Source organism: Grus americana, chromosome 2 (assembly GCF_028858705.1).
Source record: "Grus americana isolate bGruAme1 chromosome 2, bGruAme1.mat, whole genome shotgun sequence".
Taxonomy (NCBI): domain Eukaryota; kingdom Metazoa; phylum Chordata; class Aves; order Gruiformes; family Gruidae; genus Grus; species Grus americana.
In genome coordinates, this window is record NC_072853.1 from 167,014,581 (window position 1) to 167,086,669 (window position 72,089).

The window sequence follows — 72,089 nt, forward strand, 5'->3', positions numbered from 1 at the left end:
CGAAGGGAGGGAGTTTCATGACAAATGACGAATACAGGCTGCCGAGTTACTCCAACCCTACCCACTGTGTTATCTCAAGTAGGACGGTTCTTTCTACCTCGATGCAGAGCTGCCATCAAGTGTAGGAGAGTGCCAGGAAAGCCTGGTGTCTTGTAACTGGTTTTAAGACTTCTGTAGGATTTTCACTGTCAGTGGGAAAGGCTTATTTTGTGCTGTAGCAGAGCCCATGGGAACAGGGTGGTGAATTATCCACAAATAAAAACTCATTGCACCCTGCAGGCCTTTCTTTTTAATAGCTTTTCTCCTGGGCATCCCAGAAACAGGGCTCAGGCACAAGAGAGGTTTTGTGCAACTGAGAAGCTGTGGGAAAACGAGTCTGCCCACAGCTAGATGCTGGGAAATTTAGAGTCTGTGTATGAGCTTCTGGTTTTGAGAGTTTTGCAGAAAGCTTGTCAGCTGTGTGACAGCTTCTGAAGGGCTACAAACCAGATCTTCACAAAGGAAGACTTCATGAGATCATTAAACTGTAGGCATTACCACAGTGCGATGAAGTAAAATGGTTGGTGAGCCAGGAAAACTAGAAGAAAAGGTTTTGCAGATGAGGAGGATGTCAGGTGGTAAAAATTCTTATGATGTGGAAGGTTTATTTCTATAACGCAATGACCTTCCTATATTATGGTTTCTTCTCTGTACCTGCCTTTTGGAGGGCAAGATTTATAACTCATGGGACACACCCTCCAACTGCTTAGTTTGAAGTCCAAAACAGCAAGTATGTCTCCCATAACAGGAGTGACCTGTTGTGTATTGGCTTCCCCTAAGAAAGATTACAAGTCCTGTTTTTAATTCCTATTTCATAATACGATTAACTGCTGCCCATATGTCTAAATGCTTACCATGACTCCTCAGCACCTTCCCAGACAATGCCTGGACTCCTTTGCTTGAAAAGATTGGATTTTCTTTGATGGTAGGAAGTGTAAAGAGGACTAGACCATATACACATTTATAGTGAGATCAATTTTTAAACATATCTTATGCTGGCTAAGTGATGAACCGCAGATGCATTTGTTACTCATGGTCCCCTGAGATACAGAGGCTTGCTATAGATTGATTTCTTTTACTGCAATATCACTTTTAATAACATTATCCAACATCCTTGCTTATGTTTCTGACAAGTATGACACTACCTGGTTTTTGTTTCTTTTTAAAGGAAAAAAAAATTGATTTAAAATATAGGAAAATGAACTCTGAAGAGGTCAAACACTGTCTCCAAAGCCAAACTGCTGCTTTCAGCATTTCTACATCCCTTATCGAGAAGGCAATAACTACATCTGGAGGTCTCCATGATATCTCTGAGTGTGAACCAGTATCCCATCATTTTGAAACACTAGGAGACATTTCAGAAGATGATGTGATTTGGTATAACTCCACAGAAATTAATTTACATGAAACTACTCCAGCAGAAGATCAAGATCATTGTATTTGAAGCAAGCTATAAAGTTTATATGTAGCCAAGGGTTAAGATTGGTGCATGTGGTAATGGAGAGTGCACGATGAGGACTACCAGTGTGATGCTGAGCTAGACTTCAGAAATAAAGGTGTGAGTCCCTTCAACATGACCTCATGTATTCACTTATGTATCTGTAATCCATACCCACTACAGATAGGGACTTCACACCACATGATAGCTGCTGGGTTACAGAAACAAGCGTCCACCAAAATTTCTATAATCTACCGCTCATATTTGCACAAGAGAGGGTGGAAGGTGTCTTATCTGAGGTTCTGTCTACCTCAGTTTAAGAGGAAAGTATTGGAAGGACATTTTAGCTCAATCTTGAACTAGGCTTCCACTTATGCAACTCTATGTGTTTACATACATTCAACTGCAAAAACGTGCATAGGCACAGAGTGAAAACAAAGGAATGAGGACTGCAAGAAAAGTCTCTCATTTGCGAAAATAGGAAGTCAGCATAACTGCATTATATGAAAGGTGCTAGCTCAGTTGCTTTATCAACTTAAGAATCTGAATATGACAAAACAACACTTTTTTATTGGATGATTAAAGGGGAAGAAAATATGCTAAAGAATGCCTAATGCCTGGGTGAGGAAGCGGACACAGACATACAGTTGTACATACAATTACTTACAGGAAGTAGTCAGTGGAGATATGAACATTAACATTACATGTGACTCCCTTTGGCATAAATCTGGTACTGGTGGCCACAACATCCATGTAGGTCTTCTCCAGGGTAAGAGAGAAACTACTGAACCTCAAGTTTCTGAGACCTACCTGACAGCCAGCTCTCCCTTCAATCCCACTTAGTTTTTTTCCCAGTTTAACACAAAACCTCCACCATCACAGCCCCAAACATTTGCTCTTAAAATCATTGAGTTTTCCTCTGGGGGGGAGCAAAACATGACAAGTTAAATGAATGAGGTAATGCTTTACCCCATATAATTTACGGTGCCACAGGGAGTGGAAGCACACACATCTCTTCAGCTTGTACTCGGTCGCTCCGTATGGACTAGAGCTAATAAACTAGAGGAGAGTGGAGATGAGATGAGGGAGGGGAGGAGCCTCCCCCCTTCATTTCTTGATCTTGGAGGGGCTAGTCTAAGAAAATGGTTACCAAACACCTGGAGCAGCACCTAATTAACCAGAGTGAGATTTTAGTTTGGCAGGATTAAATGCTGACAAGCACCCAGGGTGCTGTGGGTCTGGTTTACTCACTGTTGGGAGCAGGGATAATGTGCTACGTTGCCCAGCCCTGTGGGAACATAAATTTGGGGGAGGTTTGAAACAACAAGTGCCTTGATGCACAGGTTTGCTGATTGACATTCCCCTTGTGGATAGCTGGAATTAAAATTGATTGGGCAGGGTAGTGTGTTAAATGTTTTGCTGGCCTAACTGGATGTAGTTCCACTCAAATGCATTGTGATTTATGCTGGCATAGGAGATGGCTCAAAGAAGCTGCAAAAAAGCATTGCAACAAATTCAAAATCTAGAATAGGGAAAAGGTGATTTAAATAGAAAACTTAATCATGTTAAAGTCTTGGTGAGTGAGAGTTTCTTCTGAGAGAAGTCCAAGCTCTTTTCTGTAAGGCAGGCTGGCCACACTGGTTGATGCCAGTGGAAGATCTGATTTACTCACTTTCTGAGAGAAAATGGGAAGATAAGACAACACCTCTTCATCGAGTAGGGAAAGAAAAACTTGTAAGTGAAAGCATCTATGCATAGTTAAAAAATAAACGCTGGCTGTCTTGTCTTGACTGTCATTACACGGATAATCCTGAGAACAAACCTATGGTAGAAGTATATTAGCACAACTCTTGATATAATTGAACAAAGCTGATTTATACTTATAAAGAGCTGCCCTGTGCTATCCGCCAGGGGACAGAGAATCGGATATTAACAGAGCTGGAAGAGTCCTTACAAAACTGAAGGCAGAAACATTTCCAATGATACTTTCCTTGACTGTCCAGCTAGCTTCGAAATATGCCAACTAAGAGACACTACCTCCTCTCCAAGTAGTCAGTTCAAGATTTTCTTACCGTTACTGTTGTGTGGGTGCTGTATGGGCATTTTATTACTTATTATTATTATTGTTAGTAATAATAATATTATAGTAGTAGTAGTAACAATAATAATATAATATGAGTAATAATAATAATAGTAATAATGTTATCATTATCACTAAGCCCACTTACACTGGCTGAGTTTGATGTTCAGGACTTCATGTCTGATCTACTTATGGATCTGGAAAGCTAATTATTTTCTTCTTCTGTTCAAAAAACTTTTGCCTATTCCCTCAGACTCTCTAGATTGAAAACCCTATCTCCTTTGGTCTGACCTCATAATTTTTCCTTAATTTCTTATTTTTCCAGTAATTCTTCTGCAGACTTTCTCCAATTGGTCCTGAGCTTACCCAAATGTGGTTCTTACAAAGTGCTCTTAGGCTTTGTTGCAATATTGGCTAAATGTTGGTAGACTGTAATAAACACCCAGCTCAAGTGGCGACACACAGAGCAGGATTCAGTTGCCAAAAGACGGGACATTTTAAATGCCTTAAGGTATCCTTAATATCTTAAAGTACCTTTCTTCTATTTACTGCTCCAAAAAGTGTTGGTTGTCCCTTACATCTTCTATCTTATCTGCCACTACCACACCTAAGGTAACTTGCAGGCACCTCAGGTGATACTAAATGACTGTAAGCAGGCAGCCAGATGTGATGAATCTTAACTTCAGCATTGAAAACTTTACCAAAGCCAATGAATACAGCATTAAAATAAGTGAGCTAGTCTGCAGGATGCTGGGACTCAAACAACGGGACTGAAGCTGACAATTCTATGGTTCATTTCTGGTGATATCTTAATTTTTGCACTTCACTGCTCCAGAGTACTTTGTGATGTAAGTGGGATCATGAAATTCTCTGCAACACTGTGAAATTGTTCATAGCTGTTAACTTGTTGTCCAGGGTCTGTTGGGGGACTTCATTTTTTCACAAAAGCAGTTTACCTTCAAATTATAGTAACGTGTAAATTGAAGCAATGAGGAGAAGAGATAACTGATTTTCTTCAGTTACTGCAGAACATAGGGTTTTCATTAGGGTAAAACATGATTCCACCAAAATTTTCTTCTCAAACACTTTTGTCACAGTCTGAATGGATCTTTTAAAGTGTTTGTGCCTGTTGCCAGATCACCCAGTGCAAGAGTATTCGCGGCCTCTTTTATCCAAGTTAAACACTGGTGAGCATATTGCAAAGCCAATATTTATTTAGTATCTAATCAGGCTTGTTAAATTATCCAGGCCCTGCCAAGATCAGCAATGTAATTTGAGCTCCACACTCAACCACCACCACCATTCAACTGGTGCTGGGTAGGAGCTGAAGATGTTGATAGACTGCCATGGCCATTAGGATTCAGAGGTGATCATTTATCACAGTAAACGAGTAGGAGTTGTGTTTTCTATTTTCCATGCACCATTAGGCCTGGGGTGTTTGCACTTCATGGATCTCACTCTGACTAAATACATTTGGAAAGCTGATTTCAATTGAGCTGAAGCAGTTTCAGCCCAGACTTCAAGCCAACACATGACCAATCTGTGTAATCCCAAAGGGGACATCACAAATTGTTCTGGAGGTGTTGAGAGTCATGTTCTAATAGCCACATGCTATCAGCCTTTCTCATGTTGTATTAAAGCTAAATATGTTATTTAGGAAAGAGAAGGACATTCCTTTGATTTTCAGTTCATACCAAGTTTAAAAGAAGAGTCTATTTAGGAAAGCTAAAGCAGAAGAAACAGCACAAAACAACACAGGAGAATTGACCAAAAGGAGGCAACAGGTTGGTAGATAAAATATTCACTCAAGTCACAAGGAATTCAGTGTCAAGTAATTCATCTGAATTAGGCAGAGGAAAAGCCTGAGCAGGGATGACTTACACAGAAAATGACTGAGATCCCTGATAAGTAGGAAATGTAGGTTCTTGGAGGAAATCTTGTACTTCCACTGTACTCAGAAATTCAGCTGGAAAAACCTTCCCTGAAGAAAGCTTCACAGGACCTTTACATTCCTAAGAAAATGTTCCATTTCAACACATCCACCTTTTCCAGGCTAAAAAAGTGAAGTCAAAACATCCCTAAACAGTATTACCATACCTCTCAAACAGCCAATGGCTGGATTCATCTGTCCAAAATAGACGTGTCAAAGTTTGTTGGGAAACTTCTATGAATAGAAGGTTTTAGCAGGTCAGAAAACACATATCCAGTATGTTGTAGGTAGACTTGATCCTATTCTGGAAGGAGGAAAAAATGGTGAGGTAGGTTATTTCTCCAAGTCTCGTCCCGACATTTTTTATTACAATTCTATTCTGATGTTACCTATTGATCAGTGCTTTCAAACACAACAGCACTCTGATGTGGTACCTGTTACACAAGAAAAATCTTAGTTCAGAAAAGTTCCAAAATTGAGCAAACACATCTAGTTGAGGTTTGGTTGGGTTTTTTTGGTTTTAAGAAATTCAAGTTGCATATGAATTCTGAGTCCTGAGCTCCGTTTGTGCTAGGAAGTGTGGTGGTGCTTAGAGGAAATCCCTCTGAAGTTATTGGAGCTATGAATGAACCCTGAAGTTCTCTTAATGGGATGAGCTCTAGGTTTGGATCCATATGGCTTCCCATTCATGTGGGAAAATCCAGAGGAAATTCAGATTCACTGAAATAGACATTATAAAGAAATAAATCAAGGCAACTCATGCCCACAAGATCTTTCTGTCTTCAAACACCAAGAGGAGGAAAAAAATCAAAGTGCCTTACCTTTACATGACATAGCACTGCTGGACTGGAGCTCAGGTCTCTGCTCACAGCAGGCACCGTCATGCCTACACGGCACTTGTGTCAATCCAGCCATCATCATGATCTATGGTGCCTTGAATTCCCACAGTCCCCAGACTCCTCGGTCTCCCTTTTGTTTCCCTGCAGGATTCCCATGGTCTGAGAGGCGGCAGACAGCCCAGACATCTCCCAAAATCTGGCCTGGGCAGCTCTCTCCCTGCTGATTCATAAAGTGGAATGGCAGTCATTCCTAGGTGCCTCCTCAACAGCCCTCTCACACAGGCTTATGATCAGCTGCAGGAGCCTTTATTTTCTTGTGGTCAACCACTCTCCCCTGAAAAGTCTCTGGAGGAAGCATTATATTTCCTCACACAGGCTTTGAACTTCTGGATTAGCGCTTTCCTTTGCAGCCCAAGCACTTCCTGCACAGAAGGAATTTGTTCTGCAGCCTTTGGGGAAACCTTGGGTTAACACGAATGAGTGAAATCTGACAGCGAGAGGCCGTTTCCAGTTTCCCTCATCCTAATAGCCCACAGGTTTTGCCTCCTCCCAGGCTTAAGTCCTGACTCAGGATGAGCTAAGTGCTTTGTGAGGCTCCTGTCCTACAGAAAAAGGCAAGGCAGCCTGAATTTCTTTCACTGAGGGTTTCATTGCCTTAAAGAATCTTGCAGTTATCTGATGGAAGAGATCAGCCATCACAAAGCAGCTCACGTGGGGTAAACTGCTACCATAAAATTTTCAATTTCTGGATTCAGACCCTCCATATGTTATGCTGCTTCAAATGTACTTACAGTGGTGTGGGCACCCTCCATCCACAATGGAGTAGAGACTGGAAAACACTGGGTTTGTGCTCAAATATTCTTAAGAGTATTTGATAAAAATATTTTTAAAAATTCAGATGAAATTAAGTGTTTCAAACTTATGTGCTTGCCCTTGATTTGGTCAGAAATTAGGAGAAAAAAAAAGAGTTATTAAAGTAAGTCTGCAGGACATGTTCTCTATAGCCCAAAAGGAAGGGCCAAGGTCAAGAGCACGACCCTCATGGCACAGCTGACATCTCAGCAGTTGGTCCTCTCCCTGAAACTACTTTACCCAGCAGGGTTTGAATCATGCTCAGGACATGCAGGTTCCTCCTTGTTGGCATTACCCTATGTCCCTAATTTCACTCAAGTGCAATTACGTGGGTTTCACTGTCCATTATTATTGTGTGGACAGATTCAGTCATTGTCCTACTGTACACAAGGACTGTCTTAGTGTTAGCTCTGAACTTATAAAACAAGCAGAAATTAATGTACAGGCATTTTCTTCTTTCAAACCTGCTACTGATTGATTTCTATGGCATATTAACTGTTAGAGATGGGATTTAATTTAATTACTCAAGTCCCTGGTTTTACTGCTGACATAATTTCTGCCATCTTCTCAATACGAGAAAATACTTGAGCAAAAGACCATGGTGTTCTTTAAGATGACATTAGCCCAATGTAGAAAATCTCCAGCATTCAGTAAAAACCCAGTTTAAACTGAACATGAATACAAGAAGTCTATTTTTCAAATAGCCTCTGAATTGAGCTTTCCAGGAAAAGAAACCTGGAAAAACTGAACGTTTTCTGTTGGAGGCTGTATGGGTTGGGTTCTGTCCTACCACCAGTGGAGTAATTTCCTTCGTGATTCCTCCTGTTGCACCTTGAGCCACCTCCATGGGATGGGCAGGCTTCTTCTGCATTGAACACACAGTTTGGACACCTAAAGAGCCTTTGATCAACTGGGGAAAATTCCTTCCATTTTGCAGAAGGGTCCAGAAATATTGACAGCTGGAGCAACATAACTCTCACTGCGATTGAGTACCCAGCATACAAAAAACCATCGCCGCCGTGGTGTGTCTTAGTGGTTTGGAAATCCTCAACTCCTCGTTCTGGGACGGAACATATAGTGGGGTCCTGAGGAGTGGAAACCTAGCAGATTTATCACGGAACACAGCCTGGTTAGCAGCTGGGATCTTGCCTGCATTTTAGAGAAAATTCACTGAAATTTATTTTTTTGAACACGTCTCACATTTTCTCAAAAACTGCTTAATGAGAATGTTTCTACTGCATTTGGGATGGCATTTTAAATAGATTGGGTGAGGAATAAGACAAGCATATAAAAACAAGGAGGGCAAAGGGGAAGCAACCACTTTCCAGTACAAATGCTATCCCAGAAATATGATCAGCAAGTGAACAGGACTTGCAGAGGACGGCTGCTCTTGTCTCTGGCCATTAATCCGGATGCCAGGTGAGGTTCAAGTCCCTGCTACGTTCTTGTAGACCAGGGCAAGTTACTAATTCCCTGTTCCACAACTCCTTCTCAATAAGATGTCCAAGTAGACCTGCTTCTGTTCCACATGTGGAGTCCATCCTTGTAGCTCCCACTCTCCTTCCCTTGCAGATCAGCTCAGAGTGGGGTGAGGGTTCTCAGGAGCAGACTAGGTCACTGGAGGAAAAAAGAAAGAGTCTAAAACTAGCACTTTTCATTTCATTGGCAACCCTTGGCACGTTTTTCTTTCTCTTTCCTCCTCCTCCTCACACTTGCTTGTTCAGGAAATGAGGAACGACGGAATTTGTGGATTAGAATTGGCTGCGAATCTTCTGCTAACACTTTTTTCCTAGAAAGAGCCCTGATTCACTAAGCTGCAGCTATTTCCTTCAGGATGTTAAAAAAAAAAAAGCCATTAAAAGAATAGGAGAAAAAAAAAATGGTGTTTTGAAGTTGTATACAGCTTTCAGCTTCTTTGAAGAATATATTTTGCTTTTGCTTTGAAATGGCTCTTGTTTTAACATTCTTATTACTCTTTTTATTTTATTTTTAAGGGTACCTAAAAGACAAAAAATATCTCAAATGACCCATTTTGAATTTTTCACAGATTCCTGGACTACAAAAATTGTCAAGTTTTGACAGGAAAACTTTTGAAATCTGAAGTTCTCACAGGACAAAGGGAAGTTTCACAACCAGCTCTATCTCAATATTATGATTATTTTCTTTGTGTGTCTGGGGTGGGGGAGATTTTATGGAAATCTGATTGAAAAATATGTTCGCTGGATCTAGCCACATCCTGCGTTCTTTGTCCCACAGCAAATCCAGAGTGACTTGAATAATCTTCATGGCTTTGCAGGCTGTGCTGAGATAAACAAGAGCAGAATAATTTGTCATGATATCCCTAGAAGAAAAACAAGTCTAGATGTCACATCATATTCATTTCTGAACACGTAAGAGTGTTGCTCTCATTCAATTGCTAGTTCAGTGTCGGCAGGCTCACCAACTCCTGCCTGCAACGTCTGTCAAGAAAAGTGGTTACACTACTAGTTTTGAAATGCCTCTCTCCACCTGGGGAAGTACTGAGCCTCCCAAAGCGGGGGCACAACGAGCAGGAACACAGAGTTTATAATGGTCATGGGACAAACTGGAAAGCAACACAGGAAGGTTTTTTCTTTGGGGGCTTTGAGCATTCATTTCCTAATGGTACGACTGGATGGGCTAGCCTGTCATAATTCAGCATGTATTTCTTCTGCAAATGGTCCTGGAGGTGACAGGGGCTTCTAATTGCGGCCTTCCAGTCCCTGCAGGGGCTCCAAGAAAGCTGGAGAGGGGCTGGTGCCAAGGGCAGGGAGTGACAGGCCAAGGGGAATGGCCTGAAGCTGCAGGAGGGGAGATGGAGATGGGATGTGAGGCAGAAATCCTTCCCTGTGAGGGTGCTGAGGCCCTGGCACAGGGTGCCCAGAGAAGCTGTGGCTGCCCCTGGCTCCCTGGCAGTGTTCAAGGCCAGGTTGGATGGGGCTTTGGGCAACCTGGGCTAGTGGAGGGTGTCCCTGCCCATGGCAGGGGTGGCACTGGGTGGGCTTTGAGGTCCCTTCCAACCCAAACCATTCCAGGATTCTATGATTCTGTGATTCTGAAATGGAGGGACTGGGAGGACAGTCCTCACTTCTTCCTGTCTGCTACCGCGAGTTCAGAGTGCTGAACGCCAAGCCCTCTGCTGCTCTCACCTTGTTGGCTGTGGCACAGCATCGGAAGAGCACATTGGGAATAGACACTGTGTTTGTCACGGGTGAGCATTTGTGGGACAACACACTGTTTTGACACAGGCACCAGGCAGACAGGTTTAGCAAAGAGGAATCCTCTAAATACCGCTCCTGTTTCTGCAATTTTCCAGCATAGCTTCACTGATGACAGTAGTGGAGTTTGCAATGAGGTAGTTAATTCCACCTCTCTATAAATTACTTTTTCCATACCTATGAAGTACCATGATGGCTTATGAGGAATTGTGATGGCTCCTCTTTGCGGATGACTTTGAATGGGACTTCAGCATCTTTTATACCATGGCATAAGTTTATCTGTGGTTAGGTTAGGCTCATGGGTAAAACGGGAACTGTTCATGTGACAAGATGTTCTCTCTTATACCACCTAAAATAAAAAACAAAAGACAAATGGAATATTAAGAAAATACTGAGGCAAACAAAATATACCAGTTGAAGACTGGCCTATATATAGAGATAATAAAGTCCATGTTCACATGAATACATATGGAATTTAATAGGAAAGATAAATGTTCCTTAAGAAATCATGGCTACAGAAACGGGGGAAAAAAAAAAAGAGAGAGAGAGAGAGGAAGGACCTAGTTCAGCATGATTTTCTCAGAATTAAATCTTTCATGTAGCTCAAGCTGACGTGAAATAAAATGGCAAACAGCAGCTATGGTGCATTTTGCAAACAAGATACACTACTGCTCGCAATGGAGAAAGGAAAACTTCAGCTCCCATGAGGCACTGCAGCAGTTCAGGGAGATGATAGGTCCCTGCTCATCTGGCCTCAAAATCAGCCTAAATTTTTAGAACTGTGTTCTATTAAAGCTTTGATCTTGTGGATTTTTCATTCCTGTTTTAAAGGGCTGTAAATATTAAATTGTCCAAATTTCCCATAGGATGGAAATTAAATTTCCAATTTTCATAATGTTTACACTAGTTGAAGAGCCACTTTCTGGTTTAATGTTCAGATTAATAAATTCTGGAAAGGCAATGTCCCACCACGTAACTCCAAACAATTCTTTACGATTCTAGTGTGCTAGTTTCACCAGAGCCTTTCTTGGGAAAGGTTACAGTGCTCTGGGCTGGAATTTACAATCAAAACCAAAGAGGAACAGACACATGAAAAAGCAGCTAGAAGTGTGGTATATTCAAAATATGGAAAACACAATTTCAGTTTTCAAACAAATAAAAACAGAGAAAGGCCTTGATGTCTCATAGTTCAGCTTCATATAATTATTGGTCTACTATATGTCGAGAACTGTCATTTCTTATCCTTTCTTTTTTAAAGAAGAAGACTTTAGCAGACCTTCATTTCATGCAAACTGGACACAATTTTGCCATCTCAAATTTATACAAGACAGGGAAATACATTACAGCACAGTTAAGACAGCAAAACCCTTCCAGCAGGGTGGGTGATGCACAGGACTTTGCCTTCTAGATGTTGGGTCCATTAGGTGGTTGGCACTATAAAAATGCAGAACACTGCTACTGGGTTGCTACTGTTTTCTCACTCCAGCAGCCACCATGTTTTAAGGGTAAAGTCTTGGTATACTTAAGAAAGAAGATGGAAAAGTATTGACTTGCGAGCAATTTTCATTGCCAAAAAATATTCTCTTTTTTTCAGGTCATTCACCAAGTCTGAGGTTAGACTTCACAGAAGTTTATAATAAAACATTTCCCCTACAAAACTGGAGGGGCTTGAACTCAATCAGCAATTACTAATGATGTTTATTCATGTTATGGTATTTATTTAGCTGCATAAAGTATGCCGAGGATTGGAATTTCTCCTGGCAAGTCCTGCAAATGTGTCAAGGAAAAATCTCTGTTCTGAATTCTGCCAGTGGAAAGTCAGAATAGACTGTGCTTGCATTATTTGCCCTCAAGCAAATATCTGCAGTGAATTGGAATTGTACATCTTGCACATGGCAGTAAAACCCAGCAGAAAAATGGAATTCAGGTTGTGTCAGTCTAAGGTGCTTCGTGTGTCTCATCAGCACAGGACCTCCTAAGTCTGAAATATGCTTCTTTTTGAAATTCCCTTGTTACCTAGGGAAAGGTCATTATCCATATTTACCAAAAAAGAAAGTGAGGTGTTAAGATTAAAGCCTTTTTTTATATTTTTTTTAAGTGACATGGATGTTTTGCTCATATTGGTTTTACTCTGAATTAGTCCTTTTTTTGCACCTTTAAAAACCCTCCTCAACTAATCTACCCAGTGTCAAAAATCACAGTGTATTAGAGCCGGGTATGGAGCCCCTGAAGGCTTAACCAGTTGACTGGTACTGGTAGACCATGAAGAACACATTTGACAGTTTCAGGAAAGACAGACCCACATAAAACTGTTTCTGAGGTTATGAGAGGTATGGACTCCATAACATGTGTGGGTCTCTTCCAGCCTGATTTCTTTAGGACTTTGTAAGGGCACAGCAAGCTGAAGGTAGGGAGACTTTTGGTAACTTACCTTTGAGTGTAGGAAGCTGTGATGTAACGTGGTCCCAGCTACAGATGAGAACTTAAGTTTCTCCCACACCATGATTCCCCAACTGACTTGGTTTTTCCAAGGCCACGGCATGGATTTGCAAATGCATACAGCATGGCCTTATCCATGGGGGAATGTAAAGCAGAAACCAGCAGAGGGAGTCCCAAGGTGTGAGATTTGTCTGTGGTTTTGCATCGGTTTATGCCGGATCTCATCCTTTATCTGGTATAAATGCACATGGCTCTAAGGCAAATGCAAATATGTCATTTTACATGAAGCATGACCTATAACATCATAGAAGCTACAGCAGATTTTCAGTAGTACACAGGAGCAGAAAAACATGCTACAACCATTGAAAAATTTGAGGCCACGGGGTATGCGAATTTTCATTTGAGTATGTGAATTTAAATGTATTTCCAGCACCTCAGATATTGTTGATGAGGGAGGCAACAGGAAGGAAAGTTTGGTTTAAGTGAAAACGCAAGTGACCTCTCAGAGGATTCCTTTCACGTGATTTCCATTCTAGAGAGACAATTCTCTATTTCTTGTTTCCAGCTATAAGCTTTTGTAGGGTTTGTATAATGTTCCCTGTTTCCTGTTATCGTAATAAATTCCCTGATGTCCTGCTACTAACATTCAGAACCCAACAGAGAAATTGGGGAAAAAAGGAAAAAATATGGCAACCAAGCATCACAAAGCAGTGGTACCATAGTACAGACTTTCCTCCAGATCATCTCACATATCCCATATTGCCAGGGCATATCCTCCACCCTATATAAGGGGTCTATGAGAAAATGTGGTGTACATCCTGCACCATCACCTTGTAACTGTCCAGACAATGTTTTCATTATATTATATTATAAGGTCAATCTGTGGCGCTGGAGAAACACAAAGATGATGTTTCTGAGATCAGCATAATACGTATATATTTTTAATGTCTAGAAGTCTGAGGAAATGCCAATATTTCCAACAGAAATAGCTAGTTGGCAAATTTTTAGAGAGGACATACAAACCATGGCTTTACTCTTTCACTGCAGGAACTGTTTCAGCCTATCTGAAGTCATTAATCCCCAAATGTGAGTGAGGCAAATGTGAGGTGGGCAAAACTTTTTTCATCACATTTTGGTTTATGACCTATCTTTTCCAAGCCAGGGAATGTCAAACCATCAGCAGCCCTTGTGGCTGGCCCAGGAGCAGAGTGCAGGCATCGATTTAACTCCAGCCTGTGTAGTCTGGCTTGAAGAGCCAAAGAACAGGAACATAGCTTTATTTTTTTAAAATCTTTTCCTTCAGTTGTATTTTAAGGTCTCATTTCCACATTCCCACTAAGCCCATAGCCAAATATAACCCTCATGAACATGTGCCGTTTGATTGACATCATTGGAGAAATAAACTGGCCTCAGTTTTAGATACACATGGACCATGTAAAATTACTACAGCCTTTTCAGAGTTATAGCATGAGCCTGCTCGTATCAGTGTCAATTTATCAGTCAATCAGCATTGGTTCATCCAGCACCATGGTGGTAGAATAAAAATTTATATACATATATATATATATAGGGAGAATATATTTATTTCATCTGGGAGACTTGCTGTTCAAAATTATGCTTAAGTGCAAATCTGCACTTTTGTCATGCCCTCTCCTCTACCTCATCAAGCCTGGGTGTATTTAAAGGATAAAAGATAAAGAGTAATCTGTAATGAGTGCGGAGAAGACTAATGTAAAAAGTCGCCAAGAATAACAGAGTGAATGTCTCTGTGGAAACCACATCCTTTGAAATATCTGCACTGCAATCTTATGCCCTCGAATTTCATTATCCTATCTGTTCTCTGCATGTCACTTCAGTTTGTTCATTGAAGAATCCTCAAATGCATTGCCATACACTTGGGAGAATTGTGCTGGAGATAATTAAAAGAGGGAATAAAAATTTCCCTGTACAGTGAAGGAATGGTGAGAAAAGGATGGATTTGTGGTTTTCATTTTTCTGTAATACTCTTGTCTGTGGTCAGGACCACTGCATTACTGAAAGTAGCCACCAAACATGAAAAGAAGTGGTCTCTCATTCCTGCCATTACATCCCCCTATGTAGTGTTGCTGCAATTGTCTTGTGCCAATATATCCTGTGACCCATGAGTCTCAGTCCAAAAGGCAGATATGTCCTTGAGCTGTGGGACTTATGGCTAGAAGACTACCTGCTGGCATCTGTTAAGTCTTCTTTGATATTCACAGTGAATTTTCTTTGACATGGGCACAGCAGCTGCATAAGTTTCTGAGGAAGTCAATGTAAGGATAGCCGGTGCCAAGCACATGGAGCTCCAGGTTGTTCAAATGCATCCAACCAAGTCATGCCCATTGCACCGACACATATACTGCAGCTATTATCCTTACTGTGCACCAGGTGGCTCTTGCAGTTCCCAATTTATCTATGGAAACAGTAAAGGCATCGATGATACCCTCCTAAACTGACATCCACCTGGACTTACACACAGGGAAAGTATTTGCGGACAAACGCACACTCCCAAAACTCCAAAACTATGGCTAAATCTACGTCCTGAAGAAATTTTTTGGGATGTTGGGAAAAGCATCTATACTGTGGGATTGTTCTGGGCAAACCACTGCATTGGAAACGGGACTTATTTAACCAAATATAGAGAAAGACTTTTGCAGCTGAACTAGCCACCAAAGCTGAACTTTGCTCCCCTTGGATTCAATGAAGAGCCAGTCAATGCAGCTTAAGTTATGATTCATCCTCTCCTGAAATAGAAGTCTAAACCAGATCTGATGAATCACATCTAAAAGTGGCTACTTTTCTATGTTGACTATAAATGGAGCCTGGGGTGCCTGGCTCAGCAGTGGATGACTATGTTGTAGTTACCCAAAGCCAGGTGAGCAGAAGAGAACCTCAGATAGTTTTGTTCAGCTATTTGTAATGGACTGTCCTTCTTCTTGATAACTGTCTTTGGAAATAATCTCTCTTGCAGGAAATAAAAAATACCTTCCGTGAAAATCACATCCATCACAAAGACTTGGTGTGCTGCAACTTGTGTACACAAAACCTGTGGTAGGAATGCTCTCTGAATACGTGAAGAGATACTTTTTGTAAGTGGGAATCTTTACATGCCCATAAGACTAGGCAGGAACATTTTAAAAGCACACCCTCTGTTCAACAGCTGGCACAGGTTTTGACAGCTCAGGGCTACTATAAAATTTTGTGGATGTGGGTGATCCTTTTCTTTATATAACATTATTTCTTCCAATATATCCCAACATTCTTTGCAAGTTGACATTCCATCTACAAGAGAATCATTCTCATTTCCTGTGTTTCTGGGAGATATTTCATTAGGGACGTTAAGCAAGAGTTTGATTCACCTGAGTAGGAGCAGCTCCAGTAGTGTGACACACCAGGCGTGGGACTGATTTCCCAGAGTGAGACAAATACTGGTTTTTGCATGTCTGCAAGTGATCTGGAGTCTGGGCTCGCATTATAGCCAGTGGAGTCCATACAGCCAACAGAGCCTAGCAGGCAACTGCTAAACACACGTAGGGGCTCGACTCACCTGTCTAAATACAAGCATCTAATGCCATTTGAGAGGGTCCAAGACACCCACACAGATGTCATATCTGGCAGACTAACAGAGGGTTTATAGGCTGTCCTCACCCCTGTGGGGAGGGAACGTGGAGGTCAGGAGGGATACTTACATGATACTAGCCACCCCTATGTTTAAACAAAGAACAGAGCTTTGCAATGGATACGGCTAGCCAGCATCCCAGATAAATCCTGGTTTTATGAAGAGCTCAGAAACCTAGGGGATGTATGGGCGTGCAATTGTGGATATCACATCCTAATTCTCCTAAAAAATATGTAGAATGAACCCCTGTATGTCGCTGCCTCTATTAGCGGTTCCCTATCCTGCAAAGCAGTTGTGTTACACTATGTTCTTCGATGTGCTGTGGATTCTAGAAATACCACAGGAATAGTGATGTCTGTCAAGACTCAATCTCCGTTGACTACCATGTGCACATATAGGCAACGTTTCATGCTCTCCATCAACCATAAAAGGAGTTACAGTGAATTAGCTCAGCTGTAGGCAACTACATTGTGGGTTTGCACTTTCACATGTGTAGACATATCAATTTAGGAATCTTAATCTGTGAGCTAAATCCCACCTAGGACTAGTAACTTCTATTACTTTGAAGAACAAGCTCCATCACACCATTTGCAGTAGGCTTTGGGGCCAGAGTGGGCTATAAAAGTGGTGGTAGGAAAATTAAGTTCTACACCTCCATCTTCATATGAATGTTTTGTTGGTTTGCCTGAGAGTTGGCTGGAGGCAGGATGAGTAACAGGTGGTTTCAGCATTTTCTTTCTTTTTTTTTTTTTTTTTTTATTATTTTTCACAGTTTTCTGAGGGGTTTCACTGCAATGCACAGCACTCTGGGACATGTTCTGTGTTTACATTATTGCTAATTCCTGCAATATGCAAAGAACAATTGTTAGTGCATCATTTCATAAACCTACTGTCACAGTTCCTGCAAACTATCTGAAGGCATGGACAGATAATCTAGTGTCAGCTCCTGTCCACCTCCCGCTCTTTACACTTAACTGCTAACTTAACCCAGAAACCGTAACTGAGAGAGCTGCAACAAAGTGGAAGGACACAGAGGTTGGTAGAAAAACATTTCTGGATGAGAAAATGTTGTAGGGCACTGCAGGCTTGGTGCTGCTGCTGGGATCAGATATCACCTGCCGCCTTCTGCTTACAACCATACAGGCAGATTTGTATTTATTTGCTTATTCTCAGACTCTTTAGGTTTTGTGTGGAAGGGCAAACTTTCAATATCACTACAGAATTTTTGTTTATTAACCAACTCCACATCTGCCCTCCAGCAACTAAAACAGAACTGAAGCAGCAACAACAACAAAAAAAAAAAAAAAAAAAAGAGTGGTTTGTCTTGAAATTTATATGGCACAAAGCACCGGCAGCTCAAGAAATGAGAGAGCGTTTAGCTCTGTCCTGGGACTCGTGAAAAGAAGTCAGAGACAAGTCAGTCATTGGGCTAGCGCTGGGAAATAAAAAGGGACCTTTTCTATCTGTGCATTCAGCAATCTCTGCTTGCACTGAGAACCTCCTGGCTTTCCCACTTCACCTAAAGCCTCCAGGTGTATTTTATAAGCCTCATAATAGGTTTGGAGCCTCAGTTCAGGAGTTTAATTTTCACGTACGATGCCATCTGCTGTCTGGACAGCCCTAAGGGGAATCCTTATTAAAATAACTCTGAAGCAGTAAAGCCATATGTGTAGCTTTACAGCTCATGGAAGGAATTATAGTCATTCAGCCAATAAGAAGAACTGCTCCACGATGGCATGGCAACTTTTCTGTGTACGTAGGGCCTTCAGTTCAAAAAGAAGCTGCTCTCCAAAGCGCACTGAGAAACTTTGAATTAGTGTAATTAATAGCATTTCAGTGCAGCTACGGGGCTTTAATACTGCCTAGGAAACAGTTTGTGTTTACCAATTGAGGAATGTGAAGAATATGATTTCCCCAATGTCATCTACTCATTAACTGTCACTTTGTGCTCTGAGATGGGAAATCTCCTGAATATTAGAATTTAAAAGCTTTCGTGGCAAACACTTCTTTTAGCATGAAGAAATTCATGCTTCTGGAAGCCCCACTGAAATGATAAAAAAAACAGAGTTCAGAGTGGCATTAATTTCATTTAACTTTAGAGAGTCTGTAACGCAGACATCACCATCGGAGCCAGTCGACCAAAGCTCCCTTTATAGTCAAGGGAGACCTATTCAATGTAGTCATTGGAGTTGAGGGTACTATTCCTAAAGCTGATGTCTGAAGTTGAACTAATCTTATCCTAAAGTACCTATTTCTATTTTCTATGGGATATATGAAGGACCTTCTCAACCTTTGGTGATTACACTGTAGATGTCTGTGGTTTTAGAGGAGCTTTTTCCCCATGACCACACATGTGTCCTGAATCACTCCATATGAATTCCAGATTATTATGACTTTGGCCATAGATGTGTCATTCAGACTGTCATTTGGTCACTGGGATGAGAAAATCTGATCTGCCCACCCTTGTCACGACCACAGGAAGGAATAGCTGTAACATGGCTATAGCCACAGTAACGTGAAAGTGTGTACGAGACAAGGGTTACAGGCAGAAGTAGTTTCTCTTAGACCTGTCAGCGTTATGAGGAATAAAAGTGGCAAACCCTTGGGCACAAGCCCTTCTTATGACAGCAGGTGAAATCTAAATATTGTCTTCATCTTTTAATTAGGTCCGGGGCAGTGCATCTGAGACCTTGTTGCAGACTAATTCAATAGCCATGCTTCCATCTACTTATCTCAAAATAATGTAAGGAAGTGTACTTTTCTGTCCTCACAGTGAAGTTTGCTTGATGCTGCTCCAGTGAAATGAAGAAATTGTATTTCCAGAGCATTGGTTGAATGGTGGTGTTTGGAGGTAGGGTTAAACAGAGCAAGGAAGGGGCTGTGCAGAGTGGTGGACATCACTCAAGAATGTGAAGATGTTCTTGCCAATGTAAATTGAATCTGTAAATACAGGTAAGCAAAGAAGTGAGAGGTTAGTTGGGACAAAGAGATAAGCCAAACAGGTACCCATTGACAACTGAGGCAATGGAGAGAAGAAGAGCACAGAGTTTTGAATGCTGAGAAGGTGGCATGGCATGGTACTTGAGAGGCCTCCAGACCTGTAGGTGTGGTGTCAGTGACCTGAGGTCCTCTGCTGCATCAGGCTCCTGAGGTCCTCTTAGTAGCAAAACGTTAGCAAGGAGGTGAAAATGTGTGTGAATAAATCAACCTGGGTTTATAGTGTAAGAAATATGCTGTGATAATGCTGAAGATTTTCAGCCATAGCTGAACCAAGCCTCCCTGCACGGTCTAGATGTCTCAGTGTGCCAAAAGTTGTTTTCTGTTCTCAAATTGAATACAATTGGGAGGGTCCTAAGCAAACAAATTCCTGAGATAAGACAATCTGCTTGACTATCATAGAATCATAGAATCATTTAGGTCGGAAAAGACCTTTAAGATCATTAAGTTCAACCATTAACCTAACACTGCCAAGTCCACCACTAAACCATGTCCCCAAGCACCACATCTACACATCTTTTAAATACCTCCAGGGATGGTGACTCAACCACTTCCCTGGGCAGCCTGTTCCAGTGATTGACAACCCTTTCGGTGAAGAAGTTTCTCCTAATCTCCAATCTAAACCTCCCCTGGCACAACTTCAGGCTGTTTCCTCTTGCCTTATCGCTTGTTACTTGGGAGAAGAGACCGACACCCAGCTGGCTACAACCTCCTTTCAGGTAGTTGTAGAGAGTGATCAGGTCTCCCCTCAGCCTCCTTTTCTCCAGACTAAACAGCCCCAGTTCCCTCAGCCGCTCCTCATCAGACTTGTGCTCCAGACCCTGCACCAGCAAGTGTCTTGTAACAAAGCTCCAGGTATTCAATAAACATCTTAGCTTCCAATTTCCTAGTCTATTTCTCAAAAGATGTAAATACTTCCTCATTTTAATGAATAAATAAATAAATAAGTATAAATAAATAAAAATAAAATAATAATAATAAAAAAGCAGAGATATTGCTTTAACTGATATTGAACTAATAAAATAAAGATGGGTCCAGTCATTATTTTCCTCTGAGTTACTCTACTCGTGACCGCTTGGCCAAACTTAATAAGAGGTAGGTCACTTCACTTTGTAAAGGTTGTGAAATGCTGAAAAATAATAGAGGAATGTGGAGCAAAATTTCTGAACTTCTCTGAGCCTTGTAAACCTGCTAGTTCTGCACAGAGCTTAGTATCCCAGCTCATTCCTAATTTTGAACACTTTAGATTTTCTGTGACAAAATATAATTTTTTTTTCAGTTTGGTGCAGAAATCTCATCAAAACTTATATGTTACACATGAGGCTCTCGGAATGGTCCCTGTTTTATGACCCAACTCAACTAGACCTGTGCTTCCCACCTCGGCAGTGATATGATCTCACTTCACAACCCCACTGGTCAGGCACCATGGCGAGATCCCTTCGGCTGCTCCCTGGATGTTACAGGCAGGGTTTACTCAAACAAGGGAGCAGAGGACTTTGCAAGGTTTTTTGACCCCTGTGGAGTCTGCTGCAAGGTATGTTCACTCCCTAGCCACAGCCATAGCCAAAGCCTGTCGCCTGCCATACGACCCAACGCAGACTTTCACAGGCCACTTGTGTCCAATACAATCAAAGCAGAACAAAATGTGAGAGAGATTATGGCTGTAGAGGAAAACACTCTACCAGTCCTCTCAACTTTAATTAGGCAACTCGAGAGGAATTGTGGCTGCTGTCTCTTAAGTCCAGGGAATTTTACAGGCTTAACTCACACTAGAAGCCTGGAAAATTCAGGTGGTCAAAAACAGCAATAAGAATACAAGGATCACTGTCATGATAAGCCTATTCATGGCATGGATACGTAAGGCAGGAAGATATTTCTTGCTTCTTTTCATGGATGGAGAAGACCATCCTCAAAAAGGTGAAACAGTTTGCTAGAATCTATAAAAAGCTCTGTGGCAATATGAGGAACAAAACCTTAGCTTTTATAAACAGACTATTCTTAGTCTGGTAATTTTAGCTTTGCATCAGGATTTCACTGAAGTTCAACTTGATGGCACATTCAGTGCCATGGAATTGTATCTGTGTCTGTATCTAACTTTAACTCTTGCGCTCAGTAGTCCATGCAGTTGGCTTGGAGTAAGGTGCCTAAAAACCCCTTCAGGCTGAGCCGAGGACATTTGTTAATGCAAATCACTATAGTTGTATTGACTTAGAGAACTAGCTAAAGTACTAATTTCAAATTTGCAGATTACTAATGTTTATAATGAGAAGTCATCAAGACCCAATCAACACACTCTATCTTGCTTGCTATCAGTAAGCAAATGCTTCTTGGAACTGGCTTGTTTTGTTTCCTAACCAGCTGGTATATTAATCCCAGAAATTCAATATTTGCTTAAGATAAAATGTCCTCCCAAGAGAAGTCAAAGCCAGAACGCTTCTGTCCTGAGTAAATGCAGGAAGAACCAGTGGGAAATGTTCCCCTTTTCCAGAGCTCAGCTCTGACAATGGGAACATGGAGGAAATAGCAAACAGATTGAAAATAGGAGGGAAAAAATGCAAAAAATGTGAATGTGGAAAGAAAAATGGGTGTGGGTGAATTGCACATAATGGAGTGTGACAACTTTTGAGCTCCAGCAATTGTGCAAGGATTTTCAGACTCTCCTCTGTGGAAAATTTGGTCTCATATGTCCACATGCTTTCTAATGGAGCCACTAGCGCTCCATCAGATTGACAAATGGTGTCTCTAATCTGGTGGCATTAGTTACCATGGACAGTTATAAAGTTTATGCCGATGGTCAAGGTTTTATCTAGCAGTAATGTTAGCAGTTACAACACAGATCCTCCTGGGCAAGTCATCTATTTTCTCATATAAACTTAAATAACTATATACTTATAACTGCCATCTCTTGTGCCATCTGGGTTCAGCTAATAGAGGTACATTATAGCAGGTTACAAACCTATCTTCAATTCATAACTAGACATGTCTTTAACGTTTCTCTGAACATTTCATAGCAGGTCTATCATAAGGCTAAGCAGAGAATCCAAATGTTTCAGCTCATGATCACATCCCACTACACTGGCTTTCCTTTAATGCTAATATTAGAGATCTCTTTTCCATAAGAAAAGGAAAGTAAATCATGCACGTATGCAAACATGCACCACAAAGACAAAGTTCACAATATTGAGAAATATTTGCCTTCTTAGTTTGGTACTGATGTTTCTAGCCAGATACACACAGAGATTTTTGAGTGTCAGGGTGAGTCCCTGAGGAGTGAGAAATACAGAGAAAATCATTCAGACTATTTAGTGTGTGATGAGATGCCTCTTACAGGGTTATAGATAGTCTACAGAGCTACAGTGAAAAAAGGCTATGGGAATGTGAAGAAACCCACCTCAAAAAGTTATCCTAACATAAATCACCTTATGACAAGAATACCTGGAAACCCAAAGTGTGCTCTTATTTTATTCTTCTCCTTCCTGGTATGCAAGTGTTTTGTAAACATCACATGAGGGCAGTGGAAAAAGAAGGTGCTACGTGTCCCTGATTTCAAATGTCTCCTCTGGCCAATACAGAAAGCATGCTGTGAAAACTCAGACTTTCCTCTCATATGTCAATGATTATCATGGGATGTTGTCCCACTTTGATGGACTTCAGGACTTCAGATATATCATCAATGTATTTGGCTGTCTAGTGGGATGTTCTGTCTCTGAGAATGGTCAATGCCTGGTGCATCAGAGGAAGACATAACAGCCTCAGATTTTGTTATGTATATAGCATAATATACCTCCATGCAGATATACTTGGGACACCTTTGAATATATATTGGTTTGTCAGAAACAAATGAGTGGAAATCTGCCAATGTAACAGTCCTGAATCATAGAATCATAGAATCATAGAATCATAGAATCATAGAATCATAGAATGGTTAGGGTTGGAAGGGACCTCAAAGATCACCTCGTTCCAACCCCCCTGCTGCGGGCAGGGACACCCTCCACTAGACCACGTTGCCCAAAGCCCCATCCAACCTGGCCTTGAACACTGCCAGGGAGCCAGGGCAGCCACAACCTCTCTGGGCAACCTGTGCCAGGGCCTCAGCACTCTAACAGTAAAGAATTTCTTTCTAGCATCTAATCTAAATCGATCCTCCTTCAGCTTGAACCCATTACCCCTTGTCCTGTCACTACACTCCCTGAACCAGGTGACAGTTACCAGGTTCCATGTAAAGTCACAATAACACCTCTTTGTTGACAAAGTTGACTAGATGAATTTCTACCTGAATTCCCTGCTCCCTTCCTAGCGGGAACTCAGCAGTACTATGGGAAGTGAGTTACTTTTGCTAGGAAAATTTGTATCTTACTGAAAGATTCTGGAAACATTTATTCATCACTAAATTAAGAGACAAATACTTATCCTGGGGAGAGGGAGAAGGGTAAGCTAGACTTAGAAAAGTCTGGCTGAAACTGAGGAACCATCATCTGTAGTCATAAGGGACTACTGAGCACCACACTGACATCCACTCCAGGTGCAAGGATGGCCAAGCCCTCCAAACAAAACAAGAATATTTCTCCACTGGGGGACTGGATAAAGGGGAGGGAGCTCAGAAATCTCATGTAAAGATAGACACTGATATGTGGAAGTATAAAAGTGTCTTAATCCAGAGCTGCATTTTCCTCCAGATGACAGTTCATTGCCTAAATGCAAGTGTTTGAAGTAATTTTAGGCACCAAGACACATCCTGCTGGACCTTCAGGAGGCTATGCAGTGTAAGAAGCTGTAAGTAAAACCATGGATTTCCAAAACATTTTGGTCATGCTTTCACTGAGCGTAGATTGTCCAAAAACATCCAGACCATTATTTTTCTGTTATTAACACTGCATTGCAGTTACTGTACAGACACATACACCTAAATGTGTCCATAGGAAAGTATCTGCAGATGCCCTAGAGACTTTTTACTATACTTTGATGCCTAACGTAATTTGAAATACCTTATATTAGCCAAGTCATCTACATGGGGCTTGCAAATACAACGGAGAATCTATAGGAAACCTCCTCCCCTCTGGCAAGCGTGAGGAGTCCAGATAGAATAGCCCAGGGTATTTTAAATGGTCCTAAACGCCTGTGTGTGGGCAATTGAATCTCACACCAGAGACCAAAACTCCTTATGGATCTTAGGTGGATGGGGGACAGCTAGTAATTTTATTCAGCAGATTCTAGAGACAAATTCAGATGAGAAAATGCAGGTCTTTACTTTAGGGAGAAATGTAGAGCTTAACCTTAATAATTAGATGTCCCTCAATTACAAAGAGGTCAGAGATACCCAGCCCACGTGTAACTAGCTACCTTCATGTGGATGAATACACTAGCTGAATCTCACATGAGGAGGTGAAGATCATCCCCAAGGGTCAGTCCTGTTCATTACTTTATATGCCTAAAGAGAAACTGCAATCAGGCTCCCCCCATCACCTCTCTTACCAAGAATCTATCTATCTGTTCCTACTGCCTCTTTCCATATAACACTGAAGCGCTTCACAACCATAAACAAACGTGCCCTAGAATATCCTCTATAAAGCAAGGAAGTCACTTTCATCTCAGTCCCACAAGGCGAGTGAGAGTTGTTCAGTGAGCTGCCCAGGACCATGTCAAGCAGTCTTTGGCAAGGGTCTGCAGTACAAATTTCATTCTGCCCATTCCCAAACAGTGACACACCTTGAACTCCTGAAGCTGCAATAATTGTGGTCAGCCGAGTGTTATGGATGAAGGAGCCAGACATACCTGGATCACGGGCTTTTCTAAGGTCACACGATGACTTTTCTACAGACTCCTTCCCTACCAGATGCACTGAGGACAACAAAACCCACGGGGCAGTGGGGTGAAATCAATTGCTACCAAGCAATACAGACTGAAAATAGAGTAGGGCAATGGAAAAAAAGCAAAAAGGAGATGAAAGCTTGAAAAACGTTGGATGAAGGAAGGGAAACTGCAACGTGATACCCCATGCCAGGCCGTTGGCCCCAGGCCAGGCTGTAATGAGGACCATCACCCCTGCTCGCTGCGCCTCTCTTTGACCATGAACCTGGGTGTTCCAGCAGCAGCATGTGAAAATATTTAGTCTGCTGCAAGAAGGGAATGTTTGGGAAAAGAGATAGGAAGGCCTGCATTCCTCCAACCCCACAGCCCGGTCCTCCCCACATTCCCTGGAACCCTGCCAGCACTTGGGCTGGACAAGGGTTTTTTGGGATCTTTTCTTATTTCTCTGTTTTCCACTCAGATCGAATGAGAAGCGAGCGTTGCTGTGATATCAGCCCTTCAGTTAAAAATCGGAGATGGAGGAATTGCTGGGTGGATGTGAAAGAGTTTTGGGGAGGGGATGAAAATCCCTTTCTTCTTTAATCTTCCCTCTGTCTTTGCACCTTCTAGACAGGCAGCTTTACAGACAAAGTCAGTCTTCCTATCTTCCAGAGCCCAACATAACAGAGCCCAATCTTGGCCCTGACACCTAAAACTGGCTAAAACACAGACATTCCTCTGGGAATAATAATTAAAAACAAAAAACAAACAAAAAAACCCCACAAAAACAACAACAAAAAAACCCACACCACAACCCTTACAATTTACTTTTCCTTCTTCAGAGGTTGGTTGCAAATGCTTTGCCCCAGCTCAAAAGGTAGTCCAAGGCACAGGACAACAAAGAGGAGACCTGGGAGACCTGCATGGCTCCCAGAAGCCAACGTCCAAGAGAAATCATCCCCCAGAGACAGTTGGTTAACAAATGAAGTTTGTTGTCTTTGCTCAAAGCAGTTGGCCATGGAAGATGAAATGAGCTGCTGATAGGACTCAGCCAGGTCGTTTCTGCTTTCTCTGAACAGCTTCACTGCTTGGTTCATCCACAGATCACCTGTGAATGAGAGAATAAACCACAGCAGTGTAAACTGGGTGCAGAAGGAGTTTTTCTCCCTTTATCTCCCTTTAGTGTGCTGTGAAGACACTTTGGATACATCTTGCAAAAAAAAAAAAAAAAACCAAAAAAACCAAAATTATCAGCACCAGGGAGCATTCCCAGGCCCTGGAATTCAATCCCTCAGACGGGTAAATTGCTGCAACAGTCCCCAGCATGGTTTTGGCTCAGACCAACTAACACACTCACAAGCAGGCATGCTTCAGAAATTAGCACCATCCAGGGACCACTTCCCCATAGACAATTCAGATGCAGACACCCCGTTTTGTAGACCATAGAAGTTTAATAATTTAAATGTGGTCAGACCATGCTTAGCTGGCTTCAGAGCCAGAGAAATGCCTGAGCCAGACCTTAGCTCTGTTTAGTTTACTAGTGCAGATGAAGCCATTATTTGTTATTCTTCAGAAGAACTCACCAGCCACAGGAATGGAGTTCTCCATGGAAATCAAAAGGGGAAGCCTGGCCGCAGTGGAACTGGTGGAGTTTTACTCTTAATGAATTTCAGGAAAGGATTGATTTGTGAGGCTTAATGAACTAAGAGAGGAGATCCCACAGACTGTTCAGCAGGCCTTTGACTTATGATCCTTCTCATCTTCACTTCTAGCCTTTTTCCATACTTTGGAAGAAACCAATATTCGCTAGAGCAGGAAGAGAAGCATTTCCCCATTTGTTTGGAATTATCTATTTATGCAAAAAATCCCCGTTCTGATATAGAAGGAAATCAATGAAACTTGAAAACATACCATGCAATGAAATTTATGAACAAAGCAGGAGATGAAAAGGGAGAGGTAATTTTGTGGCATGGCTTATTCTAATTTCGGCTGCTTTTATTTAACATATGCTCTTTAAAAAAAAAAAAAAAAGGAAATGAAATGTTGTGTGGATGCATTCCATTGTAGGAAGGTAAAAAGGGGATGTTACAACTTACAGAAGCAATATTTTTAGGGGAAGTTCAGTGTTTGGTAACTGACCTTGAAAAAAATGAAGCAGAAAATGTGGTTCAGAAGTTTGGGACTGTCAGGTCATTTATGGATCTGAAGAGGAGAGACTTTAAAAAGTGTTTCTCAGATATTCACTGTATTTTAAAAAATCAGCTCCTTTGGGAGTAGCTCAGCTGGGGTCCCTCCATATCCTAATGTTTAGCAAACCTTCCTCTTTGTTAAATAGAATTGAATAATGGTTGTGTGGATTCGGGGCCTGATTCTTCCCCACTTGGCTTAAGTCAGGAGTCGCAAGAACTCAGCGAATGGCTTTGCCTTACCAAAGATTCCCAAATCAAGGGCATGCACCACCAACTGGAGATGCAAGAGTTGCTGAGGAGGGCAGAGAAGATCCCAGAAGCAAGGAAGGCATCACTTCTACTGGCAAGCCCTGCTCTGACCTCAGGATTTCAGCGGTCGTCACCCCACATACCCCACAGAGTTTTGACTCAGGAGTGCAGGTGAGAGTGAGCCTGTTCTGCAGTGAAGTAAAGCAAGTAAATTCACCTGCTTTGCAGATGAAAAGTGCCGAAGTCAGAAGAGTTGTCCTATCTTGGCAACCTCCGTGGTGGGACATTTAGAGAAACAATATCCGTGTGGCATTAAATGTGGGTAAATTCCATTTACTTCCACTCATCTCCAACTGCATCCCTAGTCGCAGGCTGCAAGAGGGCAAACTAATTTGAGGTAGCCTTTGGATTGAGTAGGTATGATCTTGTCTCACTGTTAACTTGACCCAACTCAACCCCCTCGCTAATCTTTTCTAAACGCGAAAACACATTCTCAGAGGTTGAAAACCCAGGCCAGTGCAGAGGCATATGAACCAGATTAATCTCACCAGGATAAGGGTGGGGACCAGCACAGGGAAAATTTCAGCCCATTTCATACCAAACAGATACTGAGACATGAAAGCCTGAACCTCAGATGATTTCTGAATTGAACTTCTGACCTACCAGAGAGCTAGCCAATTCAAGTCACTGAAACTCTGTGTGTAAATATTTATACTTTTTTCAAATGCACAAACATGAGCCCCTTCCCCAAAAGGAGAAAGCATGCCCTAGCTAAAACCTGGCCATATATTTTTACTTCACAATGAAAAACTGAGGTATAAACCTTGCAATACACTACTAGGAAGCTTGAAACTATAAAGTTAAAACCAAAGCTATTCTGAGTTAATAGGATCCATTTGTTGTGCAAAAGAGGCATCGGCATATTTTTTTCTTTGAATGTAGGAATTAGGTAAGTGAAATTGTCAGGCGTGCATGTATGAAATGTAATCTGGCTAACCCCAGCATTCCAGCCAGCCCGGGTTTCAATAGCTGAAGTATGCATGATAAGTTTTATTTAAATGCAGGCAGCCTTGTCTTAATAACTCCCTCATTGCTTGGAGTCCAGCAATTCAGGATGCAGAGACCTCAGCTTTATCCTCAGTAGCTTGCTGTGAAACTACAGATAATTTTTTTTAAACGGAGATAGCAATGATTCTTTTCACAGATGCTGGGGTCTCTAGATGAATAGTGCTATAACAGAGCAAAAATATAATCATTATTATTATTTATTTATTACTGCTCTGGTTGACACAAGGGGATAAGAGTAAAATCAATCCAGAGCCTCTTCATAGAGGCCCCCAGTATATTTCCCCTAAGACTCACAAATCAACACTGCTAAGTAAAGAAATTTCCACTTAACACCTCATCACAACCCCCCCCCCGCCCTTGCCAATGTTTATGTACATACTTACCTTTATTAGTGTGGGGGGAACCGCTGGGATTCCTGGTATTGGTAAAGAAAATGCATACATTTGCAGGATAAAGGGCAAGCTCGGGGTTCTCTTGTTTGCTGGTGGGTTGGAGTTTCTGGTGGTTTGTGCAAAGTCTTATGGAGGATGGTCTGGCAAAGAAAATCTTTAATCTTGAAAGAAAAAGGGAGAATTAGACGGCGGAGGTTGGAAATATGCAATAGGAAAGAAGATCAGCTCCTTAAGCTTGGGAACAAGTTGCACTAGCATGAGGTGTGTTAATGTCGCTTGAGGTCACTACACCGCAAAGGGGTGTCATTCTACAAGCAAAAGCGATAGTCAAGTGCAGCTGGCAGAGGATTTGGCTTTTTGTCTTGAAATGGAGTTACTGGTTTTCATTGAGGAAATCAGATTTAAATGAGCCTGGAAATCGGAGTTAAATAAGCCAAGTGTTTTCTCCAAACATTTAGTGTCTAAACCTGTCTCTACTCTGAATCAAATTATATGTAATAAAGTACTTTATCATTAAAAAAAAAAATTATGACACAGAGAAGACATTTTTTCATTATAAAAATATATTTTTGCCTACAAAAATATAACTTTTCCAGTGTTGACTTCCTAACACAACAGAAATTTCTTCCTGCAATGTGGGTGCCCTCAGGATGAACCATGAGTTCAGAAGCATCCTTTATTGGGTGTCTGTCAGGGAGGCGGCATGTTTGCATCAATCTCGTTTATCAGAAACTGTTAAGGATGTCATCAAATGAACCAAAGGGAAAGGTTTGACTAACAATGGATGGAAGTTGAAACTCCATTAGAAGTTTTGAGCTTTTGATATTACTTAATACAGGCACTTTAGGATAATCAGCTGAGATATTCTCCTTTTTTTCCCTGCTATTTAAACTTTCAAACATGTCACCAATGCTGCTTTTGGAAATGTAGACGTCTGCTGCATGAAATTAGAGAAGGGTAAACATTTTTCAGGAGAGGAAGAGTTTGGAGGTTCACATGCACATCAGGGTGCCCCGCTAAGTTTGGACACTAAATTTGTAATGAGCCAGTATGGAGTTTGTTGACTCTGGCTGGTACCTGGCTTGATCATTAGCCATAATTTTTGTTTGTCTGTGGCTAGCTGTCTCACTTAACCATCTGGCTCTTCCTCAAAGACATTCATCCATCTCTTTATTTCCATCTGTGACAGCATGTCCTGCTTTGTGGACACGTTGCCAACAATAGAATGAAGAATATGCCTTAACAATTCAAGATTAACTAAGCTCTTTCTTGTACAAACCAAGCAGTCTCCAGCCTGTTTGCTACTTGAAGGACAGATCATTTAGGCATCCTGTAAGGTACAACTCAGGGATCAGAAACAAATCCTTGCTGAACAGTGGGCCCTGATGCAACCCAACGTGCAGCAATTTTCCGTTTGGCCCATTGCAATCACTGATACAGCAGGTGAGTTAATTAAATTCTGTACCCCTAGACCTCAGTTGCAGTCAGGTGCCTATTTATAAATGCTAGCTCTTCAGATATATCTTCCTTCTCTTAATTCATAAAAAAAGAGCATGTGCTATATGTCCCATATTTAATGGAAAGACTCATATAGTTTCTTATCAACAAATGTAGTTAACAACAATGCAAGAAGACTTTATAAAAAGACTGGGAAGAATTTGCACTCATTTGCTCTTGTGGAAGTTTTCAGTGGATAATCTACTGATATGCAATTAAACTCCAGCCTTTTCTTCTGCCTGAAAATGTTTTAGAAATGTAAGAAAAAATATCCATTAAAACCAGTCAGGCAGACTTACAAACAAAAAAAACAAACCCCAGAAACAAATAAACAAACAAAAAAACCAACAAAAAAACCTGGCAAAGGCAAAAAAACCTGATCAGAATTTGACACTTAATTTGACAAAGATAAAGCATCCAAAAATAATGTTATAGAGGTTACTATTTCCAATAATACTCCCACGGCACTTGCTGCTACCTATGCCAGTTAAGAGACAGGACTCTCTTTGACAGATTAGGCAGCACTATCAACCCTTCCTCACCAAAGGAGAACTAGGAGGCACGAGCACTGAATTCATGTAACTGAATATGGATATCAACCACAGATGAACTCATCTCATCCTGGAGAAGAATCCAAAGTGGTTCAGATTAATTTCAGCAATGCAAAAACTGAAAGGTCTACAAGACCAAGTCCTGCTTAAACAGCATGGTCATCTGCATCAATGGAAGGGAAGCACCGGGATATCGGATGAGGAGTATCACCCACCTTCCATCAGTCTCATGGCTATATCCAGTTACTGCTCTACCTACAGGTAAAATTTCCCATTATTCTGAAAGTGGAGACACTTGAAGATGAACTGACCTGTCCAAGTTTGCACAAGAAACTGGTCCACCAGCCTCCTCTCGCTGACCACATAACCATCCCTGTCCCTTGCTGGCTGTTAAATTCATTCAGGCTGAAGAAAGTGCACAGGACATCACTTGAGCCAGTCCAGGTTAACTAGATAGGTGGAGTTTTTGTCTCTCCTGATAATAACCCCTGCAAGATCATTTGGCTACCTGTGGCAAGTGTCCATGAATGCATTTGACGCTCACTTCAGTATTATCACCCAGAGCTCTTGCTGGTGAGGACAAGTCAATTCACACATTGAACTCTCATTAATACAAGAGCTGCTGCACTCAGAAGTCCTCCCTCCCCTTCCCCCCATCCTCCCCCACAGACACTCACTTAGACAGGAGCTGGGAGTAGAAAGCAAATGAAAATCCATCAAGCCTTGGTTGCATCTTTCCAATTTCAGTTCTGTTCACTCTTAGATAAAATAAATGAAATGTATATTACAGCCACATATGGATTCTGAGACTGTCCCATATGACAACCTTGTCTCTAAATTGGAGAGACATGGATTTGATGGATGGGCCACTCGGTGGATGAGGAATTGACTTGACAGTCACACTCAAAGAGTTGCAATCGTCTCCTCGATGTCCAAGTGGAGACCAATGACAAGTGGTGCTCCTCAGGGGTCAGTATTGGGACTGGCTCTGTTTAACATCTTTGTCAGCGACGTGGACAGTGGGATCGAGTGCACCCTCAGCAAGTTTGCTGATGACATCGAGCTGTGTGATGGGTCGACACACTGAAGGGAAGGGATGCCATCCAGAGGGACCTGGACAGGTTGGAGAGGTGGGCCCATGCGAACCTCATGGAGTTCAACAAGGCCAAGGTCAAGGTCCTGCACATGGGTTGGGGCAATCCCAAGCACAACTACAGGCTGGGCGGAGAATGGATTGAGAGCAGCCCTGAGGAGAAGGACTTGGGGGTATTGATTGATGAAAAGCTCAACATGAGCTGGCAATGTGTGCTTGCAGCCCAGAAAGCCAACCGTGTCCTGGGCTGCGTGTCCAGCAGCGTGACCAGCAGGTCGAGGGAGGGGATTCTGCCCCTCTGCTCCGCTCCGGTGACACCCCACCTGGAGTACTGTATACCCCTACTGGAGTACTGGAACTAGATGATCTTTAATGCCCCTTTCAACCCAAACCATTCTATGATTCTATGATTCTATTGTTCTATCATTCTCCTATGGTTCATTTTATACCTGTGAGTGTATATACCTCCTTTCAGCATAGCTGTTGCCCTGCTAGAAGGGGACTGTAAGTCCCTCCTAAGATCAAGTACGTATCCCTTGAGCAGTCTGCAGCAGAGCTATGTTTTTCTTGCACCAGGCATGAGGCATCTACACCGGCATCATCCTTATTTTACATCTAGCTGGGAACATTAGCTGTGGACATCATTGCAGAGACATTAATCTGAACCAAGTAGACACAAACGGGTTTTACACAGGGTGAAATCCAACCAATGCTTTTCATTGTGTAGAAATTGTGCTCCAATAAAGGGTGCAGAATACACCCAGAAGAGCTCCATGGCATGAGTATCCTTTTACAGAAACAGCCAAATATTTTGGTGCTGTTGATCCCCAGATCTTCTGATAAAAGCCTGGGAGGGTTGTTAGTAACCCGTGCTCTCACTGTAATTTTGGGCTGGTTGTTGGCTTGGCTGCCTGTTGAGTATCCGTCTGCCTGCAGATCTTCTAACTACAGCAAAAGAAGAAAACACCGATCAAGGGTGTTGCTCGCTCTGGATACGTGTCCTGCCCAAGATTTGTCTCAGAAAAGCTTCCTTTTAAGAAGTAGTTCATTTGAATATGAGGGCAAAACAAGGATAGCCCTGCAAGGATATTTTTCTTGGGCAAATATTTGTAAACCACATGAGTGTGTGTGACTTTACACAGCTGGAAATCATATATTGCCTCACCAACACTGCAGCGTGTTTACAATGGAGGGGGAAGCATTCAACCCTTTCATTATCCCTCCATCCCTTCCTTCCTGATATATCTTTCTTTATTTCTCTCATTCTTTCCTTCAAGAGAGGAGAGAAACGAACGTATAGGATGTTTTATGTCTCATCCCTGTGCTCAATGCTTTCGATTTCTCAGAATTTGTCTGTCTGTCTACCTACCCATCCTAAACCATAATGTTTTGCCCAGTTTTTCCCAGTTTCTTTCCCCCCTATACTTATACAATGACAGTCATGTATGCGAATCAGCAGATTAAGCTGATTTTGGAATATGTGTTTTCCATTGCTTCTGTCCTTATACAATGCCTTTCCTGACTGGGTTCTGCTCTACAATGATAAATTCAAAGCATTACTGTAAAAATAATAATTACAGCAACAGTAATGCAGACAGCAGTTACTGTACTTTACTCTGAGTTTCCCAAACATGGATGCATAAGTGAAACCTGTTTGCAGTTGGAAATACCGTGAAAGCTTGCAGCTCCCTGGACATCCAAAACCACTAGCTTTATCCTTTAGCATTATTTTCTTCAGTTTCAGCTGTAGCTGTAGTACAATGTTTAAACCTCAGAAGTACAAGCATTTTTTAGCTTTTTATTTTTCTCCCCAGTGACCCCAAACTTTAAGACAGAACTACATGTTGCAAATGTTTTACATGTCATAACTCATCAATGCTTAACCCAAAACGGGATGTCTGTTGAAAACTCCCTTCGATTTCCTATGCAAGGACGCAAATACTTCAATTTTATCAATTCTTATCTTACCATGTTTAGTTACAACATGGCTTAACATGCAGCAGTGTCATTTCTAGCAGTATTTTTGGGAGGAAGTATTCATGCTTCTCTAACAATTTATTTTCAAATTATGAATTACCCTACTTAATCCCTTCGGGTCATACTGCCTTGGTTCAATGGTGCAAAGTTTGCAACACACTGGGATTTAGCACTCTCTCTGATGACTACCAGCTTTTTTTGTGAGCAAACATAAATACTTCTAGGAATTTAGATAAAATCTCCTGAACATCTATGAATTTTGACTTTCACTTTGAGATTTGGGATGCACATCGGCTGAGGGAGATGTCAGTCACCCACGTCAGCTCACTTTGCTTGGTAAATCATACTCTGCACTCCAAGATTTCAATGGATTGGAGGAGGAAACCTGACGAAGGAAGAAACCGAGGGACGACTACTTCTCTTCCTTTAATCTCCGAGGCACTTTGTGGGGGTGACTTCCTAATACTGATGCTCATGTTCTCTCTACAGATAGTGGAGAACAGTATCCTACCTGTCTTAGGCATGCACCCACTTTTATACACTCCCTCTGGACATCTCTTCATCATGAACAGGGAGGGAACAAAGATCTGACTTTTGGAAGACAGTGACACATGACATGTAGACAACTCATATTCCTAGAAGAACCAACCTGGCTCACAACATACATTTCTATCTCAGCTAATGTCATCCCCAGACTACAGTCAGGTTACCTGAGATGACAGCCATACTTTTAAATAATTATGTACACCCAAAAAGAATTTTCTGGCAGTGATACCAGCTGGCAGAGAATGGCCCACGTCCTTCCAGTTAAACTCTTACAAACACAGGGTGATGGTAAATATCTCAAACTGCTTATTGGGAATGGTCCCTGGCTTATACTAACCTCAAATTGTGCATGGGGATTTTTTTTGGAAGACTGCCAGTAGGCACAAGACAAAACCATGCCAGGGAACATACTAGCAATTCAAAAGTATAAACTCAGCCATCTTCCGGTGCTGAGGAATACTCCCTGGCATTTTTAACTCAACAACATAAACATAGCCTGCATGGGCACATGGCTCCCATGCCACATTTGCACCACCAGATTACACTGCTTGTACCGGAACACACCAACACAGGTCTTTCATTCAAATGACTTCCCTGCTTCCCTACAGCTCTATGATTGATTCATCATGTCACTTCAGCCTTGATCGATCCTCTCCAGAGCCTTCGTCCTCCTCTGCGGCCCACGGAGCCAGCCTCTCTGCTGGTGGCGGCCAGCATGGTCCCATGGATATGAGGGGAGCGATGCTGAGTTATACCTCCTGAGGGTCTGGCCAGAACTGATTTAACTTCCTCCACAGATTTGGTTTAGTTATCCTTTGCTGGAAAGAAGATGTCTAAGGAATGTGATGATCTCAGTCACATTCACGCTTCTTGAAGTGGAAGACTAGCCACATCATCTGATCTTTCCTCAGTATTATTACAGCCTCACGCTGTGCTTTTCCAAGATCCTGTGGGCCAACGCACTATCCATGTGGCAAATAAAAGCCTCCAGACACTTGATCCTGAGGATGGAGCGGAGCCAGGGGGCTGTCAGCAGAAACAATATTGTTCAAAGGGTGGGCTCAAAGCAGTGAGGTCAGCTGGTGTGCCAGAGCCATGAGTTGGCATTTAGTGGAGTGAATGCTTCACTCGCTGCCTCTCGCCTAACCCCGTGTCTGCTCTGCAGATGGGAAAACACATTCCTCTGTGCATACCGATTCGTTCTGCCCTGTCACGCCAACATCAGTGCGGGTGCCTGAGGTTGCTGCTGAGGGATGAAACCCTCATCTGATTCCCTGATAACCCCTGCTGCTAACACTCTCTCGGGACTGGGAGCTAAATACTCAGTTCTTTATGATGTTAGAAGCCAGAAATATTTTTGCATATGGTTTTCATGGGATCTTGACATAAAGGGACTGGAATGCTAATGTCTTTAGGGGCTACTGCTTCGAAGGAATCCTGATCTCCAGTTCTGGGTCTTTGATCCTGAACCTCAGTTCTTCACTTCACTGTTTTCCCAGGAATGGATGACGTTCATTTTCTAATTCCCTCATGGAGAAATAGCCTTTGTGGTGTCCAGACTGGTCTTAGGCAGATTCATGTTACCCTTTGATCACCTTTGAAGGAGGAAGCCAGAGCCACAACATTTAATCTCCCATTACTGCAATATAAGCTTGGTTATCTACAATCCCCATCAAATGAGACCAACCTCATTGTGCAATGGAATTAGTTTTATTGTATCCACACTTGTGAACAACATCAGAGCTTTTGGAGGCCCAGTCCATGTTTCTCCATGCTGCAAGATGCTGACTCAGTCTGGAAATTGTACCCTTGTGAATCATGTGAAAAATTATCCATACTTCCTGGGCACAGTAGTCAAGAGACAGGGGCTCTGTCAAATCTTTTGGAAAGATTTCCATGCATTTTGCACACTTAAGCGTGTTAGCTTCCGCACTTCAGCAGAGACATTGTAGATGCTCATACATAGACCAGCAAAGTCAATTTAAAATAATCATTGTTTATCCCTGAAGTGATGAAAAATTCGTATTTTATGAAACAGAATTCATGTTAGAGTTCAGATTAACTCACCCAGCAAAGTACCCAGGGACACTCCCTCCCCTGCTTACCAAGGACAGCAGGTTACTCTTTAGGAGCCATGGTGGAGTGCAGGAAGCATGTACAGATCCTTTCCAAAGAAATAGACCTGTTGGTCTGTTCTGTATTGCCCTACAGACATTGTGTTTTCCTATCCGCTGGCAGAACATTTCAACTATGAGATCTACTATTTTGCCTCTTTTCTTTACCCTTTCAGAAGCCCAAAAGCCTATTACATTTATGAATGGCTACTGATACGCTTAATTCCTGTGAAGGACAAGCTCCCTGTTTGTAAGTCATAAACCTGAAAATTGCTGGCTTTGTGGTTCAGGAAAGCATCTGAACAAATCCTGGCTGCATTAGCTATAGGTGTAGTAATATTCCCATAAGTCCTGCTTTGCAAACGGCAGCAAATTGTCCCACCGTGTTAGGTCCTGTGCATTTCCGCAGTGCAAAAGAATCATTAACTCCCTGTCATGTGTACTTTCAATATGAACTAAATGCGGTACTTCCTTCAAACAGTAGGATAAGAGCTGGAAGGGTTTTTTTCAAACCCTACAATGACCCCTACGGCTCCTTTGGGGTAAAGGGGGGATAGAACAGCTTCCTTCAAGCCCTGCAAGGCACCTCTGTGACAGAAGGCTGTTCGCTTTGCACAATCAACTTTTTTACCTTTCTGTATTCTGTCTGAGCAAGGAGTTAAAGTGATTTCTGAAGGCCAGGGGACGTTTTCTCATATTGCAAATGCATGTATAATTCATTTTTGCCTTTCAGACAGATTAGACTAGCAGTATCTCTGTCAAGGCAGAACAATTTCTTAGGATAGCAAACATGGGTCCTGGATGATTGAAATCGCTACAGGCTCTCTTGATGGACAGTCTCCTCAATTAGACAATCAGTCTATCTGATAATAAAATCAGATGATAAAAAATTATCCAAACTCCCTGCCTGAGGTAGTTCGGCAGATCCCTCAGCTCATGAGTGTTTATTTACAATTTAATCGTAGCTTAATGAGGAATATTTGGATATCAAATCTGTTGTACAGATATAGGCATCTATTGCCACTTGGGATATTGTAAGATGACATTAGCACTAGGCTGCCACATACGTCAGATGACCAGTGGGAGACCAGTGCTCTTCTGGTTCAGCAACTGAAGGCAGAATCCCCTACAGCACCCTAAATGATGCAAGACATTCATGTTTGGACATTGATCTCCTAGATCACACTCTTCTGCTTTCTTTTCACTAAATTTGCACTGACTTATTGACTTCATTTGTTAAACACGTTAAAATGTTGACTACTCATAAGACACAAAATATGAAAAAGTAGGAAAATTCATTATTCATATTCCAATTTTTATGTTCATGAAAAATAACATCATGTATGCCATATTTCTACACACTCATGGAGGCATTCAAACCCCTCTGGTTAAAAAAACCAACAGATTTAGATCTATGAAAAGTCTATGTTGATATAGATCTAAGGGAGCAAGGTCAGGGAGCCAAACATCTTGGGACCAAATTAAAGTTAGATGAAAGTAAAATGCCCGGAAATATGTGATGTGGATGTTGAGTCCACAGCACCAACCACTTTGCTCTACAGCATTTTGCCCTGCCCCACTCCTACTGCATCTTATGCTTACTAGCGTGGACATATGTAGTGATGCTCTGGGAAAGAAAAAATCTCAGAAAAAAGCAGGATGCGACACATTGACTCTTAATAACACTGAGCTCATGTTGCTCATTATTGTAGATATTTCCATCTTGTGATATCCAGCTAGTTCAGATTTATTTGTAGAAAGGTGCTGGTGACAGCCATTGCTATCTCATAACAACAACTACACTGACAGAGGCCAAGAATCCTACCTTTCACAGGAGTCAGAAAAACATGCCCAAGGAAGAGAACTAAATATCTTCAGCTGAGGGGATTTCCTGAGCTTCATGTGGTTTGTCTACTTAGTAATTCACCATAGATTATACTTTTAAGTACTTGTTCAGTTCACCCTACACCCGTGCAAGCTTTTTGCATCCACAACATGCTTCAGCAGGAAGTTCTAGTTACTGTCTTTTGCATGAAGAGCTACCCTCTCCTCCTAGCTTCATTTGCTGGCTCCTAATTTCTGTATTGCAAGAAATGGTGAAAAGTCACATCCCTGCCCAACCTCTCTGTATCGCTCATAATTTTACAGACTTCTGTCATCTCCCTCTTCGATTTTCTTTTCATCTGACTGAAATATCCAAGCTTTCTCCCTTGTTTCTGAATTGAGAGTCTTTCCATACCCTTGGTTATCCTTCTTGCCTTTCTTGCAACATTTTCCAGCTTTTTGCTTAAGCTTAAACAGGCTGAAGTCCAAGGAAAAGCTTGCCACTGGTTCACAGTCAATATCAAAACTAACTAGGCTCCATGAATGTGCTCCATGCACACACGAAGGAACTGTCCAAGGCATGTAGATGGTCAGAACTTAAGCTGTAGATGATGGAATATTTTTCCATAAAACATAAAAGCCTGTCCACACAGAAAATTGCTCCAGAAATTGCCTCCAGAAATACTACTTGCATTGTACCACAGATCCCATGTTGTGTGTTACTGTTATAGATGTGACTGGTGCTAAATCAGTAGCCAGTCTACCTTTTAGTTTCCTACTCATGCGAACTGGAAAACCTATTCAAATGCTCTGCAGTATATAACTGCCCTCTGAAAGTAAAGTAGGGTGTGAGGAGCAAAAATATATAGGTTTTCTGAGTCTGCAGTTAGGTTAAGCCACGGCTCAGACCTGGTACTGGGATTGCAGGAGGCACTAGGGAAAATAGTTACTCCAGAGAGCACTGAAAAAGTAGTTTTGCATTCTGGACTAAAGGAGAAATAAGAGCTGACACCTTTTCCCAAAGGAAACATCATACCAATGGAAACATCTCCAAGCTCCAAGTTTGGGGAAAGATTAACAACCCTTGGTGCTCCATCCTTCAAAATCTGCTGTCAGTGGTTTCCAATATTATTGACAAGCTCTTGTTAGCTAAAACCAGGAAGGTGTCACCTTTTGTGTCCTAAAGAAAAAAAGAAACAGGACACAACAGATATGAGGCAGGATTAGTCTCGCTTCATTTAGACCCCCCCAAGTCTGAGTTGATCATAGAATCATAGAGTTACAGAATCATAGAATCATAGAACCATAGAATGGTTTGGGTAGGAAGGGAACCCAAAGATCATCTAGTTCCAACCCCCCCTGCTGCGGGCAGGGACACCCTCCACTAGACCAGGCTGCCCAAAGGCCCATCCAACCTGGCCTTGAACACTGCCAGGGAGGGGGCATCCACAGCTTCTCTGGGCAACCTCTGCCAGGGCCTCACCACTGTCACAATAAAGAATTTCTGCCTTATATCTAATATAAATCTACCCTCTTTCAGTTTAAACCCATTACCCCTCATCCTATCACTACACTCCCTGGTAAACAGTCTCTCCCCTTCTTTCCTGTAGGCATCTTTAGGTACTGGAAGGCTGCAATTAGGTCTCCCCGCAGCCTTCTCTTCTCCAGGCTGAACCAGCCCAACTCTCTCAGCCTGAGGTCTCCAGAGCAGAGGTGCTCCAGCCCTCGCAGCATCTCCGTGGCCTCCTCTGGACTCGCCCCAACAGCTCCGTGTCCTTCTTGTGCTGGGGACCCCCGAGCTGGACGCAGCACTGCAGGGGGGTCTCCCCAGAGCGGAGCAGAGGGGCAGAATCCCCTCCCTCGACCTGCTGCTCACACTGCTGGACACGCAGCCCAGGACACGGGTGGCTTTCTGGGCTGCCAGCGCACGTTGCTGCGATACGTTGAGCTTCTTATCAACGAACACCACCAAGTCCTCCTCAGGGCTGCTCTCAAATCACACAGCTTTCTTTGCAATCAATATAGAGAAATCAGCAATTCACGTGAGCTAGTGAAGACACTATCCCTAGGATGACTGTGATCGGTCCCTGTGGCTTTTGGGCACCTTAAGGCAGGTGCACCCTTCTCAGGTCCCTACCCATCAAACCACCCTGGCTTTTCAGTTGGTGGCCAGGTAACCTGGTTTGAAATCTTTGCTGTCCCTGGAAGACAGACGTGTTATCATCTCCAGCCTTGATGTCTCAGGGTGTATTCTTGCTGTCCCCCATCCACATTGTCATCTGCTAGAGGGAAAACCAGCCCAGGAACCCCACCCTTCACCATGTGTCAGCCTTCACGGCAGGTTGGGAGGTGATTCATGTTGACTGACCTCATGTAGTCATGGGCAAGTTGGGCAAGTGTCAGGCTTATGTAAATGGCCATATGAAATCCAGAAATGAGCTAAAATATCCATAACTGTAAATCAAGCCAGCTCCTAGATTTCCAAGTGAAAGCTCAGAAGCACCAGGAATTCAAAGTCATTTTGGAGCTGAAAAGCTTTTCTCCATTTCTCCATGAGAGAAGCCCCTTCCTGTCACCACACTGTCTCTTTCCTGCCTTCCCAGACACTGTCCTAAAAGCACTCGTCTCCATCCTTCAAAGGGACACTACTTGCCTGTGCTATGTCCAACCTTCAAAGAGACGCTACTTGCCTGTGCTCCTGCCAGGAAATTAGCTGTGGAGGCATGGTGATAATGTTGTGCTTACTCAATCCTAGCCCGGTTTAATTGGGAAATATTTGTATTTTATAAGCAATAAGAAAAAAGTCTTAGTATTACCTAATAGGTACCATAAATAAATTATGGCAGGGACATGCATCCCCATTTCAGATGATGGTTTGAACAGTTCCCAACTATTCCAGAACAATGCATTTCTTATAAGCAAGAATTTTTACCCATTTTGATCACACCTGTCAATAAGTGACTTGTGCAAGTGGTCTCTTGTCTGCAAGGGAGGAAGGTAATGTAGTGTGACATTCAAGCTAAAGACATACAGGAGACTTTGCCTGATTGTCCCAGTCTAATGCGAGATTATCGTCAAGGTGTTTCCCTTTGCTCTTCTACAGTTTTCCCATACAACAATAGTCCTGACGTCTCCCAGAAAAGCCTGGGCACCCCAAAAAACTGGTCTCTTCTTTCAGCTCTGCCAGGTGGTTGAAGGGAATTTAATAAAGACTGGCCTCTCTTATTTCCCTCTGTTCCAGCTACAACATTGCTTTTGGTAAAAAAGGCTTTGTAAGCTTTATGTGACATAGAGTCCAGAAAGCCAGTGTGAAAGCAGGAGATCTGCTTTGCACGTTTATATTTCTCAGCGATTTGACTGCGTGTGGTACAGAAGAGTAAATATGTCTGTGCTAAGGAAAGCTGAAGGTGAGTTGGACCACAAGACAGAGACTGAACAAATGCAATTCAGAATTGGGAGTTGGTAAAACAAGTGCATTAGTCATAATTCCCAGTCAAAAAATGTCTTTTCATAAAAATCCAGCTGGCTTATGGAGGAAATGAACATTGCAAAAAGTAAAATATATAAACAAGATAATTTTTGTTTATAGCAGCACTGCAGCATTATCAGTGGAGTTAATGAAGCCAAGTTTCATGGACTTGGGTTCCGCACTCTGTCCCCATCTCACCATGGTGTCCCAGCCCCTCACACACAGCATCCCCTCCTTTCCCTACTGCAATGCACGATCCATCTCCCCCCTCTTCACCCCATGTGCTGCTCCAGCCAGGAGGACCATGCTTGCTGACTGCTCAGCTTGCATCTCAGAAAAGACAAGGGACTGAAATATAACTGCCTATGTTCTGTTCCTTGCTCCTCTAATCACTCAACAATGTTCGTAAGTCTTGTAGGTACCTGACTCCTTGGAGAGCTCTGCCCTTCTGCGTGGTACAGCCAGTGGGTTCCACCAGCAATAGGCAGAGGCAGGCAGATGGAAAATCAACGTGATCATATCTGCCCTGTTTCCTGCACAGCCCAGGTTAACATCTAATGAGGGAAAGGGGGAGAAGGCATGAGGCCAATAATTTTGAAGGCATTAAATGGAGAAATATGATGAGAGAAGCTACATTCCACAGCTCTCAGGACCCTAGGAATTTGTTTGGAATATTTTTAGAAAAGACAGACATTGTAATAAAAATAAATGCCCATTTCCAGACGTAGATGATCAAGCTTTGAGGAATGATGGTGAGGCATTCAATACATATTTGTGTTCTGTATTTAGCAAGGCGCAGGAAGCTGGATTCATATCATGAGAAACAACTTTCCAACCCACCTGTAATGAAAAATGTTGCTTAATATCATCTCCTAGGGTTATGCATTTGCAAGTCAGTAGGCCCTGATAACTCCCCAGAGAGGTGACTGGCTGCGTGCTTTGGCAGTTTCCTAAGCAAAGCAAGTCGTTCCCCAGACATGTGCAACTGATTTCAGGGGTCATAAATAGTCTCCTGCCCTCCTGATTTTTTTTTTTTTTTTTTTTTTTACCTAGGCCTGAACCCTGGAAAACCAGTCTGGTTGCTGCTTGTGCCAAGGGAGTATGGGGATGACTAGTGCATATTATAGAGAAGAAAAATATAGAAAATATCATAGCAAAGCATTAATATACATTTGCCTTATTCTTACACTCTTCCCTAGATAACTGCTATTGGCCGCAGTTGCAGAGAAGATATTGGGACAGGGGAAACCTCAGACTGGACCCAGAATGGCCAGTCTTAGCCTTTTATATTAAACTTGGTTTTCTGGATCTCTTTCCTTGCTCAAAAAGGAAAAGTGGGATAACTGGCATAACTATGCACTAATTCATCTGACATTAATTCAGGAAGGCTTAAGAAAGAGACAGTTCAGGGTCCAAGAGATAAGAAATTTGCATATCAGACTACCACTGCTGCCCCTCAGCATGATTTTAAAGAAGGGGAGAAAATATTTTCAGATGAGACTATATCGTGTTTTGTTCAAATGAGTCTGGTTGATAAAAGTAAATGCATACATTAATCTGCCCAGACAGGTGCCTGTCTGGAAGACAGAGGTGAGAAAAACACGAGTTATGGATTCCAATGCAGAGATCACTGGGTGAAATTATAAGATTCGTGTTTTATAGTGAGTTAGACAAGATGATCTACAAGCTATTTTCTCACTCTAAAATCTGGAATTAGAGTAATTATATTTCTGGATGTCTCTCATCAGGTATTACATAATTATATAACAATCAGGCATCCACTTCAACTTGTCTGTGTTTACTGCTGTGTTATTTTGAACATGATTAATTTGAGGCGTGTTTTTTCTTTTCCCTGTAATTCTCCACTGAAATAAATATTGAAAGCTGTCACTGAAAGCCTGCTCCAGTGTCTATTTGTGTTGAAAATACTTCTCCTCAGGATGTTGAGGGATGTGTGTATTTAACCCCATCTGAAAGTCAAATGAGTCTTTGACTATTCTGCTGCTCTAATTTGATTCACTTTGTTTATTAAATAAGACCCAGATGGCAAATAGCCTTAGGGCCACTTAGTGATGTAAATATATATATATATTTTATTTATCACCACTCATCTCCACCATGCTGCAAAAAACTGTGGATCAACTTTTTTTCAAAAACGGTAACTTTGTAGCATTACAGATCACATCAGAATCACTGCACTGAAAGGCTTCTCTTCTAATGATGTTCGTAAGTGCTATTATTAGGATTTTATTAGGATTCACAGCTACTTCATCAGACTTAATTCTGCCTGGTGTTTTTTACAAGCTCAGACATTGACCACTCCCTCAACGTGACAGCTTCATCTTTGCATTGGTGTCATAGCCGCCAGGATACTGGGTGTTTTGAATACGTGTCACCTGCTCCCAGAGAAATCTTCTTCTGATGCTCTGGGCCACAGATTTCTACTCCATCCATTCATCCCAGAAGCCTGCCTTTGACACCAAAAGAAAAACAAAAACAAAAAAAGGGGGACACCTCCCACCCCTTAACCCTCAACACTGCAGTTAACTACCTTCCTGAGATGGACGTGTTCAAAGGTTGAAGCTTCTCAAGCTGAGCAGAGACCTGAATCCAGGTTTCCCATTTCTCAGGTGTGTGCCCTAGAGACATGGGTGTCCTGCCAAAAGTGGAACCTTCTTTCCCACCCATTTCCCCCAGTAAAATGAGTAATGGATTTGTCTTCTCCAATGCTTGAGTCTAAGCCTAGGGCTTGGGAATTTTCATTCTACATGTTTTATCCTTGGCATGGTAATGGTTGAATTTTAGTCTGGCTTTTCGAAGCAGTGTAAAAGCCACCTAGTAACATCCATGCTATTAAATCAACCACTACCGCTGGTATGGAAATGTCTATATGGTCCCTGGCATGTTTGTGATGTAGGTCAACCAGCGCTCTCCTAAACAGCTTCTCAGCAGTCTAGGGTCAGCACAGGTCAAAGAACAGTCCCCGTTTCTGGTATGGATTGGGCCACGTCGTTTTGGCAAGTAAGGAGGTGCAAAGCAGGGCCTCTGGTGACACCAGCCACCTTGTTTTGGAGGACTGTGAGTATGCCAGCATAAGCTTAGGTTGTCCTATGCTAGTTAACCTCCGAGTCAAAGAACATCTATGTGTATTTAATGTATAATAGAGACATACCTCTTATAACCTTGTGTCAAAAAGGTAGATTCTCCAAATCCCGTCTAATCCTGGTAGTGTCAAGATCCCACAAATCCTTGAATTACAGGTGCTAAAGTGTTCAGAAAGCACTGCACAATACACAGACTTAGCACAACCTCATCTTTTAAGTGCAAATTCACACAATCTCTCATGGAGCAGCATTAGCAGAAACTAACAATGCCAGTTTTACAGTCCAGTGCTGAACTACACAATGAAATGCAGAAAAACTGTGTTCAAACTCCCCTCTGCACTTATTTGGGGCAGAAGCTGGGGTCCCCATCTCCCACAGGGTGGCCTTGTGACTCCTGAGACTTTTTTCACTATCTGCTTCAAACCTGTTCCTCCTAGGTATGGCAATTAAGTGCTTATAAGGCAGGGACCGCATCCCAAACCACCACATGAACACTTTAGCTGCTGGAATATAAAAGCAATGACAATTTTTTTCTCTCTCTGGCCTGTTCTATAGTCATCTCTTCTAGGTGCCTACTTCAATAGGTGAAAGCTTGCCTGTTTGGGGGGCTGAGAGGGGGTCACGAGTGGTTTATATTTTTGTTGTTTGTTTTCCAGCTGTGTAAGTTTGACTAGTAAAAGATATTCTGCAAACCTAGTGTTGGGACTCAGACTGAAGCAGGTGCAGAGAAGGGTTATTTGGACACCCAGAGTGAAGAGTCTGGCTGGTTTGAGGAGACTAAGATGCTTTGATATTTCCAGGACAGCTAAGCCAAGACTGAAAATTGATAAAATTGCTAATAAGAAATCCATCAGGGGAAATAAGAACAGGGGAGGAAGTTATTTACGCTAACGAGCATCACAGTTGCCATGAGTAAAGGCAATTGGGAAAGCAGAAGAGTGTTCCTGAACTGGAGAGGAGAGAGATGCATAACTCACTTCGTGCCTTAATTTTCCCATCCATAAAAAGGGGATTCCTCCTTAAAGCCTATTTTTACCCCTTGGAGCTGGCAGAAATATCACCTCCATCAGCTGTGGTCAGTATAGGACCACAGGTCCTATAGGCCAGTATAGGACACAGGGGTTTTTTTCCATAATTTTCATTTCTTGTATATGAAGTTTTTGTTCAGGAAAATCTGAATCTTTTTATTCAGCTTTAATCACAGCAGCTGAGCTTTGAGGAGATAGGATGGGTCTAGAAATCTCAAAAACAAATCAAAAAAAGATCATTCCTCACCTGCAGAACAAATTAGCTGCGCAAAAGAAGTATCACAGTTGTGCAGTGCTCTGGATGTACTTCTGAAGAGAATGTCCCAGGTGGGAATAAGTCTCTGCCTGGTGGGACACAAAATGTTTCAAGTTTAAAGGCTGTGGTAACAGCTACAGGGTCTGTTAACCTCCTCCAAATAGATCAAAAACTATGTCTATCTGCTTTAACTGGCTTAGAATACCACCATTGAAAGTGAAGCCACTTTGCCTTGTATTTTTCTTTTCATAGTCCAGGAAATACATTGATTCTTTGTAATGAAAATGTTTAGACACAGGCAAAAACCAGTGTTTATTTCAATGACCTTTTCCAACTTTCCAGTAGGAAAATTCAGACCAAAAAGCCTCAATTGCAATTACTCTTTTCATTTGCTCTGTTTCTTTGTTTGTTTAATTAAAAGCATCAATTTTGGTGGTGTTTCCAAGAAAACTTTGTTACAAGGTTTTGTTCCCTGAAATGAATGAATAAAGGAATCATAATCAGCCTGTTGGAACTCAAAGACTGCCAAAATGTCCCACATCTGGCACAATTAGGCTTTTATTTGTTAACCGCTTGTAATTTCCTTAAGACCCAGATAGACACCACGGGGCAGACTAATGCCAGCCAAAACCAGCAAAATCAAATGGTGTTTAGTGAATTGCTGTCCTAGGCCAGCAAATTTCAAGATTTTGATGAGAACTGTGGGGAAAAAGCATGGGGAAAATATCGTCTACCTCTGCTGGTATGTGAAATGATTCTTCTTCCTATTGACCGTACTTGTTCACGTCAATGCACAGAAATGCAAAACAGAATCCAGATTTATTTACATACCCTTGTATCCTTCTCTCTTGGTTTTCACCTTCATCTCCATTCAGAGCTTCAGTGTAAGTGTAACTACCATATCACAAGCTGCCTTTTAATGAATTTCCTGTGAATACATCACTTTCATGAAAACATAGACTCACAGAAAAGTTTGGGTGGGAAGGGACCTTTAAAGGTCATCTAGTCCAACCCCCCTGCAATGAGCAGGGACATCTTCAACTAGATCAAGTTGCTCAGAGCCCCATCCAACCTGACCTTGAATGTTTCCACTGCTATATCTGCTCTTGCTGTTCTACCAACACACCAAGAGAATTCAACTGGTCATTCATTGGAAAATTGGTCACTTCAAGTGCACTAGTTATAATTTCCCTCTTCAGCCAGATTTTTCCTTGAAACTGTTGGATGCTGGGCAGCTCTATTATAAAACTTGTATCTCTTGTGGATCTAATGCTGCTGATGGTATTGGAGCTGCATGCACTTTCACAGGCAGAATTTACCCGCGTGGCTGTCAACGAACGTGATGCCATTCTGCCCTACTGAGCATGTAGCACAAGACCATAAATGGATGTAAATTCTTCTGGATCTTGTAGAATGCAAACACTGGGAAATGCATTAAGCTGTTTCAGAGATTAATCAAAGTGAGGAGAGGAGGCACACACCAAATCACCGGTCCCAAGTGGTAATTCTTCATTATCTTCTGTTTGGATTTGCAAATCTGGGGGGGTGGGGGGAAAAAAAGTGCTCAGGAGTATTGCAAGGGACAAAACTATACAGTTTGAGGAGCACTGCCAGGAATTCCTTCCCTCAGAAGCCAGTTGTGAATGTAAACCACTGGCAGAAAGCTCATTTCTAGCAATAACAGCTATGTCATGTTTCCTGGAACATAGGCAGTGTGGAGTATCATAGGAAAAGGAAAATAAACACCGGTTCACTTTCTGAATCACCGGTCATAAATTCTCACTGAGGAAAAAAAAAAAAACAAACCACCACACACACACACACACACACACAACTCAAAGGAAGTTAATATAGTACCAGAAGAGTGTTCTGACCCCCTCAACTGATGCACCAAGTGGAGATAATATCCACCTCTTCCAAGCTGGGATAAACCTATAGCACTGAGCGATGTGAATAAAACAAAGACAAGCCACATCCTTCTCCACTTTCTAAAGTGGGACATGTTGTAAAGCCAGTCATTCAATCTGTTTTCTCTGGTTTTTAAACTCAGATCTTGCACCTTTAATGGGCCGTTTTCTTTTTTTTTTCTTTTTTTTTTCTTTTTTTAACTTCTAAGTTGCTTGCCTTGGAAGAGAGATGGCAAATCACATGAAATCCCATGATGGTGCCTCCCCTGGTGGCCAAAATTTTATTTAATGACTTTAAAAAGTATTAGGGATTGATGCTGAGCTGGTGAAAATAAACTTAGCACAGCAGAAGCTATGCTGATTTATGCTATCAAAACCTCAAAACGCACAAGGACCAGATCACATCTCCCACTGCCTGTAAAAACTGGGGGTACCACCTAGGTGTCTAGCCCCTGAGCCATGTAGGTAGCTGGTAGCAAGAGACTTGGGGCTTAGACTTCAATCTCATGCTCTACATTAGAAATAGTGCTGGGTGTGTGTTGCATCAAGTCATTTCAGGTGAGGAAGTCCCCCATGGAGATGGCTGTCCTGGTGAACACAGGCAGGACTGACAAGGCTTATTGGAAACTTTGCTGGGGGGGACCAAAGGGGAGCAGCGCAAGGACCTTTTTTGGCTCTCCAGTTTGGCTGTGGTTTCATTCTGTCCAAGTCAGAGCAAGCCAGGCAGTGTAAATCTGGACAATTACATGGCGAATTAGACTTCCAAAACTCTCACCTGGCTTACACTAACAAAGAGAAAAATCTCAACATGAGGAATTCCCCAAAGAAAGTTCTACCTGGAGGCATTACTGGGAATATCACTGCGACATGAAGCTTGGTGTCTTTATCCAGTACCTGCATAACTGAACCCCGAGAGCCCCGTTTGGAGCCCATAGCTGACAAGATGTTGTGATGCAGGGAGTCTCCGCGTCGCTTTTGACATCTGACGCCCTCTGAAGCCGTTCCAGCAGGCTGAAGGAGTCACGGAGGCTGATCTGTATCTCCTTCTTCAGGCAGCCCTGTCAGATAGCTCTCCAGAGAGATGGCAAAAGATCAGTATCTGCGTGCTTCAGAGGGACAAATTGTTAGCCTTGGTATGAGCAACAATAGAGGCTTTGAGGACGTTGGTGACCAACTGCACCGAAGCATTCCTTACCGCACACTTACCTTCATTATATCGCTGCTAATCACCCCTCCGCCTTTCAGCGGTGAAATGTTATCACCCTTCAGCAAGGCATCAAACCAGAGCTGTGGAGGGATTGCTAACACCAACCTGCCCTTCTCATCAACATGAAAGGCAAAAGAGAGAAAGCTTGTTCGGGGCTGCGTTGTGCTGCTGGGAAAGGACGGCGGGCAGGCATTTCGGCTTTGTGAAGCAAGGCTGTGCAGACAGCTCAGGCCAGACAAAACCTCTTCAAGAGCACACAGGGCAAATCAGATGTGTTGCCTCTCTTTGTCTCCTGCCAGGCAGTGTTTTTCAGGACTTTTGGTCTTTTTTTTTTTTTTCTTTGCTTTGCTATTTATTGTGCTGCTTGTAGGTTTGCAAAAGCACAGCCATGTTCTGCCCTGTAGTTTTGTCGATGTGGCCTTAGTAAAATGCTCCATCAAAACCAGCTCCTAATGGGAAATTAGGCTTTTTGATTTTGGTTTTGTGACTTGTGAAATGTGCTTATTTCCTGTGGAGAAAAAAACAAAAAAAACCCAAAACCCACAACTAAAAAATATGTATTTTAACCTAACCGTAAGAAAGATACGTAATGGAAATATTTAGGTAAAGATATACAGCTGCGGTGCTTCATGGGCTTTATTTTTCCTTAGGCTTCTGTTTTCTAATTGGCAAAGAGGCGCACCCAGAAAGAGCCTCTCCGTGAGAGTGGTTGGGGAGAAGAGCCCAACTCAATTTTAGAAGCAGCCAAATAAATTCTGGAGCACAGTGATTTGAAGTGCACTGTGTTTGTGTGACTTTTCAACCCTGAGCTCTTGGGTTTTGTTCATCCTTATGTAAACTGACTACATCTGGGTACCATACATGCATACTATCACACATGAAGTCCATTTGCATAAGCCTGTGATTCTTCCATGCGGACCTTGATCATATGTCCAATGACAATACTGACAATACTTTTATCTATTCCTGTTCTGAGTGGCAGGTTGGACTAGAGATCTCCAAAAATCACTTCCAAACAGCACATCCGTATTTCCGTGGCCGTGCTAACTAGCGTTTATCAGCTGTAAAGGAAGCCTGGGATGACTTACTAAGATGGAGACATTGACAGTAGCACAGATAAATCCCCATTTCATATGTTCAGGAGTTTAAAATCACTAATTTATTGTTTGACAACTCTATATTTTACCAAATCAAACATGTTGTGACTGCTGTCAAAGCAAAATTGATTTAAAATATCCCTACCCATTTTTATTCGTTCTTACTCTCCTTCTCAGTTGACTGGTTCATGCTCCTCTTCTCTGCTAGTTACATTCTAAAGCAGATCAACAATAAATGCAAAAAAAGTCCAGTCAAAACACTGCAATGACCTTCATCTTTCAACATAAGGACAAGTGAGGCTGCTACATTTTAAAAATCTTCACTGGTAGGACAAATTACCATCTGCAGATTCCTTTCTGCAGTTATGGATAGAGGTTAAATATATAGGTTCTTCAAGGTACACACCTTTTAGAGGCTGAAGTTAGGAAGATGAATCCTATAATAAGTATTTTCAATAAATTAACATACATTGGTGGCTGAATCAAGCCCAGGTTTTATGAAGACAAAGATCCAGAACTCATATTATTCTACTTTGATTTTCCATGCCAGGTGGAGGTGAAACCCTGGATTCCAGCTATCAATGAGCTAACCCATCTGCTGTGGGGGCCCAGCACCATACAAAAACATTGATAAAAGCTTAATTTAAAATTATGCTTAGAAATTAGTGCGAGATAGGCACTATTTCACACTGACTGCTTGCATGAGGCAACCCTGATTTGGGAGCTAAGATTTTTTAATAGTATGGACACAGCCTATCTTAGCCCATCTGGCCTTAGTGCCAGAGAACAGCCCTGTAAATATTTAATTGGTATAGGTGCAATCAATGGTACCCTCCCCTGGCTTACGTCAGTATCATGAACCAGTATTAATTAAACATTGACCCTCCAACTGGTATATCTAACAGATGGTTGGTTTATTTTATTTCACTTTTTTTTTTTCATGGAAAATCCCAAAGCGTTGGATTCTCCCCTTGCTGGCTTGTCTGCAGCGGAACAGTCTAACTTTTGAAGGCAATGAGACTATACATTAAGGAATGGGCTGTAAGCAAAATACGGGCAGCTCATGATTCACCCAGACAGACTCACCCTCCTCAGTTCTCACACTTCAGTGTTACAGAACAAGAGTCCCACTGTTTAGCATCCCCCCTAATTCTTTGGCTTCTCACTATTTATACTTCTCAGGATTTATTCCAAGGGTGGAGGAGGTGGTGTTGGGAGATGAAATTGCTCTGTTTTTCATGAACAGAAGTTTTCAATGGGTAATTTACTACTGTATAATTAAGCTTCAGATTTTGTTTTTACTTGGAAATGTTTTAAAAAGGAAGCCAACTATCTGGTCAGATTTGTGATGCGCAGTTGATGAGAAACAGAAACCCAAAATGCTGATCAGAAATCCAGAAATGGTTCAATAGAGAGAGGTCTCATATACTCTGGAAGACAGTGAGCAGAGGTTAGTGTTCCCAGTAAGCTTCCAGTATTGCCCCAGTAGATGTACACAGCAGTTAAGAGAGAACTCTTGTTTTGAGCAACACAAGGCTGCGTTCTATATCTATAGGCAGGGAGTTTTTATCTCTCTGAGTCCCTCCTTGCTGATGCAGAAGTGAAATATAAGAGGGTGAGATTCATGATATGGTTACCTACAACATCGCTGAAGTAATGACCCCAGGCTCCCTTTGCGATTACTGGAGAGAGATAAGCGCCCTGGAGGAGCTCTCTTCCCGGAGGTCCAGGGAGCAAGTCAATTGTCCTGTCCTGGATACCTTCTTGAGAAAATCACATCCCAGCTACCACAGCCTGAAGGACTTCAAGGTCAGTTCTGGTGATGATGATTGGTTCAACCTATCTTCTGAGATGTATTTGAACCCGGTGGGGATACTTGCCTCCTGGATGTATCGTCTATTAAGCACAGGGAAGGACTGGACAACCGCTTAGAGGAAACCTATTTAATTTGGCTGAAGTTAGGTGAGATGTATCCTACAAAGAAAGATGAAGCCGCTGATTTTGCTTTTGGGTTCTAACATCATCCTGCTCTGATACAGACCGAGCCTGGTGCGGTTTCCATTTTCGGCACTGTAAGGAACGCCCACAGGCATGATAAGGTCTAAATAAGTGTTTACACCTAACAAGCAAGGCTGGATTACACACTGGGCAGAGACTGGTTGCTTCAGAAGAAGAGACAGGAGTGAGATTCTCCAGACAGCTCACAAGTTACTCAAAGGTGTACCGTGCAATTTTTATATGCTACACTACTAAAAAGGACACATCTTTTTTGACCAGAGATAAATCAAAAAGAAAGAAGTGATGTCATTGCTTTCTGCTTCCATCCAAATTTGGGATCAAGCCTCAACTGGAGAAAATGGAGCATCACATTAATTTACCTCAGCAGAAGATCTGGACAAGGATGACCACCACATAAAATCAGCTTAACAGATTCAACCTAGAGAATTATGTCTTTGATCGTTTTGATGCACGATGGCCTTTGTCGGCGACATGGACAATGGGATTGAGGGCACCCTCAGCAAGTTTGCCAATAACACCAAGCTGTGTGGTGTGGTCGACATGCTGGAGGGAAGGGATGCCATCCAGAGGGACCTGGACAGGCTGGAGAGGTGGACCTGTGCGAACCACATGGAGTTCAACAAGGCCAAGTGCAAGGCCCTTCATGTGGGTCAGCGCAATCCCAAGCACGACTATAGGCTGGGCGAGGAATGGATTGAAAGCAGCCCCGAGGAGAAGGACTTGGGGGTATAGATTGATGAGAAGCTCAACATGAGCTGGCAGCGTGTGCATGCAGCCCAGAAAGCCACCCGTGTCCTGGGCTGCATCAAAAGAGGTGTGACCAGCAGGCCGAGGGAGGTGATCCTGCCCCTCTACTCCACTCTTGTGAGACCCCACCTGGAGTACTGCATCCAGCTCTGGGGGCCCCAGTACAGGAGAGACATGGAGCTGTTGGAGCGAGTCCAGAGGAGGGCCATGAAGCTGATCAGAGGGATGGAGCACCTCTGCTATGAGGACAGGCTGAGAGAGTTGGGGTTGTTCAGCCTGGAGAAAAGGCGGCTCCGGGGAGATCTAATTGCAGCTTACCAGTACCTGAAGGGGCCTACAGGAAAGGTGGTGAGGGCCTGTTTGTCAGGGAGTGTAGTGACAGGACAAGGGGTAATGGGTTTAAGCTGAAGGAGGGTCAATTTAGATTAGATGTTAGAAAGAAATTCTTTACTGTTAGAGTGGTGAGGCACTGGAACGGGTTGCCCAGAGAGGTTGTGGATGCCCCATCCCTGGAAGTGTTCAAGACCAGGTTGGATGGGGCTTTGGGCAACGTGGTCTAGTGGAGGGTGTCCCTGCCCACAGCAGGGGGGTTGGAACTAGGTGATCTTTGAGGTCCCTTCCAACCCAAACCATTCTATGATTCTATGATTTTATGATTCAGCAGGGTACTTTAGCTCATGATGTTTTCCAGCTTGGAAGGAGTAACACAGCAGTCCTGTAAGCGCATTACTATGCCTTCCTTTCCCTCCCTACAGATCTTAATACTTGTTTTTTACATCTACTGTAAAGTCAACATACTGAAAGGTGTAGTTCCTTACTGTGCCCCAGTGAAATGACTAGAGAAAACCTAACAGACCAGTCCCTTTCTGACTTTCAGATCTTCATCAAGCTGTCTCTTCCTTTCATTTTGGCCCCATGTGAATTCCAGTTATACTCCCCACATTCTATTTTGATGTTTAAATCAGGCATTGTCATGGATAATCTCTTGATTATCCAATACAATCATCTTTAGCAGAATTTTATCTCCCACATAGTGTCTTTCCCAAAGCAAATATGAGTTTGAGTTTCATATTCCCTAGTTGCTAGGTAGGAAGCTCTAGTCTAGCTTATGGGTGTTCCTACTGTTAGCATGAATGACTCTCTGTCTGCAGAAAGAAAAATAACCTTGAAAGCAGGTTATTCCATATTCATCTTATATAGAGCTATCTAAAGCTCTGTGAAAACTGTGGCATGCGCAAATACAGGACTTTGTGAAGGCCAGAAGAAAAGAAGAAAATTTCTAAGCACCCGAAAGGTGAGTCCATAAGAGGCAGCAAATATAGTGATATCAGCAAATCCCTAAACCTTTCATTTTCAAAACATGAGCCAGGCAGATTTCTGTAATTCAACTTTTCCTAGCTTTTTACTGCTGATGACTCTTAGACACAGGTTGCTGGGCTATACGGGCCTCTATCCTCCTGTATTTTATTTCTGGATTTTCTGCAGAAGTCAGTGGATCTAGTTAGCTGGGGCTAGGACTCCTTCATAAGGGGAAGTCTTCCAATGCTTGTGTTTCTACGGGCTGCTTCTTGGAAGAGCCCATCAGACACTCAGCTGAGATCTAGATCTTATTGGGTGAGTTTCTGTAAGGAGAAAAGGACCTGACATCTGCCACCCTGTCTAAAAAGACAAACAGTATGAAATAAAGCACAGGAAAGAGACCTGGTCAAGGTCAAAGAGCACTGCAGTGCTACAGGAACAACAGGGCTCATGTCCATCAGTCCCAGGCCAGTGTCTCAGCTGGGCACACCACCGCCTGGGTCGAAAGAAGCCATTTGACCATAATACAGTCCAGTAGCATGGTGTCTGCTCCCAGGGCTTTGTTTTTCCAAATATGGCAAAGAGCCTGGCCTTCTCCTCCAGTAACTTGGGCCTTTGCTAGGTACAAAAATAGCAAAGCAGGTCAGACATCTAGTCGGCAAAACACTCATGTTCCTCACCATGAAGCATGGGGCAGCCATTTGCTATGAGTCGTCACTGCGAGGATCCTCTTTCAGAGGGTATGTCAGCACGAGGGTTTTGAGAGGCTCTCCCAGGCCACGTCTCTTTCCTTGGTATCTGGGGCTTGTTGATCCTGGCACACCACCTGGGAACAGGCAGGAGGCCAGCCTAACAGATTGGCATGTGTGCAGGCAGGGAAGGAAGCTGAGCATCTGGCTTTAAACACCGGGGCTCAGATTTCTCTCTGAGGGTGTTGACAGGAAAATGCATGCCGGCACTCCGCTGCTGCAAGGACTGCTAAGGGAGTAGGATGTCTCTGAGGGATTTGTTGAGACAATTTCACTTCTCAGGTCTTTCCTTCCTGCCTCCTGATCATCACAGAGCCATAAAAAAGGGTCTGAAAGAGCAAGTTCATCTCTTGAGAGCCCACAGAATCAGCAATGGCAGAAGTCACCTCCATGAGCTCTGGAGGAGTTTGGATCTGTCAAACGAATGCCATGAGCCTCAGGAAGTGTAGTTCTGTGTAGCTGATCCTGATAAACTGGGTCTTACTGCTGGTGGACATCACTCCATGCCGCAACTTCACTTCAGCCCTAAGGTCAACAATTGACCACTAATGAAGAACCCACCTGCTGCATCCTCCCTAAAACAGGAGCAGGACAAGGAAAAAGAAAAAAAAGCCCCAAGAAATAAGCGATTAAATGAGGTGAGGTAATGAGTTCAACATATCCCTTATTTCCCTGACACCTTGGACTGCATTTACCACCTCTAACCAGCTAAAGTTAGGCAGACAGTCTAAGCCAGTCCTCTTGGCTCCCTCCACATTCTAGGGAGTCAAAAAGAGACACCCCCCCAGAGTTTCGATGCATCTTGCCTTAATAGAGAAGAGGCAAATCATCTCCTGCAGGTGCCCGAGTCCCTTGGCTACAGAGAGCTCAGATACCTTGGACCCCTTAGACAACTGACCCTAAGCAAGATGAATCCCCCTCCATTATTACGATTCCTTTTTTCCATGTACTCAAAAGTAATAACTTTCTCAGCTTTTGGCAGAATTCAGCTTTGTTAAACAGTCTGAGACCCCGAGACGAGAGACTTTAGTGGCAACATATTATCTAGACACGGCTGTCACAATAATTTTGCTCCTTACTACTCTAAAAGGCTTTCCAGAGCTGCTAAGGAATGACAGAAAGGTTATTTAATAGCAAGGACTTGGCTTCTGTAGAGGCAGCTGTTTAAATGACATCAGTATTACCAGTCACAAATTGAACCATTTGCTACCCGTATCACCACAGAGAAAGAGAAATGGTGGTATCTCTTTTGGCTGATTAAGAACTGATGAACACAGAAATTGTGAGGTTGAGGGGAGAGCCCTTTACTATTGCAAAAATTGCAGTGCCATTTCCTCTAATGGGTTCATTTGTCTGAGCAACTGCTCTGTGATGAGAATGGGTCTGGTGAGAATCCAAGTAATAAAAACTGAGTTAGTAACATTTTGGAGGGAAAGGAAGATAGGTCTATTTGTCGATAGATATTTTTTTTTTGCATAAAATTCCAACACTAAGTGTTTTTCGTTACGAGAGAAGTTGATAGGAAAACAACACTAAAATATTTCATCCTGTAAATAGAAAATTTTTCAATTTATAGTTGTCAAAAAATAAATAGAATTAACGAATTAATGTCTGGTGACATTTTTCAAAGAGTAGAAAATTAAAATATTTCACATTCAACAAAAATTAATGCCGATAAGCACTTTCTTAGCTCTACCAAAAATTGTCATCGAAACAAAGAATATTTTCTGAAGCCTTTTTCCTCCTTAATCTTAGATCAGTGCCCTCACCATAAGACCATCTTTCCCCTAAGGAATGAACGTGATAGGAAAGGCAAAGAGCATCAATAAAAATTATTCAGAATGGTGTTGGCACAGCAACAGGAGCTGTGGGCATTTTGTGGGTTTCAGAAGTGAGTCTGGACAGTCTTTGTGGTTTGAGCACATACGTAAACTGATGGGAGTCCACAGATCTGGCTTTTCCTTCTGGCTCTCCCAGACATTTGTGGTGCAGTTTTGGACAGGTTCCCATCCACAAGCCATTCCTCAGTTTCTCCATCCCTTGAGGGTTGCAATATCCCCTTTCTCATGCGCTTGGTAAGTTTTATATGCTCCCGAAGGTGGGGAGAACAACTAGACTCAATACATCAAGGCTCCATAAGGATCTGCATCCACATCATTTGATGGGAAAAGCTGTGTATTACACCCACATCTTATCAGCGTCTAAAGCAAGAGACTGAACCAGACATCCCTGCAGCTCTACACGCAGGGACTGGAGGTAGAAACATGCCACGTATAGTGCCACATATAGTTTAGGTACGAGAGATATTGTCCCCCAAAGAGGTCCTTCTCCCCAGCTTTCCACAAACCATTGCTGGTTTCCATGAGATGTGATGCCCCAAGGAGAAGGGGCGGTGGACAGGGAAGAAACCTGCTTAATATGCTAAGGCAAGGGAAATGGCATGTAAATCAGAGCTGTCATCCCTTTCCTGACCCGCGCTGCAGCACATACTTCTGTCCGAAAGTATGTTTATACTGGAAAACAGATATATGTCCAGATTGCAAATGTATAAGTGAAAGCGTAGGAAAGAGAGCCAACACCTCTTCACTTCAGATCCTGGTATCTGAATTATCCTGGGGTTTATACCTGGGATATAAATACCTATACATGTAAGTACAAATACACACACGCATACTTGTACAGTCACAGATGTGAGAAGATGGCTGAGAACATTGAGAAGATGGATCTCCTGCTGCCAGAGCCAGTTTGGTTTCAGTCCTACACTTGAACATCATGCAGATGCCTCTCCAGAGCTTCCACCAAGGCAGAGCCAGCTTGCAACCAGCAAATTTAACTCCCAGCACCCCATCATTGCCACTCTGAGCTGAGCTCCTTCACAGCTATCCCAGCGTCCGTACCCCACGTGTCACAGCAATTCAGATATCTGGCTCCAGGCAAAGCCATTTTGGGGTCCCTGCTTTGCACCAGTGCATCAGTGCTTTGGGTTGTGAGAATTGTTACCCCCAGAGCAGTGCCAGGTCTGAGCCGGTTGTGGACCTAAGTGAAGTTAAAGGAGAGTGTCTGGTATTTTCAGGTAGGGCCTGATACCCAATTTGCAGGCACTGGGTCTCACTCCCATGTGCTTGGCATCTGTGTTCGATAACAGAGTGGGGGACCTCAACGTAGGCTTGTCATTGAACAGCAGCTGGCTTGGATGCATGGATTGGCTCAAACGAACTTTAAGCTAGTTCCTCTGGGGCAAATGCCAGGGTGTTAATGGACTGCAAGAGCTAATGCTCACCAGCACTGGGTCTTCCAGGGGACAGGCTGCTCCTGGAAGGTGGTCACAATGCTACTGCAGCCAGAAGGGTTTCAGCTGAGGGATATTTGCCAACGCCTGGTTACACAGCTCCTTGGGCTTCCTTTGCCTAGGTCTAGCTACGCAACAGGGAGTGACACCTTCCAGCTCCTTCGAAAGCAAGGCCCCATAAACAACCATGACCCCAGTAAAATGCTTGCTCCTGCTTGGTGATTCCCCTATATCTGACAATGTCAGATAAAAGATTAAAAGAAAAATTTAAAAAGGGAAGGACAAGCCTGTGTGCACGGAAACCCAAGGAGAGAGCCAGCTGTGTAACTCCTGCTCAATACGTGAAGGTTTGCCATGGTTGATTACCACATTTGCCTGCTGCAACCAACACATCGCAATGGCTAAGCCCTTCCTGGCTGCAGGAATGTATTCTGATCCTCTTTTGGGTCCATCAGGAAGGGACGATGGGTGGGGCAGAAAGAAGATGTCCCATTTTCCAGGGGAGAGGGGTCTGCCTCTTGCAAGGCTCCAGAGACTGCGGACAGCCACAGTCAAGGATAAAGAGTTGCAGTCTGGAGGGAGTTCCTGCAGGAGTGAACTCACACGCTGTAAAGCAGCAAGTGCTTAAGGCCAGACCCCATAAATCCACCAAATTAGATGCTGGTGACATTATAGACCCATTTTGTTAGTTTTTCCAGCTGAGCTACAGACCACAGAAAATGATTTATACTCCAGGAGTTGGGATGGTGGGGGAAGGGAGACCAGGATCGGGGGAAGGGGGCAAAGGGGAGTGGTTCACAATATTTAAATTTCTAATCGATTCCTTTCTTCAGGAAGGAGGAGAAAAAGAAAAGAGAAATTTGGTCCTGGTGCTGGGAAGATGAAAAATTCAAATTGGGGTGAGAGAGGACCAGAAAGAAAGAGCTAAAATCTTGCTTCCAGTCTTGCATCTGGAGGGATAAAGCACAAGCTGTGGCAAGGACAAAGTAAAGGGGAGAGGAAGATATGGACCCAGGGTTCACCACATGCATGGTACACCTGGTGTAGAGGCATGTAATAATATCACACAGAGCTCTTTGGCTCTTCTTTTATAGACTAAGCAGAAGACAACCTTGAGAACATGACCAAAGTGCTTATTCCTCTTCTAGAAAAGTAGGTGCCGGTGCCTATGTGGCTGACATGGAGAGCTACGCTGGAGGGGAAACAAACCATCTTGGCTTTAACTTGACTAGAAAAACAAACTATATGTGAGAGTAACTGTTTGTCTGAGAAAAAGCTCAGAAATCTGTCTGAACACTCTTGTCTCTCAGTATTTACGGATAATGAAGACTTATCCAAGAGTCATCCACAGCTGAGACTAAACTGAGTCATTCCTCTGCATGTTACCAGTGAAGTGGGCAGAGATGGATGTCCTACAGAAACAAGTGAGGTGATCGGTCCTTCAAGACCTGCACCATTCATTCCTGAAACAGTCCCCTGCAGAGGGAGAGGGTTACGCAGTAGTGAGATCCACTGAGCTGTGAGTCAGGAGTGGTTGGGTCTTCTACTGACTGCTGCCGAGTAGGTTATTTAAGTAACTGACTAAAACCTGGCACATGTTTTCTTCATCAAATTTAAAAATTGAGGATGATCACAAATTTTCCCTTCCCACTAGTCTGTGATAAAACTTTTGCAGGCTTTTTTAGCTAAATAAACTCTTGCACTTTGCGGAAAGAATCTTTTCCTGTGAACTAAAAACAAACAAAAAAAAAAGAATATTTAATCTTGAACCAAAACAATTTCAATCTTCATTTCTAACTAAAGAATAAAAATATCTTTTGCTGTTAAATGACTAAAAGTATATTTTCTTCAAAATATTCTTTAAGCACAATGGAAACTTCTCACTGAGATTTTCTGTTCCCTCAACTCTTGTTTATGGATCTAAACAGAAATCCCACACTACGTTAGACATCAGTGGTACCCAAATGCAGTTCATCACCTCAAAGCTGGTATTTTAAGTAGGTCAAATACATCATACCCTAAGATTTCTCTCCCCTGGATAATTCAGCTGTAGAGATTTAAAGTGAGATGACTCACACCCTGCCCTGTATGAATCTCAGTTCTTAACCATGACAACTACTGCTGACAGCAACACCTTGAATTTACCATTCACTGCTTTACCCAAGCTTCATAGTAACTGCTTGGCATGCCCTGTGCAAGCTGCCACAGCACCAGCATCTTCTGATGGATTTCCCTGAGGTAAGTAGATTGTGGCTGTGTTGGGTCTGGCCGGGATGGAGTTCACTTTCCCCATAGCAGCCCTTTGTATTTGTAGCTAGAAAGGTATTGATAACACCCCAGTGTTTTGGCTACTGCTGCGCAGTGCTTGAACAGCATCAAAGCTGTCTCTCCAACCCACCCACCAAAGGCCCACAGGCAAGGGGTGGGCAAGAGGTTGGGAAGGGACACAGCCAGGACAGCTGACCCAAACTGACCAAAGGGATATTCCACACCATATGATGTGCTCAGCAATAAAAGCTAAGAAAAGGAGGGAAAGGGAGGGAGCTTTTGCTATGAAGGCATTTGTCTTCCAAAGCCACCACTTCACATACCGAGGCCCTGCTTCCCAGAAAATGGCTGGACATCGCCTGCTGATGGCAAGTAGAGAATAAAAGGTTTTGCTTTTCTTTGCTTCCACGTGTGACTTTTGTTTTTCTTTATTAAGCTGCCTTTATCTCGACCCATGAGTTTTTCATCTTATTTTCTCACCCTGTCCTGTGGAGGATGGGGAGTTACAGAGCAGCTGGGTGGGCACCTGCCAGCCAGCCAAGATCAACCCACTACAGTGGCAATACATGGTCAATGGGGCAATGAAATGTAAGCAGAGCCTTGGAACTGTGTTAAAGTTCTGGGCTGTGTGTCCAAAAGGGATTAGGGTCTCAAAATGATGCTGTCAGGGGGCACATGCTCCATGGAGGCAGCTGAAGACCATCACATGCCCCCTTCAACCAACCTGGTGAGTCTGCCAAAAGGCATGTGTGTTCTCATTTTCTCTTTCCCTCATTCCCAGGAAAAATGAAGGCTATACTCATAGTGGAAAAGGCTGATAAAAGAAAAAAAAAATACTATTACAGCATTTTTGCAGATGAGAACAGACTGAGTGATGAAGTTATATGCCAAGGGACACACAGAATGTCCTAGAGAAAGTTAGGACTCCAGAGTAACAGACCACTAGTTCATACTCTCCTTTCTCAACACACACACACAAAATTATTTTCCTTTCCTTTTTTTCAGTCCTACTGTTCAAGTTTGCTCCCTTCCCCAGATGGGCCTGAAATACACCTCCTTGTTCTCTAGCATTACTCAGCATACTTGATCACTGTCTTAATCACTAATTAATGTAATGGAAAATACCCAGAACATCTTTGGAGGCAGCATGCAACATATGGGTAGATCACAGCTGTTTCCCAAGCTACCTGTTAAATTTGTTCCCCACCAAACTATCCTCCCTGTAATTGTATTTGCATTATTTTCAAACTCTAAACATATTCATTAGCTTTGTTGCTATATAAAGGATTCCCATCCACTCTCCGATCTCTCTTCTCTATCCACCTGTTGCTGAAGGGGTTTCTCTGACCAGATATACATTTCTGCAATGTAGATGTTGCCATCTGGACAACATTCCTAAATGGAATAAGATAGATATCTGAAGGGAGCATTCCGTCTCATTCAAAAATTGATATCTAAAAATAGGTCTAATTAATTAATTAATTGCAATGTACAAGTGATAATTCTTTACACTAACTATAAAGTGAACCAGGGGTAACTAAGCTTAGATAGAAACCTTGACCCAATAGATATTGAAAATATGATGAGACCAATCTAACTCATTAAATTTCTTTCTCGCAATCTTAAATACGCACTGCTGAGTTTGTGATTTCTCTTGGTCTAGTACCTAGGCATTCAAATCAGAATAGGATACTACATATATCAATAAAACAAACTAAAAGAGGGTAGATTTAGATTAGATGTTAGGAAGAAATCCTTCCCTGTGAGGGTGCTGAGGCCCTGGCACAGGTTGCCCAGAGAAGTTGTGGCTGCCCCTGGCTCCCTGGAAGTGTTCAAGGCCAGGTTGGATGGGGCTTTGGGCAACCTGGGCTAGTGGAGGGTGTCGCTGCCCATAGCAGGGGGGTTGGAACTAGATGATCTTTAAGGTGCCTTCCTACCCAAACCATTCTATGATTCTATGATCCTATGAAAATGCTAGTTTTCAGAGAGACAGACAAAATGAGTCTTGTTACCTTCCCATTTAACAAGGAAAACAGAAACATGAGACAAGCAACTTTTTTCCCTATGAGAAAGTTTGTGGAAGAGACAGGAGACATATCTAATTCAGATTAGGAGAAATATAATTGGAAAAGCAGGTCCAAGCTGAAATGTCAACCTTTTAGTCAAAAGATGCACACCACATAGAAGATAGAGATGAACATTTACGGGGAAAAGCCATCTCTCTTTCACCCTAAGTTGGAAGTAAGAACTGTAAGAAAGTTTCCATAAGAAAGAAACGTGGGGCATTTCAGGGAGGTGTAGCAATTTTTGTCCCGGACAAGTTCCATATAAATAAAACCTTCTCCAGGTTATTGCAATAGTGTTGCTCCAATCATTACTATTTAGTTTGGACTTCCTGCTAATGACAGAGCTTTGATGAACATTTGGGAGGGGACCAACCTCATCTAACTTTAAATTCAGTTATCTATATATAAGTTACTCCATGTAGATTCCCTTAATAACCTACAAACGAGCAATGAGTAATGAGCATGTATCTTCTCACCCAGCTCCTATTCCTATTTTAGGATGGAATGAGCCGCATCCATGCACTCGAGCTCATCATGGAGCTCCATCGACATGGAAGGAAACAGGTTATCAGTACAGATGTAGGTGTCTGTAATTAGCCAGATAAATTTCATGGTAGAAGCCTGATCTTCACAATTGCACCCAGGCGAGATGTACTTACAACAGTCATATGATATACACAGAGAAATGGCACCATCAGCCCAGAGTCATAAATCACACAGCTACTGCCTTTGCTCATGCAGTTCCGATAACCGTATACAGAGCTTTGAAAACCAAGATATTGTCATTCTGTAAAGAAATGTGCTTGAATAACAAGGGAGAAAAAAATAGCTGAAACAAGATTTGAAACGTTTTCTGTTCTTGACTGCCATGTTGACATGTGAGGAAAGGAGAACAGCATTAAAATGAAAGGAAATAGTTTCCCCTCTGTTTTTTGTAAATATCCTGATGGAACATTTTGACCTGATTTGAAAGATTTTGACGAGCTCGTGTTGTGACGTGAGTGTCGGGTTGCCCGGCAATGCCAACCCATACAAGGAAGCAGGCAGGATCCTGCATTTGAAATGGCTTTGGGTACAAATAAGGGCTGTATTCTGCAAGTAGTCCAGAGTCAACGGGAGATTTGGAGATCAAGGAGAAAGCATTAGCTTTTATGAGGTGAAATATTTAGCACTAGCGTTCAAGGACTGAAATATCTTTTCAAATATTCCTCTTAACTATTATTTACCCAGTGATTTATAGCTCAGTTCACCATGCAGCAAAAAAAGTTGTTCTTGCTGTGACCAAGTATCCCTTGGAAGTCACTTGTTTCTTCATTCTCCTCTCTTCTCTCTGTTTCTTATATTAAACCTTCTTTTTATATCTCCCTCCTTGCAGTAAGTCCAAGGTCCACATGGCTTTCACGCCCGCCTTCAGAGCCATTAGATCTACCAGAATAACCAGCATTGAAAGAGTTAATATCAGTGTGACCATCCAGGGCTTTCAAGTTAAAATTTGGGTAAGACACTAGTGGAAAAGAGGAGGGATGATCTCTCAGAGAAAAGGTTTCAGAGTTTCTCCAAATTTAGGCAATCATCACAGTATCAGTTTCTTGAGAAGTTTATCATAGCAGCCACTGACTGTAAAAATATAAACCCAGAAGGATGGATCTACTCTACGGGACTTGTGACAACCCACAGTGAAAGCTTAGGCCCACAGGAGGACTAGAAACACATGAACGGGACAAGGCCAAGGTGTTACCTGATGGTGCAGGTGGAAGGGCCTTGTGTTTTCACAGCTGGAGGACCAGGGTGCTAGGACATTTCCCTGGGTACGATGCATAATTCAGACCCAGTAATTGCACAACTGCAACGCAGGGAGCATGGCTTCACTATATTTTCTTAAGACCCATCTTTGCCGTTGGAGTAAGTCTCTTCCAGGTCCGTGCCAGAGCATTAAAGGAGGGGAAAGGATTTTCACTGTGTGTGCGTGTGAGAGTAGATTTTGCTGAAAGAAAGTGTGAATTTAGAACATTTTTCTAAGCATGTTTTTTCCATTTCACCCCCCAGCTAGCTCCAAGGCAATGCTAATTCCCACATCCTGGGAACATTAGGTCAATTGTTTGTCAAATTACCCAGGTGAGTTCACACTTGCAATGAGCTTGCTTTCACCTGAGGCTGCAGCTGGGGTCCGGGCAGGCCCTCGCTGCTCCCTATTTTTATCCACCCAGGCATTGTTCTGTGCAGTGCTTTCCCCTGGAAGAGGTGGGTAACCCACCACAAATCCTTGGGAAAGACTGACCTCTTCTGGGAAGCAGAAATGCAGCCGCTCAGGGAACCTGAAACCAGCCATTGTGCCCTGGAATTTCCCCCGGGCATTTTGGGCAGCAAACTCTTGGCATTGGCTGCTAAACATTTTCAATTATTTGTCTAGAGATGCTGTCTCAAAGATGTTTTCTGCTTGTTGGCTGTTTAAGCCCCAAAGGGTTGTGGGTTTACACTAACTAATTTTGTATTCTCCTTCATGTCTCTCATGCTTCTTTTTAAGTTCAGTGAAGTTTTCTCCACCCATTCCACTCTGTATCATCCTCCAGCTTCTCCTTTCTGCTTCTTCCCTAGTATTACAGCCCTTTTCCACCATTGGTTATAATTCCAAAGTCATAGGTATTTCCATTCAAATTATCAGTCCCTTAAGCATGTCGACACTTTATTGCTTGAGACTTTTGAGAGATCTCTGCACTAATTGCATCCTCATCAACCAGAGCTGCACCAAGATGTAAACACAGGTCCTTGAAATAATGTAATTATAATAGTATAATTAATAGGTGCTCTGGTCTTTTGCTTGGGCGGAGTGCTGCACTGCGCAGTACAGCGATATGCCCATGTTATTCATTTATTCCTTGGGTACCTTGAGCCATTGCTTCTCTTCTCCAGGTAACACAGGGCACAGCAACCCTCCCAGGCATTTGTAGATGGTGTCAGATGGTCAGGAAACCATCTTGATTGTACCTTAAAGGTACAGCACCAACAAGCAATGGAGATTAATTGTCTTTACCAGCCACATTTGGGACATTCACCCCAGATCAGGCTGACCGGGAGCAGGAGGATGATCCCATATCCAGCTCCTGGGCTAATGAGTTGAGGGTGTGCAGATGGTCAGGGCAATTAAGGTCCACCAGTGCATTCAAGGCCTTGAAGTATGTTGTATGGAGGACACAAATCTAAGCAGGGATTTTTTTAGGAGAGATGCAATCTCTTTGCAGGTCTAACTTTATAGGCCTGGCCACCAGAATCATAGAATCATTTAGGTTGGAAAAAACCCCTTAAGATCATCAAGTCCAAATGTTAACCTAACACTACCAAGTGTTAGAAGGACGTCTGAAAATGAAAGTGTCCCCTGAGCTTGCAGAACCACCTGATTTTGGCAGTCCAATATAATGAACAGTAAATTTCCAAGTGCTATGTAAATCCTCAGTCATAGCTTAGATGATCCTTTACACTTCAACGACTTTAAGAGCTCAGGTTTGACATGTCTATTCTGTTTCCTCGTCCCTCTTGAAAACAAACTGTGTAGGGACATAAGAGTCTGGTCCTGGCATGCACTCCCTCTCATACTGTGAGCAGTGCCAGCTCTTGCAGAGGACACTTTGGAAAAAGCTATGACCTGCTAAGGCTTGTCCCAGGCCTCTCATAGATAAAGATTGCCTCAAACTTGAGATTTAATAAAACCTTTTAATCCATTCATATTTAGTGATGGAGTGCCTGGTTTTTTCTAGGCGGGTAAAAGTCCTTGAATCTTGTTACATTCCTGTGTTAGTGCCCTCCATGGTCTACTTCCATAGTGTGTGTAAAAGTATTTTCTTTTATCAGGTTTTAACTTCCTCATCTTTTATTTATGCTGACTGCATCACCAAAGTGTCTTTGCCACGGGTCAAGGTGCTAGTGGTGTGTACATCTACACATACAGGCCAAAATATAGTCCTGCTCACAGGAGCTCGCTCATTACACCAGCTGTCCCCTTCAGTTCTCAAATCCATTGAGAAGACCATTAACTTCAATTTATATTTTTGGCCACATGAGGAATTATCACTCACTGAAATCACAAGTCAGAGAGGACTTTGTAGTTGTCTCAAGGTGAATAAGAGGATACTGAACTGTCCAGTCTAGTCTGTAGGATCCACGCCTTCCAGGAGCTCAGTGAATTCCAGTAGCATTTGACAAAGACCATCAGAGGTCACAGGTGATGGGATGGGACAAGTGAAATGCAATATTTGCCTGTATGGAGAACAAACGTCCACGCAAAGCAACTCTTTCCAGGCCAGGGTTATTGATATTAAAACCACAGAACTTAATTAAAAACAAAGGTAATTAAAGCCAGATGTAAGAAAGCTTTTTTTTTTTTCTTCCCCCCCCCCCGCATACCATGTTGTAGACTCATAGCATGACTCACAGGGAGAGAGCAGTAAGTCAAGGTGACTGGGAGCGTTCAAGGAGCGATTATCTGGGATCATTAGTGGGGCTGGTGGGCAGCAGCTATAAACTGTGAACGGGTCCTGATGAGGTGCATGGCCTTTAACTCCTCCGGTATGTAATGAGAGCTGTAAATCTCCCCATTACGGGCAGCGGTGATACAGGTGTAGTCAGCCAGCAGCCTTGCTTTAATCTCTTCGTGACATCAAGAGAAGAGGAAGGGGACCCTCACTCCAGGACCCTCGCGACCTGAGCCTCCTGAAATGGGTGAAACTACCCATTTTCATATGGGACTTATGTGCAGTAATGTGAAGGCTGAAAAGTCAAATTCTGGTCTGAATAGCTTTGGTATGAATCTTAAGGAACTGCACGCGTTTCCAGGGATTTACACCTCTCAGAGCAGAGCCTGGGTTTTCATATCTAATATCCCTGAGCTTGTCCATAGCTATTTTCTTTCCTTTCTGTATATGAGTATTTCAGAGAGGACAGAAGACCAGGTGTTCATATTGTATCAAAATACTGATCTGACCTGTGGTGATCCAGGTATGAAACCCAAGGCTGGGATGACTCCTACGTGCAATGAGTCCCCTGACAGGTCCTAACACTAGGTTACCATATGAGCTGGAGCAACTGGTGTCCTCTGTGCCTCAGTGTCCCTCATTGCAGATTGGGACTGCTCATATTCTCCAGAAGATGGTGGATTGTGAAAATGAATTAGGACTTGATTCATTTTACCTAATATTAAATTATTTTTTTTACCTAATATAAATTAAACCACTCAGGGAAGAATAGTTAGGTGGTGTGAAGCAGCCAGGAGGTTATAGCTACTCTGAGTCAGGAATTGTTTGCTGACACTTCACAGTCTACCTCCCCTAGCTATCGTGGATGAAAGATATATTTTCCTTCTTGAAAATGCTGGTTTAGGTGTTCATACAATGATTTCTTAGCTCATTTCTGTCCAAATTAATTGAGTTCATTTATTGAGCTACCCTTGGCTCACTTACCAGGAGCAGCTAAAGATGTGCTAACATGACCAGTGCCATCCACTGGGTTGGACACAGGACTTTTCACTTGCCTCCAGCCACTGAGAATTTTAACAGTTAAAAATCCAAAATCTCCTGGCATTTCCCAGCTCTCCTGGACAACTATCCTGAACATGCCTGGTGTAACAGTTTCTACTTCTGGCAGCAAGACCACTTATGTACTGAGAAGAGATTGCCTACAAATAATTGGCTTCAAATGGTCCACATCTCTGAAAGGAATTTCCACAGCTTTTCTGGGCACCGATCACAAGGTTATTAGCCATCTGCAAATCCAGACTGATTATGAGCTCACCACCTCACCGGACTATCTCGTATTACAACTATCTAACTTTCAGGCTCAGTTTTTCCTACTACTGGAGTTGTACACATTCTCCAGTGACTATCTCCATTGGCAATAAATCAGAAGGTTCAGGTGGTGACTCCATGAGTTCTCTGCCTGTTCCAAAGTTTGCCACGTTTAAGCCACTATCAATGGTTATCTGCCCTTTCACATGTCTATAAAATATTGAGGAGTCTATGTTCCCTCAATATTGACTTCTATGCTCAAGCCCAAATAAGAAGTTGCAGTTAGCCCTCGTTCCTCCAAACTTTCAGCTGCCACTTTTCCATCTAACCTTTTCCAGTTTTTATATATGTTTTTTTCCCAAACTGGGTGAATGCTTTTGCATAAACACATTAGACACAGCTCGTCAGTCTTGGTAAGCTTTAATTTTTTTTCGAGGGGAAAAAAATTCTTCTTTTGGTAGACAAATTTCTGAATATTCCCAGAAATTAACAGAAATTCTTTTGTTAGGTTTTTATTATTTTCAAGGTCTCTCAATTTGCAGACTAAATATGTGGTTTTTTTCTTGGTTCTTCTTAGCTGGCTCATGTCATAATTGTTTTTCTTTCTGCAAAGCTTGAGGCTCTTTGTCTTGTAGTTTTAAATCCTCTTTTATAAAGTCTTGGATTCTTTCACATTCCGTGAGCTGCACCATTATTTCCTCCTTGAAGAACAAGCCACATTTTCCCTTTTTGGACACTAGAACCCACTGACAGTGCCAACATTGGCATTTTTCATACTGAGAAATTAGCCAATATTTAGGATTTTGAGAAATAAGCATCAAGTATTGCAAGAATGAGATCTGTCTATTTAGAGCAACTACAGCTAAGATTCTATTTCCCGGAACATGGCAGCAAAGAGTTGTTTTCTCACAGTTCAAAATCGCTTTCTAGATAGCAAAAAAGTTCTCTCATTTAGAGTTTTTTTCTCAAGTTCATATGATCAGCATAGGGTTTTTCTCTGTCTCCTTGCCATTCCTGAATCCGCACCTGCATTTATAATTAGACCCAAATATACCCTACCATTGCTGTAGCTAAACTTCTAGCTTAACAAGTAGGCTCTGATAATTCCATACTTTATTCTGTAAATAAATTTAATGGATATTCTTTTGCATTTATCCCAAAAGACTGGTACGCTTCCCTAAAAATAGTTTAACCCTAAACACTATGACAATGACTGACATAATTTAGCTGTTAGACCAAATATCTGAGCCTGAGAGGTTCGTGCTGCTAAAACTTGGAGGTCCTGCTCTCTCTCCCATCTCTCCCATTCCTTTCTCACCTCAGTGAGAAGAAAGACACTGTTTTGCTGCTGCAAAACTGCAACTCCAGTTTTCCGTGTTCTGCAGTTACACTGTTTTACCCCTCCCTGTTAAAAAGTCACAAGATTGTCTTTAAAACCCTTAGCATTTTCATCAACAAAAAGTCAAGACTTTGGACTTTGATGGTAGCCTTTTTGAGACTTTCTTGGCAATTACATGAGCTAGGAATACACTTCTGGCTTCCAATGAAATCTGAGGTTTTCCCCAAATCACCAGATGCCAAGAGTTGGGATTTTCTCAGAAAAGAAAAAGAACAAAAAGAAACATGAAATATTTCAAAACTTCTTTTTAGGAGTGAGCAACTGTGCTTATTGCATGCTTGCTTTGTTGTCTCCAATCTGTTTTGAATCCTGAATGTTTGAAGTGCTTAAACACTTGCTTATCTTGGAACATATGGTACCAGTGATTTCTATGAGAATGCTGATGCACTCACAAAGTTACGCACATGCTTAGAAATGCTTTGTTGGAACAAGGATAAAGGAAAAACCTTGAGTATAAATTCTACTGTCTGAAAAAGACTGCAGAACCATCCACTCCACACCACCCACATGGCCATTGAAACTAAAATTTTATTAACATTTTCCACTTTTTATTCCCTTTTTCCTCTGCCAAATGTCAAGAAAATTTTCCTTCTGCTTTTGTGCCATTTTTGCTTACTTTTTATTTGTTTGTTTATTTATCTTTAGTTTTGACAGGGTTAAACTTCAGGAGTTTTTATAGATTGAGTCCTGACTTCAGGAACAACCTTCCCACCTTTTCATTCTAAGGAAGCTGAAGCAAAAAGTCTCACAGAAATAATGGTGCCTTTCAACTGGCTGCAGAGCAGGTTGGATTAGGCTCATTCTCTGGTGACAATCGTGTTTCCACTAGCTGGTGAAGTTGCTAAATCAAGATTACTGGATACAGCCACCCTAACATCTTTGTAGTTCAGTATCTCAGGAGCTTGCTTATTTTTCAGTCCTACTTGTGGACGGATTGACTTTGGATGCCTGCTGAATGTGCAAAGCAGGAATTTGACACTAAGCCAAATACTGTCTTTTCAGAAATATTGTCCTTCCGTTCTACAGTGGCTTGCTTGGCCTGTAGGTTTTTTTCCTCCTTTAACTGCAAGCAATTCAAAGGTCTTTTGATAGACAACGTACTGTTGATTATAAATTTAACAGCGCTGTATGCTGCTTGGCAAAAGGGCTGCTTTCTTCCACGCTGAAAAATAAAAAGGATTGGGCTGCTATTTCAGATATGGTATGCATATGCCTGGTGAACTCCACTCCTGGTGACGATGTGCCTCCAGCATTTTCCACACTCTGTCCTGTGCCTTCCTACCTCTGCCCCATGTTGGGCAAAAGGATAGAAGAGCAGAGGTCTTACACCTCATTGCATCTTCTTCAGACAAGGGACTTACGATTTAGCATATTATAGGATAAGAAGACAGAAAGTGTGGCCTCAGAAATTTAGGAAGATATGCAATGAGAATTAAAATGAGTGGAACTTCTCAGGTATGGAGGAAATTTAATGTGCAAACATAACCTGAAAAGTTGTAAGCTAACCTCTACACGGCCAGAGGTCTACTCTGTAGCCACAAAGCTGGAGAAGGAAATGAGTTATAGGTGATGAGCTATACTCTAAAGCACAGTCTAAAGTCTCCACTGGCTGGCTGCACCTGAGATTATATCAG

General features: G+C 42.5%; 1 protein-coding gene and 1 long non-coding RNA gene across 5 annotated transcripts in view; both read right to left on the minus strand.

The window, feature by feature from the left end:
• Positions 1 to 7,040, minus strand: part of LOC129203382 (uncharacterized) — a 19,823-nt gene extending 12,783 nt beyond the window's left edge. For 2 of the 4 annotated variants that reach the window (XR_008576005.1, XR_008576007.1), the window contains exons 1-2: positions 6,309 to 7,040; positions 5,655 to 5,791 (exon numbers count right to left, since the gene is read on the minus strand). This is a non-coding gene — a long non-coding RNA (uncharacterized LOC129203382). Of the gene's footprint in view, positions 1 to 5,438; positions 5,570 to 5,654; positions 5,792 to 6,308 lie in introns of all 4 variants that reach the window. The other 2 variants (XR_008576006.1, XR_008576004.1) reach the window with 2 other exon arrangements.
• A 19,061-nt stretch (positions 7,041 to 26,101) lies between these two features.
• Positions 26,102 to 44,934, minus strand: LOC129202411 (uncharacterized). Its single transcript, XM_054815069.1, has 4 exons — positions 44,798 to 44,934; positions 42,669 to 42,779; positions 29,167 to 29,336; positions 26,102 to 26,385 (listed from the first exon to the last, which is right to left on the minus strand). The coding sequence occupies exons 1-4, from the start codon at positions 44,932 to 44,934 to the stop codon at positions 26,102 to 26,104; spliced, it is 702 nt and encodes a 233-aa protein (XP_054671044.1).
• Between the last annotated feature and the right edge of the window lie 27,155 nt (positions 44,935 to 72,089).

What these genes read in the sequence shown, in the direction of transcription:
- LOC129202411 (XM_054815069.1), bottom strand. Translation starts at nt 44,934, where the DNA reads ATGGGTGGGAAAGAAGGTTCCACTTTTGGCAGGACACCCATGTCTCTA. An exon ending in AACACGTCCATCTCAGGAAG is followed by an intron (nt 42,780 to 44,797) that starts GTAGTTAACTGC and finishes TGGGCTGTGCAG; the next exon opens with GAAACAGGGCAGATATGATC. An exon ending in AGAGCTCTCCAAGGAGTCAG is followed by an intron (nt 29,337 to 42,668) that starts GTACCTACAAGA and finishes TTTTCTTTCAAG; the next exon opens with ATTAAAGATTTTCTTTGCCA.